Raw genomic sequence first — 72,089 nt, 5'->3', positions numbered from 1 at the left:
CCCGACCCGGACCTCACGTTCACGGTCGAGGTTGACGCATCCGAGTCCGGAGAAGGGGCCGTCCTGTCCCAGCGCTCTCCCACTGACCAGAAGCTACGCCCATGCGCCTTCTTCTCCCACCGGCTCAGCCTCGCCGAAGCCAACTATGACGTCGGCAACCGGGAACTGCTGGCTGTCGTCCTGGCTCTGCAGGAATGGAGACACTGGCTTGAGGGAGCAAAACACCCCTTCACCGTCCACACGGATCATAAGAACCTGGCGGCCATCCGGTCTGCCAAGAGACTAAACTCACGACAGGCCCGATGGTCACTCTTCCTCACCCGTTTCAACTTTTCTCTCACCTACTGCCCAGGGTTGCAGAACATCAAGCCTGATGCCCTATCCCGCATTCATGAGCCGGCAGAGAAGGAAGAGATCACCGCCAACATCCTGCCGGCCCAACGCATCCTGGGCGCTCTGCGGTGGGAGGTTGAGAGGAAAGTTCAGCAAGCCCAGAGGACGGACCCCATCCCCAGGGGCTACCCCGCGGATCGCCTGTTCGTCCCCCCTCCTCTACGCACTGAGGTGCTCATCTAGGGGCACACCTCCAAGATAGCCTGTCACCCGGGGGTCAACAGGACGATCCAACTCATCGCCCAACGGTTCTGGTGGCCGAGGCTCAGGAGGGACATCACCCTCTTCGTGATGGCCTGCCCGGCCTGCACCCGTGGGAAAGCCTCCCACCAGCCACTACCGGTACCATCCAGACCCTGGTCCGACATCGCCGTCGACTTCGTGACAGCCCCCCCCCCCCCCCCGTGGCAAGACGGTCGTCCTCACCATAGTGGACCGATTCTCCAAGTCGGCCCACTTCGTCCCGTTAACCAGGTTACCGTCCGCCATCGAGACGGCTCAACTCCTGGTTAACCACGTCGTCCGTCTCCACGGGATTCCGACGAAAATCGTGTCGGACCGGGGACCGCAGTTCGGGTCCAAGGTATGGAAGCGTTTCTGTCGGTCCATAGGGGCGTCGGCAAGCCTGTCGTCTGGATACCATTCCCAGACCAACGGACAGACGGAGAGGAAGAACCAGGACCTGGAGGCGGCCCTCCGGTGCGTGTGCCTCCACAGTCCTGCGTCGTGGGCCCTCCACTTACCCTGGGTGGAGTACGCCCACAACTCCCTGGTCTCCACAGCCACAGGTCGGTCCCCGTTCATGTCCGCCTGTGGCTATCAGCCGCCTCTGTTTCCCACCCAGGAGGGCCAGGTGGAGGTCCCGTCGATTGAACATCACCTCAGACGGGCCCACCGAGTCTGAAAGGAACCAGGGCCGCCCTGTCACGCACGGCGTCCCGGAAGCAGCTGGTCGCGGACCGTCGTCGACGACAGACACCCAGCTACCAGGTCGGCCAGGAGGTGTGGCTGTCCACGAGGGACCTTCGGCTAGCGAGGACTTCAGCCAAACTGGGCCCACGCTTCACGGGTCCCTTCCCTATCGAGGCCATCCTCAGCCCGGTCTCGGTGAGGCTCCGGCTGCCCCCCACCATGCGGATCCATCTCGTATTCCACGTTTCCCTCCTCAAGCCAGTGGAAACCACTGACGGACCGGTCTACACCGTGCGGGAGATACTGGACTCCAGGCACATGGGCAGGGGAGTGCAGTACCTGGTCGACTGGGAGGGCTATGGACCGGAGGAACATCAGTGGGTCCCACGTTCCTGGATCCTCGACCCATCTCTCACCCGGGCGTTCCATGCGGCTCACCCATCCAAACCTGGTGGGCCGCCAAGAGGCGTCCGTTGAGGGGGGGGGCACTGTCACATCTCGTCGCCGTCGTGGGTGAATTGCGATCGTCAATCCGGGAGGTGACAAGACTATGAACAAGGATAGCAGTGGTGTGAAGAGTGAGAGACGGGCGAAGACGATTGGTATTGCGTAGGTGGATATACGCAGATCGGGATAAGTTATTTATATAGGAGTGGAAAGATAGTGTGCTGTCAAGAATGACACCTAGGCTTTTGACCAAATGGGAGGGAAAACGGTCGAATTGTCAATAGTTGAGCAAAGTAATAGCTTTGCTCAATGTGGATTTTGTACCAACGAGGAGAATTTCAGTTTTTTTGCTGTTAAATTTGGGGAAGTTATGAGTAAACCAGGATTTAATTTCAGATGGGCAGAGTGAAAGGGAAGTAGGTGGAAGAGAGGCGTTGGGTTTGCTAGAGAGATAACTGTACCAGATTTGTTTCACTGTTCTCAATAATAAAGTTATGTTCTTACTTAAATGATTTTGTTCTGTTGATGTTTGGTATGGATCGTAAACAGACGCAGTTTGTTTTATTTGGCTGTATATTGAGCTGACCCGGCCTGCCTGTCAAATTGTGAAAAGTCAATGTGGGCCCCCAGGCCAAAAGGTTTGCCCACTATATTGCGCCATATAAACCTGACTCACGTCAGTTTGTTTGAAAATATATTAACCACAAGTAGTTTTTATTGTGTATGGTTCTACCTATGCATATCATTGCCAGTTTCAAAACAGATATATTTTTAATGTCTCACATGAAGAGTGACATTTTGAATTTCAAGCAAACAAGAGGCTAAAGTGGTGAAGTATAAGTCTCATGCAAAAATACAAAGTTAAAAAAAAAACAGACCAGGGCTGCACCCAGCAGGGCATGGGATGGCTTTACATTTTGACAAAGCCATGTGACGAAATAAAGGAACAAAGTAACTAACATCAAGAGTCAAACTCTGTCATAGTCACAACAGGATTGCTCTATTGAGCTCAGTTTTTTAAGATCCCCACAGAATTTTGCAATAGATCACCATTGGTTGTTCCAATAGGCTCATGGTGAGAGATCAATGGGATGGCTGATCAACAGGGTGGAAAGACATACAAGACCATGTTTTGCTGTCTTATCACTAACATAACAGGCACCCTGAAAGAGGGCTCTTTGGAATGACAGGCCTTAGACAAATAGTTCCCTTTCAAGTGAAAGAAGGAAGCAGGCTTTACAAATCATGGATGTCTGCGAGATACAGAACAGATAGGTTTCTCTGCTGGTGTCCTTTGGTCATTCCGGTGGAAATTAGGAAGGACACTGAGGCTATGTGTCACGTATTTGTCAGTGACTTGTATGTGTACTGTCTAAGGACAGATTTTTATTTGTTTAGTACTGAAGTCATACTACAAACTTCAAATAAACCTGTGAACAAATATCCATGAAACTTTTATTTACTTATGTTTTTATATATTCCGTCTTCATTTTTGTCCAAATAGTAAATCTAATAAGAATGAAGCGATTAATAGATGTTATAATGGTGCATAGGCTGTGGAAAATAACTATATACCAGAATCAGAATCAGAATCATCTTTATTGCCAAGTATGTAGAACACACAAGGAATTTGTTTCCGGTAGAACACGCTGCACTAGTATCGTCATCAAAAAAACTGCTAAGTTCCATTTTGGCTACTGTTGAATGCTTACGTTAATGCTTGTAGTTTAAACGAAATGGCCCAATGGTGATTGCGTTGACCTCCCAGTGCAGAGGTTTGATTACAGCTCCGACCTCCCTGTGTGGAGTTTGCATGATCTCCTCTGGCTTATATGGGTATGTGTACTCTGATTTCCTCCCACTTTCACATGAATGGCAGAACGATTTAACAATCAAAATTGCATGAAGATGGCTGGTATTGGCTCCAGCATTATTTATTTATTTATATAAAATTACACGAATAAGTAAATGATGACTTTTACTACAAAAGATTCAGGTATCATTGAAGAGCAGCCCAGTAAGGTCGTAAAACAGCTGTGAGTGCTTCTTTTTCCTACTTGCATTCATTTATCCCAAAGTCCCACTACTGAATAATATGCAAGTAAACTTAATTACAAACTCTAAATTGTCCATTGTCTAAGTGTAAATGTTAGCTAGTACTGTTATTGATTGCGACCAGCCCAGGATGCACCGTGCCTCTTACATACATACACTGCGAGACGAATAAAGGCGAATCCAATCCAATCCATAGCCGAGTGGGGTCTGTGCTTTAGGAAGTAGCTGTTTGGTTTGCATTAGTGGAAATGTTTCAAACAATACGCCAGAAATACAGGTACATATATACATACATGCAGCTTCAGCTGTTATTAAAGCGCTATATAAATCAATATGTATTGTATGGTATTGTATAACCAAATCAAGTGATATTGATCCTGTGTCTGTCATGATAACAGGGGAATATTTGTGACATCTGTGACAAAACAATTGCATGGAATGTTAGTGTGAAACTGCCAAAACTACAGTGATGAACTCAATCATTTGAAATGAAAACAAAAGGAATCACCACCTTCTCAGTTTGAATAGGCAACCCACAGATAAAAAGAATTGTTCAGACCTACATATTGCTATCATGCAAGGTGTCTACATTTTGCTGGAGGTTTTAAAATATCTTCTTTTTAGTGCTCTTTCATACGAGGTTTTCCAGTCGGTTCTGTAACTGGCGCCCTAAAGGATTATACGTGAACCCGGTGTCTCAAAGAATACATGCCTTTAAGTGCAATTATGTTGGGCCACTTCACTTTGGGGGATCAAATGGAATCATTTGTGAAAAAAATGTGTCAATGACCAATTAAGACCTTCCAGGTAACAAATCAACTAAAGATTGAATATATTGATGAAGGAGATATTTACCCACTGTTCTCTGGTCACTATATATATATATGTATGTTCAGTTCATGTTCCAACTGTCATCAGATAAGGCTGATGAAACACACAGCGCTGACTGGGACAATGTTACTTATTTACAGCATGCAGACAAAAGTGAAAATTAGATATGTTTTTTTTAATAAGGCAATTTCAAACACTTCATTGAACAAGATTAATATAAAATAATTAAAAAGTAACACCCAGACTCCCACATTTACTTTTAATAAGGGAACTCTTAGATCAATGAGCAACATGGTGTGTTATGGAAGTGCTGGTTCACTTCAAACAAACATACCTTAAATTAATGCACAGTTCACGAACATGTTTGCATGTTATAATGTTCCAAAACACCTGTCATCTGAAGAGTGAGATAGCTAGTGGTGCATATTGTTTTTCAGCATTTTTGACCACGACATTCATCAAGGAGGAGACTGTGCTGAGCGGTTGCGCCTTTTCGGCAGCATGAATATGCCAGTACTGTTTTTGAATGGGAGGAATGTCGGAGCCATTCGACTGCCATCGCTGGACACCAAAGGGGCCATTGTGTTTTTTTGCGCCTGTAATGGGCAGCATCTTCACAGCCCCGCTTTGTTTAGCGGAAAGGTCAGTGCTGTTGGACAGTCTGCGGCTGGATGGATGCATGGCTTGAGGAACCCGCGATAAGAAGAAAGGAGCGTCAGCGCAGAGCTCCGATGCGTATGTGGAACTGTTGCGGCTTGGAATTGAAGCAGATTTATGTGGAACAGGAGATGTGAGACAATCTCTTTTCGTCAATGGATGCTACAGCTGCGTGTTTGCTTTCAACATTTAGCTTGTAGTCGACGTGCACATTCCACCATGATGTCCCTGATCCACTGGTGGAAAGTCACTTTGATCCTCTCCTCTTTCATCTGGAAATGCTTCATGTCATCACAAAGAGGGTACAGCAAGTCCTGAAGAATGAATGTCTCTCTGTGTCTTTGTTTTGTCATATTGTCTCTATGATGTCATATTATTTGTTATTTAGTTTTTTTTTGTTCTTTTGACTTCAAGACGGCGCCGTAAGAGTGGCTGCCTTTCCAGCAGCTCATGTATTTCGTTTTTCTACTTTCATTCCTTTCATCACTTTGCTGCTGTGAAATGTAAATTTCTCCACTGTGAGACTAATAAAGGCATATCCAATCCAATCCAATATAAAGGTGTATGATGGGGCCATGACAAGTCATCCTGATCCATATAACATCTTTGTTTGTTTGTGTAGATTAGATTAGATTATATTAGATTAGATTAGATCAGATCAGATCAGATTAGATTAGATTAGATTACATTAGATTAGATTAGATTAGATTAGATTAGATTAGACTTTTTTTAGTCTCACATGGAGAAATATACATCTCAGCAGCAAAATGATGAAATGAAGAGGGAAGAAAAAGAAGTAGAAAAACAAAACAAAGCTGCTGTAAAGGCAGCCACTGCCGCGGTGCAATCTTGAAGTTAAAAAAAAAACAAACAAAGTAACAAATAATGTGACACAACACAAAAGACACAGACAGTCTTCAATCTTGAGCACTTTCTGCGCGCTCTTTGTTGCATGAAGCAGTTCTAGACGAAAGAGGAGAGGATCAAAGTGTCCTTTTGACCAGTGGATCACGGACGTCATGGTGGAATGTGCACATCTGCTACAAATTAAGTTTTGAAAGCAAACACGAAGCTGGAGCATCCATTGACGAAAAGAGATTGTCTCACATCTCCTGTCCCACGTACATCGGCTTCAATTCCAAGCTGCGACTGTTCCAAATACACATTGCGCTCTACGCTGATGCTCCTAAATCGCAAGTTCTACCTGATTAAACATACTTTAATTCAGGGGTACCCACACTTTTCTGACCAAGGCGCTACTTCTCGACCCACCTCCCACGATCGACCCGTTACCGTGCATGGTCGCATGCACCTTGATGAAAAATGGGCTACTGGAACAAAGCGGAGATGGACGAGATGCGATAACATGGCTCTGTTGGAATGCTACTACTCAAGCAACCCTAGTCAGAGGGGTTATATGCGGAGAATGGGGGGTTAATGGTTACTTTGAAACCCACAGTCACGGCTGACCACGAAACAACTAGTAGCTCAGTGTTCCAATATCCACAAACGGCAATTGCTATCACAACTTGAGATTGATGAGGTACAACACAAATTCCAAGGTGAAGGGCCCCAGGCTGCCACATCAGAGGAAGAGGTTAGACCAGAGATTGGGAGGCAAGCCCCAATGAATGAAATGCTGAGCGAAGCAGCAACTGACCTGAGAAATACGATCATGGCAGGAATGAAACCTGGGCAACCAAGAAACCGATTACAACGGCTATGTGAAGTACCACCTGAAAGTCTCATGTACATTGTGAATGCAGCACTGAGAGCGATCCCGACCGGAACGATCACGGAAACCAATGAGCTGATATACGCTTCAGCATCAGTGATCCTAGAGATGCTTGGCTACAAGAGCAACTGTGAGAGCCACGAGATTTGTTACCCACCATGGAAAAGACGGTTGGAGGCTAAGATCAAGGCGGCTCGGAAAGATGTGAGTCAGTTGACGGAGACCCAGAGAGGTGTGAATAAAAGGCCAATACCCAAGAGGTGCATGCAGATAACCATACCTGAAGCACTCGAAACTGCCAAACAAAGGCTCCAAGACTTGTCCAGTCGCCTAAAGAGGTACACGAAAGAGAATGAGGCCAGAAGGATAAACAGGCTGTTCGCAACACAACCTGCGAAAGTGTACGCTCAGTGGCAGGGTTCTAACAGCAGAGCAGACCCTCCAAGGCTGGAAACTGAAAGATACTGGAAAGGCATATGGGAGAAGGAGGTCACACATAACAGCAGTGCACAATGGCTGATGACTCTGAAAGAGGAGCACAGCAACCTCCCTGAACAGAACCCAGTTACCATCACAACGGCAGACATACAAGAGTCTCAGGTATGAAAAACTGGATGGTCCACACCTACTGGCTAAAGAAACTCACAGCACTCCACGAGCGCCTAGCAGCACAAATGAACCAGTTGCTGATGGATGGGACTCACCCAGGATGGCTAACCAAAGGGCGAACAATCCTGATCATGAAGGATTCCTCAAAGGGTGCAGTTCCTTCCAACTATCGGCCAATAACCTGTCTCTCCACAACATGGAAGCTCATGTCAGGCATAATTGCGGGTAAGATAAGTGGACACATAGATCAATACATGAGCAAACCACAGAAAGGTATTGGTAGAGATACTAGAGGTGCCAAACATCAGCTGCTGGTTGACAGAACAGTCGCACAAGACTGGAGGTCCCGACATACCAACCTGTGCACAGCCTGGATTGATTACAAGAGAGCATACGACTCGATGCCACACACATGGATCAATGAATGCTTGGAGTTGTATAAGGTCAACAGGACCCTGAGAGCCTTCGTTGCAAACTCAATGAGGATGTGGAAAACCACACTTGAAGCCAATGGCAAGCCACTAACGCAAGTGTCCATCAAATGTGGCATATACCAAGGTGATAAACTGTCCCCACTGCTGTTCTGAATAGGACTGAACCCCCTCAGCCAAATAATCGCCAAGAAAGGCTATGAATACCGCCTCAGAAATGGAGCTACAATCAGTCACCTCCTCTACATGGGCGAAAGGAACATAGACTCCCTGATCCACACAACCAGGATCTACAGCAGTGACATTCGGATGTCATTCGGGCTGGAGAAATGTAGTTGGATGGGGACTAAGAGGGGCAAGGTAGTCCACACTGAAGGGGTCTCACTCCCTGAAGGAACAATAGCAGACATTGAAAACAGCTACAAGTACCTCGGTATACCATAGGCCAATGGAAACCTCGAACTCGCAACAAGGAAAGCGGCTACGACCAAATACCTCCAGTGGGTGAGGAAAGTCCTGAGAAGCCAGCTCAATGGCAAGAAAAAGACCCGGGCAATAAACGGCTATGCCCTGCCAGTGATCAGATACCCTGCAGGAATAATAAGGTGGCCAAAGAAAGAGATCCAGACAACGGATCTTAAGACCCGAAAACTCCTCACCATGCATGGAGGGTTTCATCCCAAGTCCAGCACCCTGAGACTGTACACAAACCGAAACATCTGTGCGGAGTATGGACTGGAAACTACAAGGTCAAAATGGGAAACACCTCCCAAGGTAGTAGAGAATGACCGAGCAAAGATCCTGTGGGACTTCCAGATACAGACTGAGAAGATGGTAATGGCCAGATATCGTGGTCATAGATAAAGGGCAAAGGAAAGCCGTTGTCGTGGATGTAGCGGTCCTGAGTGATACTGAAACATCAGAAAGAAGGAACATGAGAAAATCGAGAAATACCAAGGGAGAGGGCCTGGAAGGTAAAGGTGACAGTCATGCCTGTGGTGGTCGGAGCACTCGGGACAGTGACCCCCAAACTAGACGAGTGGTTGCAACAGATCCCGGGAACAACATCAGATATCCCGGGCCAGAAAAGTGCAGGAACAGCACGGATACTGCGTAGAACCCTCAAGCTTCCTGGCCTTCGGTAGGGGACCCGAGCTAAAATGGGGGACAGACACCACCCATGGTGGGTGAGACGATTTTTTTCTGGTTCTTTTGTCTTCAAACCGCGAGAGTATCATAACTTTGCTGCTGTGAAATGTAAGTAAATTTGGATTGGATTTACCTTTATTAATCCCGCAATGGATATATTTCTTCACTGCGAAACTAATAAAGCTAAATCTAATCCAATCCAATCTTTTAAAAACTCAACATACAAAACAAACCATACCACACTACCACTGCAAAAGATACCAATAATTCGTTTTTGTATCTTAGCCTCCCCTCCCCGGTTCACAACCTTCCCCACTTTTAAATCACTGGGGATTCTGTGTGAGTGGAACTATTAACATGGCACTCTGATATCAGCGACTCTTTGAAGCCAAGCACAGGAAAGCAGGGGTTGTAAAGCACCACAAGCAGACTTCCTGTCTTTAGTTCATGGCTCGTGTGTGTGTGTGTGTGTGTGTGTGTGTGTGTGTGTGTGTGTGTGTGTGTGTGTGTGTGTGTGTGTGTGTGTGACTGATATTAGCCCCCCACCCCACCTCAAACCACTGGTTAAGGGCTGAAATGTCATGCTGCATTTGTGCCTCAAAACTGCATAGCATAGAAAGAGATGATTAGAGTGTAGAACAGGGGTCCCCAAACTTTTTCCTGTGAGGGCCACATAATTTTTCCTTTCTGTGATGGGGGGCCGGTGTCAGTTTGTAACAGAAAAAGTGTGACGATTGTAGGGAGCTTAAAAAAATGTTTTCCAGAAAGCCACACATAACCAAATAACCCTTTCCAGGTTCTTTACAGAAAAAAAGTCAGGAAACAAATAATAACACTATTAATGAAATAAATAATAACTAAATAACCCTCTGAGTTCTTCATATAAGAAAAAATCAGGAAATAAATACGTAACACTATTTATGAAATAAATAATAACTAAATACCTCTCTCTGCGTTCTTCATAGAAAAAACAGGAAATAAATATGTAACACTATTTATGAAATAAATAATAACTAAATACCTCTCTCTGCGTTCTTCAGAGAAAAAACAGGAAATAAATATGTAACACTATTTATGAAATAAATGATAACTAAATAACTCTCTGCGTTCTTCATAGAAAAAAGCCATCCAACATGAACTTTCTGTTGTGCCATGCACAAGCTTAAAAGTTCAGAGCTGAACTTAAAAGTTCAGCTCAGTTGTCAGAGCAGAATCTCTCTGACTCATATGAGCAGTCTCTTAAAGTTCTTGTGTTCCTTCCTTATAATCCTTTTGTAGGTTCCAGTAGGCTTGAAGACAATGCTGTTTGCAGCTCTCTCTCATCAACTTCCCTGTGAAAACTACAAAGGAAGCAGGTTGAGAAAGTGAACTAAGTGATACAGCACCTACACAGCACAGTACATTTCACTACCAGTATGGCTGTAAAGATGGATTTTATCCCAGTAGATTTTATTATATTTGTTTATGCTCAGAATGACTCATTCAAGTCAGAAAGGTGAGCTTACCTATGTATGTTCATCAGTGTGAACTGTGGGGTCTGCATCTGAATGGTGAGAAGTAGAATAACAGGTTCCATTCTAGTTACAGCCAGTCTCAAGCACTGATGCATATGTTCATCTGTCAATCTTGATCTCATCGGAGATTTCAGCAGTTTCATGCGAGTAAAGCTTTTCTCGCAGATATACGGTCTGCCAAAAACTGTGGACATTTTCATTGCGTGTTTTTTGATTTTTGGATATGTGTCGATTGGGAGGGCGGCATAGAAGTCAATGACTTGGGCTTGAATGCTTCTTTCAGAACATCACAGTTCTGTAACTCAGGTCCAACTTCTTCATGGTTTGGTACACTTGGTCAAAAATATCCTCTCCCGTGGTAGTCCCTTTGAGACTTTGGAGGCTGCGCCTCGCATATCTCAAAGTATACGCTAACTCCACGAATAAAAATGAGCAGTTGCGCTGTGTCTTCCATGTCCGTGCTCTCCTCCAGTGCTAATGAAAAAAAGTCAAATTCTTTCGTCTTCTGCTGCAGCTGGGCATATACGTTCATCCCGATTCCTTCACCGCGTCTGGTGATTGTACTCGCCGACAGACTTACGGCATTATATCCATCTTTCTTCTCGGGACACAACTCCTCCGCGAGAGCATCCATACATTGCTTAACAAACTCTCCGTCCGTGAAAGGCTTACCGCTGCCGTTTAGCAACCCGAAAGCTGGCCCGAACGGATGCCTTCGTCAGCTGAACTTGGCGTACAAATGTATTCTGCTGAGATAGCAGTCCACTTTTTTGCTTTGAGAGTTTGTCTGCTCGTATTTGGCCTTGCAAGCTATCGTACTTGTCTTTGTGACGGGATTCATAGTGTCGGCGAAGATTGCATTCTTTGAATACCGCCACCGCCTCATGACAGATGATACAAACATCCTTTACTTTGCTTTGAACATGAAAATAATAGTTTGTCCACTGCAGGTTAAATACCATGCATTCTGAATCAATTTTTATTTTCGCAATTATTCCGCTCTCTCTTTGACAGGAAGGTTTACAAAAGAAAACAGGTCTGGGACCAAATAGAGCGCTAAACTGAGCACACCTGACTGTACCACCGGACTCCCCTCCACTTCCTCATACGTCACTTTCTTGTGTCATGTCGCATTGTGACCGACTCCTTTAGCGTTCTATTGTGAGCAGGCGTGTTTGTATTGTTCAATCACGATTATTATAAACAACATACATTGATTACATTGATTAAAATAGGAACAGATAATGATAATGATAATGAAAACCGACCTTTGACTTGTAAAAGGATTTGTAATTTTTCTGGAGGCCAAATAGAAAAAAACATCTTATAGCCCCTGTGGTATTGTTCAGGGGGCCGGGCCAAATGTGCTGACGGGCCGGATACGGCCCGCGGGCGGTCGTTTGGTGCCCACTGGTGTAGAAGCTTTGTGAACACCAGATGCTGTATGTGTGAAAGGGAAAGCTAGGACATTTAACTCAATTGTCCCCGCACGTTTTTTTTGCACCACAGACCGGTTGAATGTAAGCATCATTTTTATGGGCCCATGTTCTCACTGTGAGATACAATAAATACCGAGGGGGGAAAAATAATAACACAAATAACCGGCTTCAAAACAAATGTTAAGTACATGAACAATACAAATCAGCTGACTCAGCAGGAGCCGAACTTGAATCATACAATACAATACTCTCAATTCATTCACATTTGTTGATGTGGTACTGTCAGTAATTGCTTCTGTCTTTATTGCTCAATTTTTTGTTCTTTGAAAAAGTTAATCCTGCACGCTTGGTCTCCATGTGCTGATGCACTTTTGAAGGCACAATGCCTTGTTTGCAGCCTTGTCACCACATTCGCTGCATGAGTCATCTGCTTTGATAAATCCATGTTTGAAGTGTAATTCTTGGTATTGTTCTGTTCCTGATACCCATGTTCTGTTGAAAAAAATAAAAAGCTTTCTTTTTGAAATGTTCACTTCCTTTCTCTCCTCAGTTGATCTTTTTGCCCTTGTCAAGAAGCTCTCCAGAGACACTTTTCGTTACTTTGTGTGTGTTATGATTCTTTTTGTGACCAAAAGGTGGCACTGTAGGGCTCTACCTGCAGCTGCACACCTGTTGGTCATTGTGTCATTCATTGCTTAAAATGACACCCGGCAAAATCACTCAGTGCTCGGTCGTTGATTTTGCTGGCAGGTTTTGTTCTTGTCATGTTTGTTCTGGCATGGTTCTCTCAATGTTAGTTTTTTGCTTAAAGGACAACCGACACCTTTGGACGTTGTGTCCATAATTTGTAAAATCGCTTCAAATGACTTCTACTGAGCGTATTTTACAAAGATTCCACCGCATATATCTATATTTTACGTTTCAAAACTCGTGCTGAATATTCAGGAAGTCGTGTTTTTGAGTTGGTGACGATTCCTGACGTCACGTCACAGAAGGAACGCCCCTGACCGAGAAAGGACACACAATGCATTTTGAGTACTTTGTTTGGTCTCAAAACTTTGTGTTGATTCGTGTTGATGGCGACATTAGAAGGAAAACACATAAACAACGCGATGGTGAATCGTTGTGTGTTGCACCGAGAGAACTACGTATTTGATATTTGCTGAAAAAAATTCCCAGGAGAGAAATCAGCCCATTTCCACGGAGCTTTGTCGCCATCTCCTGCATTTTTTGGGTGCTACATTTCTGTCCAGATGCCTCAAAATGACACAGAATAAATTCTTTAATCGATTGCAAACAGAACTACTACTAACTCTTCAGAACTATTTGAATCATATTCATAACTGGATGAGTAACAAGAAAGCTATTCTCCGAATCTGAAGCCATTGTTTTGATTCTCGAGCAAGGGAAGACGTCTTGGCGTGACACCATGAACAAGGGGGCGGGATCTTCTAAAACTGTCAGTTAGGAAGCAAAAAAGTGGTGTCGGTTGTCCTTTAAATCATGGTTATTGTTTGCTACTTTGGATTTTTTTTTTTTTTGCGTTTTCTGTTTTTTTACCAATACAAATTTTCAAGCTGACCATGCTCCCCCTGCCTGCTTTTTAGCTCCTTCCATCTACCACACAACCTGACAGTGTGCTCATTTTTGGAGATGACATCACGTCAACACGATCACTTGGATGTGAAAAGGACACAGGCAGATGTTGCTGTTGAAAATAAACCATATACAGTGAAACCTCAACTTACGAACTTAATTGGTTCCCAGACGGAGTGTGTAAGGCAAAAAGTGTATCAAAAAAATTCCCATAGGAAACCATGAAAATGGGAATAATCCGTTCCCGGGTTTCCATAAAAAATACTTTTCAACTAAATAAGCCTTAAAACTACACACAACATAACTTATTCTATGTATAATAAATGTGATATTGTATTGTAATGAAAGAAATACACTGCATTGTATCATAAAGTCACTTTATTTACATTTGTGATGGTCATTGATGGCTTGATGGAATGGCGTTGGAGGTCGAAGGTCAAAGGGAGTTGCTGTTTGGAAAGAGAGGCACATTACATGATGACTGTAATTAAAGAAATAAACTGTGCTGTAAAATAAAGTTTTATTTACCTTTTTGATGGTCGTTGATGGCTTATGGATGGAGAGTCACCTTCCATAAGGACTGTTGGTAACTTCTCTTCTTTTTTCTTTGGAGACTCCTCATCATTTTTGCTGATTAAAAACCTCTTAATTGACACCTGTAGCTTTCTGACTTGTAAGGTCTTACAAAGCTGAGGCATCACATTATCGTTCATCATGATGATTGTCAAAGCCACAGTCTTTTCTGGATGGAACTGTTCGGTAAAAGCCTGCACATCATTCCACTTTGCCAACATTGCCTTTATGAGCTCACATGATGCTGGAGCCATCTCCTCCTCGCTCTCAGATGTTCGTTGCTGGCTTCAAAATCCTCAATAAGCGGCAAACTCCCAGGTTGGCGCATGGCGATATCGGCGTGAATTAGCCGTGCTTTCTCGCATAAAATAGCTTTACTCATTTTGTCGCCGGATAGCTGCTTTTCGTTAATCCAAATTAACAGAAGTTTTTCACCTTCTTCGATTGACAGAGACCATCGCTTTGAGAGCACGGAAACACCTTTTGCAACAGACGCACCTTTGATGGCTTCTCTGTTCCGAAGAAAGGTAGCAATGGTTGACTTAGCATAGCCGTGCTCGGCCACTAAATCACACAAACGCACACCTCGTTCGTGTTCGTGTCAATTATGTCCTTCTTCTCAGCGACGGTGATTTTATTTTGTGTCTTCTTGGGCTGAACACGAGCCTGTAGTGTTTTTTTTCGGTCCTATCATAGTAAAATTATCAGCAAAAAGCTCCAAGTAGGCGATCGACGTGTGCATTCTATGAGAGGGGGTGTGGAAAGTAGCGCCGGCTGGAGCGCTGTTCGGTCGTGTGCTTCCGCCGAAGATCACTCCGCCAGATCCGAAGGAAGGTCCTGTGCTTTAGTGTTGTCATGATCTGGTTGGCGACCAACGGGTGGCACTGTCTGCCCCGCCTGCACCTCCACAGGTGCTGGTCGTCCCGATCAGTGGCGGACTGCCACGTTCGGATTGGCGACCAACGGGTAGCGACGTCAGCCCTGCCTGCAGCCTCGCAGGTGCTCGTCGTTTTAATCAGTGACACTTAAAAGGACTCCCGGATCGACCATCCGGTGTCGGTTCATTGTTTGTTGCATGCTTTGTCCGTAATCGCATGCATTGTATGCTGTGCATGTGTTTGTTTAACCTTGGCGGACTTTTACACTTGGTTTTCTTTTGATACTTTTCTTTGTTCAGATGATTTTGATTTTTTATATTTTGTTCCTGCTGACCTTTATTTTAATACAATTTGTCAAACAACCTCCTGCTCCCTCCTGCCTGCTTTTTGGGATCCGCACCCGCCATCACCACCACGCAAACCGTGACTGAATGAACCGAACAACCATCGGATCCCGCAGGTACAATGGACCCGTCTCATTTCCATCCTGTGCCTGGCAATGATACATCCACGTTAGGCCACGCCTCGTTGAGTTTGAATTGCGTCACTCGACGAGCCGTAACGTCCACGTCAACGTCCGGCCGAGACCTCCTTCCAGGTGGCCGTCCAGGGTGACACTGGGTGACGTCCAGCCACGCTGTCGTTGTGCATGACGAATTGAGTCGCATCCACGACGAGCCGTGCAACGTCCGTGTCAACGTCAGTCCGAGACCCCAGTCACCGCTGGATCCCGGAGCGGCTCAGGACTGGTCTCGTTTCGCGGTGCCGGGCAGTTCACGCCCACGTCGGCATCCGGCCGAGACCTGGTCCCATACGGCCGTTCGGGGTGCCACTCTGCGTCTGGCGTTTCGACGTCCGCATTGAGCCATGCGTCGTCGCACTCACGCCCACGACGATCCGTGCCGCATCTTCGTCCACCCCAGGCCGAGTCCCGTTCCCATCAGGCTGCCGCCCGTCGTATGCTAGAGAGGCAGCAGTTGCCGTCTCCACCATTGTTCCTTGGCGAGTGGACCTTTTGGGAGACTGTTGGGACTTCTGGAAGCAGCCCCTTGAAGGGGGGGTACTGTCATGATCTGGTTGGCGACCAACGGGTGGCGCTGTCGGCCCCGCCTGCACCTCCACAGGTGCTGGTCGTCCCGATCAGTGGCGGACCGCCACGTTCGCATTGGCGACCAACGGGTAGCGACGTCAGCCCTGCCTGAAGCCTCGCAGGTGCTGGTCGTTTTAATCAGTGACACTTAAAAGGACTCCCGGCACGACCATCCGGTTCATTGTTTGTTGCATGCTTTGTCTGCAATCGCATGCATTATATGATGTGCATGTGTTTGTTTAACCTTGGCGGACTTTTACACTTGGTTTTCTTTTGATACTTTTTTCTGTTCAGATGATTTTGATGTTTTACATTTTGTGACCTTATATATATATATATATATATGGTGACAATGCCATACTTTATTTATAATGGTTTGTCATTATCACTTCCGCTATTTATTACATTTTCTTCAAGCCTGGAGAAATTATTGAAGACACTTGTACGCTTGGCCATCAAGGTTTAAAATCTATGTCAGCTGTTAGTAATCATAATACAAATTCTCTAGATTTTATTTTACCCAGAGTCAAGACTTTGAGGATTTTGGGGGATTTTTTATTTCGAACATATGCTGGGTAAAGTACATGTTCTTGTTATTAGGGGTGGGGTGGGAGGTGGTGGGTAGGGTTGGGCTGGTGAATGCACGTGACCCAGAAGTCGACATGACCTCAAATAACCCTCAGCAGTTTCCCACACATCAAACCAATGTGTTCGGGAAAGGAGGTGAGATGGAATAAAAGCAAGAAGTAAGTTGGCCCTTAAAGCAGCTTCAGTTCTACATAGTGGACTGATTAGCTGATACTGTGGCAACAATACCACAACATGAAGGGTGGGGTTTACTTCTCTTCTGTCTTTTGACACGGCTCACACACACTGACATAATCTGCAGTGAAGCATACGCTGCATTCCTAGCACAGCCCAACAAATGGGTGTTAACCCTCTTAAATCAAATCAACACAAATATTATCATCATTACCTGCAACATGTGGAAATTCTGAAAGAGCTCCCTGAGGTAAACAAGATATTCTTCTCCATCGTTATAATCTATCCATCACTGCCACACCGGCACCTCAACTGACTCTCTATGGAAGAATACAATCAATGTTGTGTGCTTCATCCTATATGTTTGTTTCAGTCTTAGACAGAGCAGACAGAAGGTGACCCTCATTGTTGGTATGGAGTAGCTTTCATTTTCAAAATATGTACTTCGACATGATTTTAACAAGAATTTAGTTTTTATTTTCACTGCCGACTTAGAGCGGCCCCAAAATGCTCACAACTGAAATGGCCCCTGGTTTGGACATTTTTTGATCCATTTATCTTCACAAGTGTGACACGGTATGCTGGAGCTGATCTCAGTTGTCTTTGAGCAGTCGGCAGGGGAAACCCTGAAATGGTTGCCAGCCAATCGCAGGGTACACACAGTCATAGTATCATATTTTGCAAGGTGGTGATGGTGGGTGCGGATCCCAAAAAGCAGGCAGGAGGGAGCAGAAGGTTGTGTTTGACAAATTGTAATAAAATAAAGCCAGCAGGAACAAAATCTAAAACATCAAAATCATCTGAACGGAAAAAAATACAAAGTATCAAAAGAAAACCATGATTAAAAGTCCGCCAAGGTTAAACAAACACATGCACCGCACACAATGCATACAATTGCATACAACAGCATACAATGCGTTCAACAATTACCCGACACAGAATGGTCGTGCCGGGAGTCCTTTTAACTGTCACTGATTGTAACAACCAGCACCTGTGCAGGTGCAGGCGGGGCCGACAGCGCCACCCGTTGGTCGCAAACGAGATCATGACACATAGAAGAACAACCATCCGTGCTTACACTCACAACGCCGGACCATTTAAAGTCTTCCAGTAACTTGCCGCATTTGTTTGTGGAATTTGGGAGGAAATCGAAGAACATGAAAGCTCCACACAGGAGGTGAAAAATCGAACCCTGGACCTTTGCACTGTGATGAGGATGTGCTTACCAGTTTACCACAGGTCCCCCTACTCATTTAAATATAATTTTTAAAGTAAGATATTTCCTCACCTGGCGCGGGTCAATTTTAAGTTACTATAACGATGTTCATCCTGAGATGGCAGACATTGCTTATTTGTGCCTCAAGCCTAAGACAGTAATTTCTCTATCAGGGAAAAAGAGCATCTTGGGGAATCAGAATCATATATATATATATATATATATATATATATATATATATATATATATATATATATATACCAGATAATGTACTTACCGAATTTATCGAATGAAAAACTATCTGTCTCATTTGACATGCACCTTTACAAATAGTGCACCGACAATACATTTGAGTGATCTTGAGTGAGATAGCTCATTCATTTGCGGATTTTGAATGATATCCTTTTGAATTATATATATCTTTAAGTTAGATGTTTTTGCGCAGAAAATGCACAAAATAAGTGACTATTGCTTCCTTGTCATATTTTACTGAGCCACCATGTCAGTGATGTGCTCGTGCAGTTTACTGAACTGTAAGAAAAGCTATCCCAGTCGGGGGAAATGATCAACTTACAAAAAAGAGTTTTCACTGAGGCATAAGGTAGTCATGCAATGCGAGTTGTAATACACGTAGGAGTAGAGACATATGGTAACAATATGATGCAGACACTTCCAGATCGACCTCAAGAAGGAAAGAGAAAATGAATCACAGTCTTTACCATAGTATCACACCCAACTGTTTTTATCTTTTATTTATGTATTTCTTTCTTTAGTTATTTAATTTATTTTTTTGTTCATTTAGTCATTTATTTATTTTTATGTACGTATATGGGTGATGTTTGTAACATAATCCAACTTAGGCACATGACTTGGCATCATAAACCCTCCAATTTTCAGGCTATTTTGGGAGTTTTCCTAATTGAGCTGTTGCAGATAAATGCACTTCAAAACCACGGAAACAATGGAAACTGAGCAAATTTGTGATTAATCAGCTGAGACATGCAAACTAATACTATTCATCCGTTGAGATCCACAATTGGTTTTTAATCCATTTAACACCTAAATGAAAGTTCTGAACAACTGAGGGTATTAACCTTTCCATGATCCCTTTAATCTGATAATATGATAAACTGCCCACCGTCATAACGGTTTTACCTGAAGGGGATAATTGCTCATTAGCTAACTGAATAGACAATATTTAATACATGGTTTAAAAGCACATGAACAAATAAAAATAATTGATCAACTTGTTTTATTTGCAAGTCTTATGGTGTCTGTGTCAGGGTGAGGCTAAGGCTGATGTGGAATAATTAGTTTGTGATTTTGGAGGATAAAGTCAAGACACAGGAGGGGTGCTCAGCCAACAACACCTCTCAGGTGTGTTTTCAGCTGCTGATTGAAAAACAACATCAGCATAAAAATAAGAATAACAAACATAATAATAATAATAACAAAATAATAATAATAATAATAATAATAATAGACATGGGTTAAATACGATAACACAAGATTAAAATATATTATTATAATCTGTGAAAATAAATATAAAATAACAATAATGAATAAATAAATACCAATAATGAATGAGTGGGCCGGTAGGCAAGTGGTTAGCTCACCGGCTTCACAGTGTAGAGGTCGCCGGTTCTCCCCGATTCTCCCCGGGCCCGTGTGGGTTATCTGCGGGTCCTTCGGTTTCCTCCCACCTTCCAAAAACATGCATGGCAGGCAGATTGAAGACCCCAAAATTGTCCCGAGGTGTGAGTGTAAGAGTGACTGTTGTTTGTCCTTGTGTGCCCTGCGATTGGCTGGCAACCAATTCAGGGTGTCCCCCGCCTCGTGCCCAAAGACAGCTGGGATTGGCTCCAGCACCCCACGCCCTAATGAGGAGTAAGCGCTACGGAAAATGGATGGATGGATAATGAATGAAAAAATAACTAATATATTAGTTATGTATTTAAATAACTAATAAATAAAAAAATAAAAAAATAAATAGACCTTTGTGCTGAAGAGGAAGTGGTCCAACAAAGAATGAAAATAATGTTGGCCAGAGTCTCACTTGTATCTCAGAAGTCTGGCTTTATTCTCAGAATTCTGACTTTAATCTCAGACGTCTGACTTTAATATTTGATTTATTTATTTATTTTTGCTTTGGCCCTATTCCCTTTTGTGTCTGTGTAGGAGCATATTTTTTGTTGGCTGAGTTTCCAAAAGTGTCATTAGGTCTGTCCAGAAATTGGCAATTTTAATTGGTGTGTGGGAACCAAGTACAAAATATTGCTTTATTTCAGAAATAAAAACACTGTTCATGTCATAATTCCAACAGATCTTAAGACCTGAATTATTAATTAAGACCTCTCAAACAATGCTCATAACGGGAGGACACAAAACATCAATAAGAGAAGGTAAACAAAAGTAATGTTAGTGTATCGCCAGTCACTGCTGAAAATGGTGTGTGATCCAGATTCAACTGTTTAGTGTCAGCGCAGTCGAAAAGTCAACTGATGGGATGACGAAATGTGTTTGCTGCAGATGCGCTTTCTTGTTGCTTTCAAATCATCTGACAAGGATATGAAGTACATCAGTGCTGTCACATCCTCGTCAGCGGCAGGAGCGTGCCCCTCCCCTCCTGTCTCATCCTCCTCTGCTCCTGGAGCGGGCCCCGCCCCTCCCTGCTCTCCGGACTCACTCACCTGTTCCCCATTTCTTTAATTGTGCCTTCTGGCTATAAAAGCCACCCTTACCGTTTGGTCTGTGCCGGTGTATTCTCGGAAGTTCCCCGTCACCCAGCCGCACGCAGGTCTGGTTCGTTTCGTTCCTTTGTCTGATTTTCTGTTTTGCCTCATGTGTCTCAGTAAAGACTTTTATTGAATCACTGTCTCCACCGAGTATTTCGGATCCAACCTTTACTACCTCCCGTCGTCCCTCGAGTTCTGTCACTACTTACCAATTCTAATTTTTTTTCAATGTACTAAGTACAAATTATGAATTCTGCAAACACAATTTCAAATCAAATCAGTTATGTGCACATGCAGTGCGCATCATCACTGGAAATTGAAAAAGTCTGTTTGTACAGTAAATAGGTCAGGCCAAACTCAATTTAAAGTCAAGTCAGACACCACAAGGATTACTTTCAAGAGCCAACATCAACATGAAAGCAGGCAAAGGCAATGCAAACTGTGTCCAATGTTACTTGTTTGTCTTTTACTTTGAAATTGTCCCTTGTGGGGCGTTGCGTAGTAGCTAATGAACGACCCATTGTGGCAGTTGCCTTGAATTGACATTAACTGCAAAGGTGTGGCCTGACCAGTGAAGTGCGGTGAGGTTCATGGCTGGTGAGGCACTGACGTCATCACAGTCAGATTTACAAACATGTCACCATTTGATTGGCAACAGTTAACATGTTTTGTTTAAAATGCCATGTCAGCATTCTTTACATAAACTGTAGCATAGAAAAAATAAAAATAAAAAAACATTATTGTTTTACCTTTACTTATAAATGAAGTCCATGCACCGCTCCTTCTGAAGAAAGACATCGATAACTTCTTTGTAGAAGCATTCTTCCGTTTTAAAAGTCTCTCTATTTCTTTCAATTTACATATGTAATCCTCCATTCTGAAAATAAGGCCAAGCAACACGAAAAAAATGACTGGATGGTTGCACTTAACTTGCTAACTGTTTACTGTAGCTTGCTGTCACTAATTCTATTATTCTGCAGCTGAGGAGGCACAGAAGAATCTCTAATCACCAGCGCCCCCTGTCATGAGGCAGGAGAACTGTGTACCTCACCTCTGCACACAGTTTTGATAAAATAAAACAATATATAGCCTCACCTGCCTCCCCTGACTGCACGTCACCTATATATATATATATATATATATATATATATATATATATATATATATGCCTTTTTGTATCTTGAGAATTTTTGGTTTCATTCCCTATTCTTTCTTTCTGACATTTGTTAAATGACCACAGAGGGTACCCACAGTTTGTGAGTGCTCTCTTGATATGTTTTGACTCCTTTTCTCTACCTTCAACGCTTGTTGGTAATACCAACAAGCATCCCGCTTCTTGGTAAAAAACGAGAGGAGTAGCAGTACCTTACATTGCAGGAGTTTCTGAAAAACTACAAAGAGTCCTTTGGCAACACAAAATTCCTACTTATTTCAAACCGATAAACACTTTAAGGAAAAAAATAGTGCATCCAAAAGATAGGGTGCCAAATGAAAAACAAAGTAATGTAGTTCATTCAATACATTGTAAGAATGAACATTGTCAAGCAGTACATTGGGGAGACTAAACAAATTCTCAAAAAAATACTTTATTAACAAAGCAGGGATAATGGGCCTCAATCGGCAGTACATATGCACCTAAAAGATAGCAACCACTCATTTGACGACAATGAGGTTAAAATCTTAGCGAAATAACATAGATGGTTTGAAAGGGGAGTAAAAGAAGTTATTTTCATAAAACAAATAAATCCTTCATTAAACCGGTTTGGTTTGGTGAGGTTCAATTTGGATCATTCATACAATAGCCTGCTTAGGCAACATTGGATTAGTAATACTGATGAGGTGATACCGGTCGAAATGGAACAATCAGGCCAGTCGTTAGTCAGAAGGACAGGAACTATCAGTGGAGCAGCTGCAGTGGGTAGTCCTCTGCTCCCCCCTACCTGAGTGCAGGGACCTATCATAGCAGAGTCCGGCACCGCCATGTCTGGACAGTAGGGATATACAGTAAAGTCTCGTTATATCGATATCGGATATATCGATAGTCCCGGTTATATCGATACTATTTCTATTTACGCACGGAGAAAATTACATGCAAACAGGGTCGGATATATCGATAGTCCCGGTTATATCGATATTTTTTCGGACTCCCTTGAATATCGAGATAACGAGACTTTACTGTATATAGGGCATAAACTACCAGTAAGACTTTAGTTTGCTGACAAAGTTTCTTGGATAAGAAGCGAAACGACCGACACCTTCAAAAAAGTACAGACGACGGCTGAAGAAACCTTTTCATCGATGGACCACTCCTGTATGACTGAGAGCTTACACAGACGTATTAACTGTGGCAAGTTTGTGACAACATAGTCAAAACACTTCAGTTTGTATACTCAAGCATTTTTTTTTTGTCATAAAGTTCCATCAAAGTCATGTGTTCATTTTGGTTTGTTGTTGAACATTTTGGGGAACATTTTGTTGGTGGAGGGGCTGTAATCATGTCATGAACTACATGTAATTACTGTATTTTAAAGATGTATAGCAGAAAATGTGTTTTGTTAATTCTTTTCACCAATTGAACAGAAACAAACCTCAGGGACAATGGGAAAGCAAAACACTGACACAAGCACACACACACTCACACACGCACACGCGCGCACACACACACACACACTGGCACCGCCCCCCTCCTCACACACACACACACACACACACATGAACATGCACATGCACGCACACAAATATCCTCATTTTTAAATGAAAAGGTTAATTGCTTTGTGAAAGAACTGCTATGTTTAAGTACATCACATTTTGCAATGTCAACATGGTCTCTCACTTAAAACTGAGATTTTCTTTTTCCATGACGGGATTCCTTTTTGTAGTGTGTGGTAGGGTTTGAATATTTTCTCAAGGGCCTCTCAACAGTTGTCAAGATGCAGACTTGCATAAACTAGTTGAACATTATTATTTGTTTGTAGAGGGAATCAAAGTGAATCTCATTGCTTTGAAAGTATTTTGCAGACGAGTTCCTCCTGAGGTCTTCAACAAGGTAGTCCTAAGATTACAGGGGAGAGACAGACAGACAGACAGACAGACAGACAGACAGACAGACAGACAGACAGAGAAAGTGAGAGATAGACAGGGTAATTGAGTTCTTGGGGGAGCAGACAGTGGCAGGCAAGCTATCCGTTAAAATGATTCAGGAGAGGTCTTTCTGTCACACACCCTCAGGCTGCGTTTTGTGGTCCCAATGGTGGACAATGATTAATGAAGTGCCTGACCCATTCAGAAGAGATGCAACGAAGATGCGGAGCCCACGGTGCAGCTTCCTCCAGGGAGAAGCAGATTTAGCTGATTTGCGTTGCTTCTCCCTCTGCAGCAGCAGGCATCTCAGGGGTTCTGAAAGACTGGGCCAGTTGAAGAAGAGCGTCGGAGGATGGGTGGGCAGGTTCAGCACTCAGATGGTGTTCTGTGATGCGATTGTTGATTTGAATCACTCGTGATTAATTGCGTGAGAGATTCAGGCTCATCCCAAATGGACAACTGACGTCACTTTTTTGTTTCCTAACTGACATCAGAAAAACGTTTTATAGCATCTAAAATACCCAAAACACGAAGTATGATATTTTTATTCAAATGCAAAACACCAATAAAAATGACTTAGTGTCCAAAATCTGCAAAAAAATTGAGCTGCGAGTTGGGCATTTTCAGAAAGTCCCGCCCCCAGTTCATGACGTCACGCCAAGACGTCTTGCATTGCTGGAGAATCAAAACAATGGCTTCAGATTCAGAGAATATGCTTTCTTGTTACACATCCAGTTATGAATATGATTCAAATAGTTCTGAAGAGGAAAGCATACATGTTTGCAATCGATTAAATAATTTATTCCGTGCCATTTTGAGGCAACATTGGGGGGAAATGTCTCACCCAAAAAGAGGCAGAACATGGCCACCGAGCTGTTGTGAGGAATGAACCAGCCCGTTTCCACAGGCTGATAAATTCCTTCCATGGAGCTTGGATGCCTTCTTCTGGCTCTTTCTGGTGCAACACTAGGTTCTCAGACCAAACAATCATTGACGTGATGGAAGGACTGCTACAATGTGTCCTTTTTTTCGGTCAGGGACGTTCCTTCAGTGACGTCACGTACGGACTCGTCACCAACTCAAAAACAACACTATGGGAATATTCAGCACGAGTCTTAAAACGTAAAATATAGCTATATGCGGTGGAATCTTTGTAAAATACGCTCAGTAGAAGTCATTTGAAGCCATTTTACAAATTATGAACACAACTTGTCCGGAGACGTCGGTTGTCCTTTAAAGCTCCTCAGAAAGCCCGCAAATTATAGCTTTTTTCCCCAGCCTCATTCCATGCACTTGGCACCGCCCAACGCAATCTTGAGGGCACCACAAGACCAGAAACAAGATCACAGAAAAATACTGCAGGACCCACCGCACCCTGCCCACCACCTTTTCCAGCTTCTCCCCTCAGGCAGCCACTACGATCCATGCGCATCAAATCCAGTACGCACTTAAACAGCATCTTCTTTTTAGACATTAACTCCCTCAACAGTAACCCTACAACAGTACCTAGATAGTGTATCCTTGCAATTTTCCACAGCTCTGTGGAACAGCGTCCCATTATAGTCAGTGTAGTTCCAGCACCAGACATTTTAAATTTGCATAATTACACACTACTTGTAACACAAATACAGCTTCTGGTCACTTTAAAATTTTTCCATTTTTTTCTGCACCAACTGTACAAGTGTTATCACATTATATTTTCCGACTGATAATTTTATCTTTGTCTCATACTTTGCACATTGTCTCACAGCTGTCATTGGATGGTACTACCACACAATGGTTTACTTAAAATACGGAATTCCCTTCCATACATATTTGTCATGTCCTTGTTATGATGATACGAGTGCAGCCTGTTCTTCCGGAGACAAATTCCTTCCCGATTCTGGCTTTAAGAGGCGAAAATCCTGCATTTGATAGCATAGACCACAACTGACTGAAATTCCCCGAATTAATTACACCAGCATTTTGCCTGAAGTCTGATTTATGAAGGATTTGATCGCCTATCAAGACTTGCCGGATGGGAACATTCACAATCATGCTTCTGCAAATGTGCTAGCTATATCTGTAAAGATTAGTTTCCCACTATTTTGTGCAGTTCAAAAAAGTTTTTAAAAAGTTGATATCTCTTAGTGTGGATGAGACTGTGTTCAAGTCAGTACCTCATCCAAGTGTGCTCCACACTTTCACAACGTTGGGATTTATCAATGCGCCACATGATTGTGACAATCCAAAATCTAAATTATAATGTCAATTCCAAATAATCCTTAACCTCTATATACTTGAATTTCATACATCATCATTTTCGTTCGCTGACAAAGCCTCTTCGATGTGAAGCGAAACGAAGGACACCTTCAAAGAAGTACCGATGACAGCCGAAGAAATCTTTTCATCGATGAACCACTCATGTACATCTGAGAGCTTAAACAGTCAGTTAAAAGGCAGTTTAATTAAATTATTCCTGTATTTCTTTATTTTGAGCAATTGGCCTACATTATATATGTATGCTTAAACACCATTAACCTGTAATTGTATAGTTTTATTATGTCGGCAGTGCTTGGTTTTAATTCTGCATTTTTTTCCACAACGCAATGGGCTTTTTACTTCCGCATGCACATACCCTGTGCACATTATGAGGAAAAAAACACATTTTCTAATTATAACAACTGAAATATGTTAGTGTTTTTTATTTTTAATGTAATGGTTTTATTATGGCTGCAGTGGGTGATTTGCATTTTGTATTTTTTTCCTCATAATGCATGCACAAGTCAATACCTCGTGGGATTTGGGGAAAATGCTACATTTGTTACTTTTAACCGACAAGTACGTTCGGACATTTTTGCAAGTGCATACTGTATGAACATTTTCACGAGTATGGTTGGACGGACTCATGAGTATGTTTGTAGGTTCTTATGAGTTTGTTTGAATGTGTTTGAATAAGTTTGAACGTACAAGCAGGTATGTATGAATGTCGTCGGCTTTTTTACACCAAATTCGATTCCGATACTAATAAACTCCTCAGTCACCAAAACATTGGTTGCCTCGGATTGTTCAAATAGACTTCCAGTTGTTTCAAAAGATGATATTTGTATGCAAGTTTGAAATAATCGATGTTTTGCAGGTGGCTCTTGTAAAAATAAGGTATGTTCCTCTGAATGGAAACCGTTTTAAAACATCAGGGTTTTCAAACAGGTGTAAAAGGTGTGCCCATTGTAGATTATCATTTACAGCCAGTTGACCACATAACCAATGCCACAAGTCTCTGTTTAGAATTCTTCATTACAATTACTCAACTACTGGGCCGCTCAGCCCAAATTCCCAGCCCGAAGCTGGAATTGAACAATTGTGAAGTCCATATGTTAACCACTCGACCACCGGGGCGCCGCCCCTCTCTCTCTCTCTCTCTCTCTCTCTCTCTCTCTCTCTCTCTCTCTCTCTCTCTCTCTCTCTCTCTCTCTCTCTCTCTCTCTCTCTCTCTCTCTCTCTCTCTCTCTCTCTCTCTCTCTCTCTCTCTCTCTCTCTCTCTCTCTCTCTCTCTCTCTCTCTCTCTCTCTGTCTTTCTCTCTCTCTCTCGCTCTTTCTTTGACTCTCTCTCTCTCTCTCTCTCTCTCTCTCTCTCTCTCTCTCTCTCTCTCTCTCTCTCTCTCTCTCTCTCTCTCTCTCTCTCTCTCTCTCTCTTTCTCGCTCACTCTCCTTTTAGCTCTCTCTCTCTCTCTCTCTGTCTCTCTGTCTTTCTCTCTCTCTCTCGCTCTTTCTTTGACTCTCTCTCTCTCTCTCTCTCTCTCTCTCTCTCTCTCTCTCTCTCTCTCTTTCTCTCTCACACTCCCTTTAACTCTCTCTCTCTCTCTCTCTTCTCTCTCTTTCTCTCTAATGACTTAAATACACACATAACAAATAATTTAAACACAGAATTTCGACCTGGCTCCATTTCTGTTCACCCTCTACACCTCGGACTTCAACTACAACACCCCAACCTGCCACATTCAGAAGTTCTCTGACGACTCAGCTATTGTCGGCCTCATTACAGAGGGAGGCGATCGGGAGAACAGGGGACTGACAAGCGACTTGGTGGACTGGTGCCAGCAGAATCACCTCCAGATCAACACCGGGAAAACGAAAGAGCTGTTAGTAGATTTCTGCAGGAAACAATCCCCACTTGCACCGTTGAACATCCAGGGTTCGGACATTCAGAAGGTGACTACAAGTACCTTGGTGTCACTCTTAACAATAAACTGGACTGGACTACAAACACGGATGCCCTAATCAAAAAGGGACAGAGTTGCCTCTTCTTACTCAGCAAACTAAGGTCTTTTGGGGTTCAGGGGTCACTCCTTAAGACTTTCTATGACTCTGTGGTGTCCTTAGCCATCCACTATGGAATTGTCTGCTGGTCAGGCAGCATCACCACCCGGGACAGGAAAAGACTGGAGCGCCTTGTCAAGAGGGCCAGTTCTGTCCTGGGCTGCTCGGTGGACTCTCTGGAGGAGGTGGGCAACAGACGGACGCTAGCTAAACTAAAAGCTATGATGAACAACCCCTCTCACACCCTCCTGCCCACCCTGACAGCACTGGGTAGCTCGATGAGAAGATTTCTTCACCCGTCATCTGTACAAATGTGAAGGTTTCGGACGTTTTGCCTCCTATCCAAGAGGCTTCCTCAGACCCATTGTTTGTAGCATTGACTCCTCTACATACAATGTAGCCAAATATTTAAAAACTATCTTAGCTCCATTGGTTGGTAACACAGAATATCACGTAGAGAACACCACAGGGTTTGTAGAGAGGATCAAAGACCTCATATTGGAACCTGAGGAAACTTTGGCATCATACGATGTGACTTCTCTCTTTACATCTGTCCCAACCCCAGCAGCAGTCTCAGTGGTGAGGACGAGACTGCTGGCGGACGTCTCTCTGCATGAAAGAACCAAACTTAAAGCGGATCACATCTGCCAATTATTGGAAATCTGCCTTAATACTACGTATTTTCAATTTTGGGATAAATTTTATAAACAAATTCATGGTTGTGCTATGGGCTCACCAGTTTCACCCATAGTGGCTAATCTATACATGGAAGAGATGGAGAAACAGGCCCTCACATCCTTCCCGGGGACAAAACCTAGACACTGGTTTAGATATGTGGACGATACTTTTGTCATAATTAAAAAACAAGAAATTCAATCCTTCACAGATCACCTCAACTCTGTAGACATCAACATTAAATTTACTCGTGAGACATTAAAGAGAACCAACTAGCCTTCTTGGATTGTAAAGTAATTATAAAAGAGGACAGAGCGCTAAAAACAGAAGTCTTTAGGAAGGCTATGCACACTGACCAATACTTACTTTTTGACTCTAACCACCCTTTACAACACAAACTGGGAGTTATCAGAACCCTCCAGCATAAGGCTAAACTAATACCAACTAGCATTGAAGGTAGAGAAAAGGAGTCAAAACATATCAGGAGAGCACTCACTAACTGTAGGTACAAATGTCAGAAAGAAACAATAGGGAATGAAACCAAAAATTCTCAAGATACAAAAAGGAGAGGAGTAGCAGTACCTTACATTGCAGGAGTTTCTGAAAAATTACAAAGAGTCCTCTGGCAACACAGAATTCCTACTTATTTCTAACCGATAAACACGTTAAGACAAAAATTAGTGCATCTAAAAGATAGGCTACCAAATGAAAAACAAAGTAATGTAGTTTATTCAATACATTGTAAGAATGAAAATTGTAAAGAGCAGTACATTGGGGAGACTCAACGAATTCTCAAAAAAAGACTTTATCAACATCGCAGTGGGCCTCAATCGGCAGTACATTTGCACCTAAAAGCTAGCAACCACTCATTTGACGACAATGAGGTTAAAATCTTAGCGAAAGAACATAGTGGTTTGAAAGGTGCCAGTCGTTAGTCAGGAATGTAGGAACAATCAGTGGGGCCACAAGGATTGGTCCTCTGCTACCCCCAACCTGAGAGTAGGAACCTATCATAGCGGTGTCCGGCACCGCCATGTCTGGACATTAGGGATATATAAATAGGGCCGATACGACCAGTCAGACTTTAGTTCGCTGACGAAGCCTCTTGGATAGGATGCGAAACGTCCGAAACCTTCAAATTTGTACAGATGATGGCTGAAGAAACCTTCTCATCGATGGACCACTCCTGTACGACTGAGAGCTTACACAGACGCATTGGGTAGCTCGTTCAGCCAGAGACTATTACACCCGCGCTGCAAGAAGGAGAGGTACCGCCGCTCCTTCATACCGACTGCTGTCAGGCTTTGCAATTCTCAATGATCACATGTGAAGAAAAAAAATGGACACTTGTAAATATGGGTTGATGCAATCCAGCTACATATATCAATATGCCTTCCTTGATACTTGCACTATGTACAGTTTTTTATTAAACGGTTTTGCACATTTACAGTATTCAGTTGACATTTTTATTTTTCTATGCTTAGAATAGCTTATTTTCTATCCTTTCAGCTCCCCACCCCATTTCAAATTGCAAATTGTTGACTGCAAATTTCCCCATTGAGAGACGAATAAAGGTTTTCTGAATCTGATTCTGATTCTGAATTGCGTTAAAATTTTACAACACTGCTGTAGTTGTCTTTTGCTTGATAACCGTGGGAAAGAAAATAAATATAGCATCAGTGACTGAGTCAGCAGTTTTATGACTCCGTCTTGCCACCATGGGAGCGTATTTCAGCACTGCCTGCTGATCGAATCTTGTAACTGCACCAGCAAAAAAAAAAAAAAAAACCCGATTACAGCTGCACAACTGCAGCTGCATTTCTCACACAGATGACTCTTCTGTTTCCTCACCCCGCCCCCCATCCAGCTGGTGGTCCATGTAGGACTCCTGAACATTTAACAAAGTCTGTCATCCCAAGCATCAACTTTAATGTCAAGTACTATATACATCAGAAGGAAACCCCAAAATTGCATTTGGACACTGTCAGAATAAGTATCGTTTATTATTGGGAGAATCATTCAAAAAAGGGGAAAAAGCACGAAGCCACGGTCGTGCTCTACTATGATGGAGACGCAGAGACCCCTCCTCTTTTCCTCTGAGTTTGAATGTATGGGTCCCCCAAAACCCCCGCCTCTCTTTCCTCTCCCCCTCATCTTGTTCGTCACCACCCCAACCCCCATCCCCAGCCACAACCCCCCAAAAAACCCCCCTCCTATTAAAACAACACGACAACCTGGTGCAACCCGGTAAAGGGGCTTTGGGACAGCTGAAACAGCACCAATGACTTGTGGCCACTTCTCTTCTTTGTGAGACTTGGATGCTGGAGCAGGCTATCCTCACATCAATGCCTCAAATGACTGACTTGTGCAAGTGTGAGCACTTTTGGAAAAAAATGGTTTTCAACCTTACATGAACACGTTGATGGGGAGTAATATTAATATTTTTTAGCATTACTTTTTACATTGATGTCGAATTTGACTGACATCGTTATGTTTACAAGAGGCACGTGGTGCCATGATAGTGAGGCACGAGAACAAAATTGTCATTTTTTTGAGCGTTGGCTTCTGAGGAAACGCCAATATTACTTTTTTTGTCTTTCGTCAACGTTTTTGGGGCAATCATCGCATTGAGAGGTTTCATGAGAGTCCTATGAAAACATCGACAATCAAACTATCGAAGCTTTCCCTCACACTGGAGCTGTACCGCACGCAGCGGTGTTGACCGCATCTTTCTACGGAGGACCATTGAGCAAACGTCGGCTGCTTCAAGGTAGGTGGCATAACCGCAACTCTCAGTCAACTCTGCCGCGCGTCGGCACTTACTTCGTATTAAATAAGAATATTTCAGTCCATAGAGGTTGATATGCTTCAGGTTTGGCGTTATGCCCTTTTTTTGCCCAATGAGCGAGTATAATGCGTAACGCGCATTTCTGATGTCTTTAAATTAATTAATTTCTTAAATTAATGTGTTGTTTTTTTCTTTTTCTCCAGCGTAAGATGAATGCTTGGCATTGAAATGACTCAATGCAATGTGGTGACTGCATAAAACGTGCACGTGTCGATGACTCTTTTCATTCACGTAAAACCACCCGCGGCTGAAGCAATAATTCAAACCAGAGGCCAGATGCATAATTTGGTCGTGTACGTCAGTATCCTACGTCATTCATTTTGAATAAGCACCAATGGGAATGCTTCGTTTGGGTCCACCTTTCGTCATTCCGGGGCGCGTAGTTCGACCCGAAACAGGATCATTTTCTGCAAATCCTCCCGAGTTTTCTTGATTCCGTGAAAGTAATTTTTACTCTCGATGATAAATGTAACCCTTCTGGTACAACTACAATTTAACACTCTAATCAATCACTGTTGGCACTGCAGTCTTCAACAGTGATTGATTATGGTGCTACACATCAAAGAATGTCATACATATATTACTTTGATGTATTAAGTATTGATTGACAACATTGACAACACATATCTATGTTTCCAAACCTTTGATTGCTACAGTGGATAAAATACAACACCACTATAAATTATGTATTGTACTGTAGTTGGAGCATATAAAAGCAACGATAAAAATGTCATGATGCAGTTCTTCTGAGTGCAACACTCCCACTTTGTACCCCATTGATAACAATAATTATGAAAGACCTTAAACCCATTCATAATATCTTCATATAGTACATTATAAATGACATGTATTATTATTATTATTATTATTATTATTATTATTATTATTATTATTATTATTATTATTATTATTATTATTATTATTATTATTATTATACTGGTCTTTTCTTCACTTTTGTGATCTAATATATTGTGTCAATAATGTCAGCCCTCCTAGGTGTCTGCAAATTAGCGGTACAGTGAGGACTTTCTCATGTATATTTGCAGTAATGTACGACAGATGTGTTTTTGCAAGTTGCACAAGGAAGGCGGTGCCCCAAAGCGTTAGAAGATGTCTTGTTTCACAGTCAAACATTCAGCTCATCTGCTTTACAGGATGTGCATCCAAATGGAGCAGAGAGCAGTTTGCCGTTCAAGAAAAGAAGGCATTTCATGACTGGTCCCCATTAGGGCTACCAACACTCACGTGCCATGAGCCCGTGCAGGGTCCTTCATTACATAGGCCCCAGGGTTTTTAAACTACAAGTAATGAAGTTAGAAAGGAGCGCCTTGAATCCCTCCCAAACATACATCACCACCTACCTCATCTTCTTTGTGTCAAAACAGTATTTACTTATTTTTTTTTCATCAGAGTTTTTGTATAGAGTTAAAGCAGCACAAAACTGTCATTTCAGCAAGACAGGACTAGTGGAAATGTGAGGTGAGCTCGCTTCTGTCAGAGCTGTCCACTACCTCATTCTGAGTCACATTGGGACAACTACTGATTGACGACACCGATGTCATGACACCACTGTCCCTGTCCTGTAAACTGACCAGAGATGGGGGACTTTAGTCAATTGACTTGACTCGAGGCAGACTTGAAGTGCTGTATTTAGAACTGGCGAACTTGCAAAAACTGGAGAACGACTTGACTTGGGATTTGGTACTGAATGAACTCGGCATGAACTACATGGCTTTACAAGTCACCTTGTTTATAGTTTGAAATTTACATTTTAACACAGTTTGCCTTTTTAGGAATGAAAGCAAGACAGAAAGAAACATGAGAGTTTATGTTTAAGGCCAACCTCACAACCATTCGTTGGCGTGCAACCTCAAAAGAAAGGGAAGAAACTCAGAGGATTATTAATTTGAATTAATGGCTTATTTAAATCAACATAGTGCTCAACTGGCCGGCACCATACTGGTCTCGCAATGGAGTTTGCATGTTCTCCTTGTGGGTATTCCGGTTTCTTCCCACATTTCAAAAACATGCATGGCAGGCTGATTGAGCACTTTCAAGTGTCCTTTGATTTGAGTGTGATGTTTATTTGTCAATGCATGATCTGTGATTGGGAGGGTATACCCCGTCTCTTACCCAAAAACAGCTGGAATCGGCTCCAGCACCCCCCACAACCCTTGTGTAAGTGAATCGGAAAATGTATGGATGGTTATTTTGTTGCAAAATTAGGATGGCAAAACGCACGGTTCGCACCACACATGAGCTCACAACCACTACACTGAACGTCATCCGTTATTACAAAACTCAGAAAGGTAAGCTGAAGTCACAGTATAGTTAACAATGTTAACATTGGGGAGCAGTCAATATTGTTATTGTGTACATTTTATTTTAACGAAATAATGTAATCTAACATTGTGCATATTGTCTGAACCGTTCGTTTTGACTGTGGCGTTTCTGTTCGCATAGTCATCCGCCTTCTTCTCTGTGCCGATTATTTAATCACAAACTCAAGCCAAAGTAGCCGAGATGCAACGAGTTACAAACGTCAACGCCTGAATTAAAATAAAGAAAAAGGGAAGCAGTATGTTGCTAGCATTGCATTGTGGAGAGGACGAGCTGTTACAAAGTACACTATTTCCGTTCATCTGTCAAATGTATGAGAGCTGTAAGATCGACAGTTGAGTTCACCAATCACTGGTCAAATACTTCATGTCGGTTCTTAATATTATTGAGAAGCTAATAAAGCAATAGATGACACACCATTCACACTGTAATCTTGAACATTTTCAGTTTAAAACAGCAATGTAAACTACGACAATCCTGTGACTATAAAGTGACCTTGAGAATTTTGAAAGGCTCTTTTAATGACATGTATTATTATTATTATTATTATTATTATTATTATTATTAATAATAATAATAATAATAATGCATGTGAAGTTAACTCAACTTCACAAAGGGACAAGCAACGAAGTATAATGAATGAATAATTTCATCTGACTGTCAACAAGAGCTCTATACACTGGTGGTTTAAGGATTGTTGTTTCCTGTATTTAAAATAAATACTTATTCCAATCATTTCTGCTATTTATATCTTGTCTTGACTGATTGTGACTAAGTATCTGTTATCTCTTTACCTGCCTGATAATGCAAGACAATATAAATAGAACTTCCACCCAAGTAGTCAGGAAAGGGTAGCTTTACAAGGAGATACATGATAACACTGCAGATAGGACAACTGCCAGTGGGGTATAAGCGAGACCCAAGTTTATCCATGGAAGAACAAATCATTTAAAACGTAGCTGAAATAGAATGAGGCTGTGATGATATCGTGTTTAGCACCCTGCATAGTGGCTGCAGCAATTCTGGTGCGATTACTGGTGAAGTCATTTGCAATGAGCATTCATAACTTCTCGAGCGACTGGTTAGCCGTCGTGCCCATAGTGCAGAGGTACCGAGGTCAATTCCAGCTTCGGCCTGTGTGAGTTTGCATGTTTGTCTTCCTCTTGGTCTCCTGCCTGACAGTTAAAGACTCAGCATCCTTCGCCCAATATATTTACTCTCTCTCCCCTGGACATGTCCAAACCATCTTATTTGAGTTGTTCCTGTAATATACTCAACCTGGTCACTCCTAAAGAAAACGTCAACATATATATATATATATATATATATATATATATATATATATTCATTCCATTTTCTTTACTGCTTATTCCTCGGGGGGTGCTGGAGCCAATCCCAGCTGTCTTTGGGCACGAGGCGGGGAACACCCTGAATTGGTTGTCAGCCAATCGCAGGGCACACAAGGACAAACGGGGAGAACATGCAAACTCCACACAGGGAGGCCGGACCGGGACTCGAACACTGTGAAGCCGCTGTGCTAAACACTTGACTACCGGGTCGCCTATATATCTATATATCTATATACCTATATATCTATATATCTACACATCTACATATCTATATCCATATATATATATATCCATCCATCCATCCATCCATCCATCCATCCATCCATCCATCCATCCATCCATCCATCCATCCATCCATCTATCCATCCATCCATCTTCTACCGCTTATTGAGGGTCGGGTCGCGGGGGGGGGGGGGGGCAGTAGCTTCAGTAGGGAAGCCCAGAGTTCCCTCTCTCCAGCCACTTCTTCCATCTCGTCCTGGCTCCTCTCTACGTGGAGGAGAAGCGGCTCGACTCTGAACCCCTCCCGGATGTCCGAGCTTCTCACCTTATCTCTAAGGGAGAACCATGACACCCAACTGAGAAAGCTCATTTCGGCCGCTTGTATCCGGCAATTCTTTCCTTCGGTCACGACCCATAGCTCATGACCATTGATGAGGGTTGGGACGTAGATCGACCGGTAAATTGAGAGCTTTGCTTTTTGGCTCAGCTCCTTCTTCACCACGACAGATCGGTAAAAAGTCCTCATCACAGCAGACGGCGCACCGATCCGCCTGTTGATCTCTCGCTCCATCGTACCCTCATTCGTGAACAAGACTCCCAGATACTTAAACTCCTCCACTTGAGGCAAGATTTCCTGGTACCCGGAGGGGGCAATCCACCCTTTTCCGACTGAGAACCATTGTCAACCGCTTCACATTTGGCTGCGAAAGGCGAGCTCCTCTTGAAGGCCCCAACACTACCCCATCATCTGCAAAAAGCAGAGATGCCATACTGAGGCCACCAAAATGGAACACTTCAACGCTTTGGCTGCGCCTAGAAATCTGTCCATAAAGGTTATGAACAGAATCTGTGACAAAGAGCCCAGCTTCGCGGAGCCCAACCCGCACTGGAAACGATTCCGACTTATTGCCGGCAATGCGAACCAGACTCTGACATCTGTCATATAGGGACCGAACGGCCCGTATCAGGCGTTCCTGTTGTAATAATAATAATAATAATAATAATAATAATAAGAAGAAGAAGAAGAAGAAGAAGAAGAAGAAGAAGAAGAAGAAGAAGAAGAATACAGTAAAGTCTCGTTATATCGATATTCTCGGGAGTCGGAAAAAATATCGATATAACGGACTATCGATATATCCGATCCTGCGGCATGTAAATTTTTTCCTTGCGTTCATAGAAATAGTATTGTAATAAGCAGTACTATCGATATAACCGATATCAATATAACGAGACTTTACTGTAATAATAATAATAATCATGATAATACATTAGATTTTAAGCGCCTTTCAAAGCTCTCAAGGACCCCATACTCCCAAAGCACCCTCCACAGAACTCGGTCAAACGCCTTCTCCAAGTGCAGTATACATTGAACCCAGGTTAAGAACCACTCAATTAGTGCTAGCTGCAACTAGCATATGTGTACATTTCTGCCTGAAAGGCACAGGTTAATAACTTAAAACTCTTTTGTTGTGCCACTGACATACTCTTGAACCTGGTGCAAGTTGCAATTCAAAAATGCCATTGTCATATTATCAGTCAGCCAGAACACATCCTGCGAGAGTTGACCAGTTTACTTGCTCACTGCTGTGCTTTACCTGAAAATAAGTTGCCTCAACTCCAGCAATTTCTCTTTTTGCACTTGTCCTTTTTTTAACATCTATATCCCTCCTCCCATATCGGGCACCAGAGCAATCAGAGCAACCGAGGCTAACACAAAATCGTCTGTCTAACAACCAGGATCTCAAACCACTCCAGAGTGCAAACAAACATCAAAATATCAAACACTGTAGTCAAAGCCGCGAGAGTGGCTGCCTTTCCAGCAGCTCCTGTGTTTTGCTTTTCTACTTTCATTTCTTTCATAAATTTGCTGCTGTGAAATGTAAATTTCTCCACTGCGACTAATAAAGGCAAATCCAATCCAAATCCAACAAAACAAGACACACATAAGATTCAGTCTGAGTTGTCGGGAGGATATCATTACAAACTCATAATGGAGAAAATTGGCGCCCCCACCCTTTTCTGACCTTATTTGCGGGACAAATCCAGTCTCAACAGACCTCAGGCCAAAATTAAATCTTAGAAGACAGTCTTTTCAGAGATAGAATTGTCTGCCTTTTTCCACACCAGAAAGGGCCAAAATATGGATAAAAATGAGTCTTCAAATAATCAAGTGTACTAAATACAGTACTAAATACAATGAGAACCGAGAGTGCCTTCTCTATGCTGCGTGATGGCGGTTCATTGAGCACAGCGTGTGACCTTGAAATGTTGTTTGATGCGACTGTTGCAACCTTGTTGCAACCCTTTATTACTCGTAACCCAAATGAATAACTATCAATGTGAAGACAGTCTACAACCTGTAAAGTAGCACTGTACTGCATATATTAGTTTGTTATGACATCATGATGATATTCTGTGAAGAATTTAATTGATAGAATAACAATTCAATAAACTTTTTCCAGATAACAAGCCACACTTCATTCGTGAACCTACCCGTCAAAATGAGCTCAAAGGAGCGCCTTCTCCATCTAGCATTCAAAGTCGCGCATAATTTGATCAAACAAAGAAAGAAACTTATTCCAATCCATTTGAACTCAGACTTCACAGAGGACTGTAAAAACACAGAGACCGAACTGTCTGTAACCTGATTAATTTGTACTTGTAACAATTGCCTTGTGTGTCTGCCAGTTGCGTTCCAGTCAGCCTGATTCAATCATGTAAGGGAGTGGTTCACTGATGCTCACAAAAGCACATTGTAACCTCATAGTTGTAAGCAAGCATGAGTTCATGGAAGGAAAGCCAGTGGCTTGCATGTGGCATTTTTGATAAACCAACCCCTTTCTTTTAAAGGTAAAAAACTAAAATATCCTATTTCAATACCCGATTGCATCATAATAGAAGACTAACTTTGACCCCTATTTGTTTTCTCTGAGAACAAAATTGTGGGGAAGAAAAAAAAAACATCTGCTTTGACGTTATGGCTCACTCTGCAGGTCTTCAATGCCAAATTTTGGCTTTTGTGTCGATAATGTTTTTGTTTGCTTGGTTGTATGATTAACCTGTGAATTCAATGACTCATATAGCCCGCAGTTACAGTGTTTAGCCCTGATTTATCCCATTGGCAGCTATCGAATTCATATCAGATTTTTATTCAAATTTAAGCAAGGTTTGTTTTGGAGGCAATCCAGTTCCATGCCTTTTTTTCACTTGCATCTCCGATTCTGGCTAGGACACATTGGAAGGGGCAAACGGGGATGCATATCAATCATGTAGTGCAAATCCAGTCTGAAGTGAAGATCTGAATAAAGGTGATGATAAGGATTTTCCTTCACTCCATTTCTATTGGATCATCGGATGAAGAGACATTATAGACATACTGTATCCCGAACTTCTAACGAGTGTTTCATGTTACAAAAACAGTAATGCGAATGTTTTGGTCATGTGTGCTCTCTAATATCATTCCCCCAAATGGACATATACCATAAACATATACAGTACATATACAGTATGGCCAGGTGTGTCCGCTCGGTACAGATTTGCTCCTACATTTAGTGAAAACCACAGTCATATGACCATAAACCATATGGCCTTAATAATAGTCTTAATCCAAGTGATTTTGCCCCATCCATGAACAACAGGGGCCTGATTTCATTTTCTTGGCGACAAGGTTCCAGATCACCAAGGTCACATCATCAGGGAACGGCGGGTGAGGTGCTGAATCTGATTGAAAATCCTCAGGACCAGCTGACTCGCGATGTAGAGGCTCAATACTACGCATCCAAGAATCTCATTGGGTTGTTGGCTGACTTTCAAGAGGAGTGCAATATAATGCCTTAGAGAACAATAAATTGACTTGTGAACAGCATGATATGTCATTATCAAGCTGCAATTAATGTTCAAGGGAATGTGAAGAGTTATTGAGATGTTTACATTTTTTTTTATTGTGATCGATGTACCATTGTTGTTTGCGATGAAGAAAGGGCCATCCTTGTACATAAGTCCGAGTGGGCTATTTTTGTTAACATTTTTACAGCTTTGTAAAAAAGGACAATGGAGAAAGAACGAAAAAACTAGGACGAGCGAGAAGGCTGAGGGTGATAGCAGGTGAAGCTTGTGAAGGGCTATGCGACCCATCAAGGAGAAGCGGCAGGATGGGTTCCCAGTGAAAAAGCAAAGCAACAGCCAGTGAGACGATCACTCTGTGAATGGAAGTGGATGTGCGATTTGGAACAGGTGGTGACATCTGTGGTGCGATGGATTGTGTCTGTGTCTGCTGGGTCCATGTCTGCGTCAGTAGCACTGTTACGGGAGTAGCGGAATATGGAAACACAATAAAAGTGACAAATAAAATGAATCCGGCTTAGCAACTGATACATCAAAATAACAACCAGTCACAACAATTTGATGAGCAAAATTGCTCGTCCAAAGTCATATTGAACTTTGAATCCCTTATCCATCCTTAAAACACGACCCTTGACACATGACGGCATGACTCATACTTGATCTTCATCTAACTGTTGCTGCTCTCTCCCATCTTTATCATTAATTTGTTGCTTTATTGTTGTTTATATGATATTTGCTCCATGTACAGCACTTGGTAGAGAGCAATATATGGTTGTTTTAAAGTGCTCTGTAAATATAGATGAGTTGAGTTGAAATTATCACGCTACTACTGAATCTGAGAGTTGACTTTCCGACGGATACTCCACTCTCATACTCCTGAGCATACCTTAACAGAGATGATGAGGAACGTGATCTCCCGTCAGACTTCAGTACCCCTTAAAAACAGGAGATTACCACACCGATCTGAGTGTCGAGAGGCACTGATGCCAACACATGCACAATGTTGCAGCGGCATGTCACCCAGGCCAGCCCCACAACATCGAAAGCCTTTTGAAATTAAATGGGGATCTCAACGACCCCAACTGCGCTGCCAACGAGGAGCTTTTTGACTTTTTCTATCGAGTTGAAGGCTTGAAATTGTCTCCACTTTCACAGGAATTCAAAGCTACACCATTTCCGCAGTGACCAATATGTAAATATTGAGACCGCTTCCTCTCCAAACACATCCAGTGGTCATTATATTGCCTTGCATATTATTTAATCAGCCTGCAGTCTTCACTAATCCACTTTCAACATACCGTACAATGCGTCCTCCTTAGCCGACACCGTGATTTCTCCGCTCTCTTCAAGATTAAACCAACTTTCTGTTCTACACCTGGCTTCCTAATGATTTAACCATCCTCTTCCATCAACACCCGTAGAAGCAATGAATCAGGGACGAACAATCAAAATAAACCCATCAACATGCTCCTGACATTTTCAAGTGCCACTTTTTAAAACCAAACACTAAACTGTGATGATATCACCAGCATGTATTGATGCACATTCAAGCTCTCTATGATGGACAGCCACCTTTTCTCCAATTCTCTTCATGCACTGATGCACACTTTCACTCAGATTGTACCCTTTACATCAAAGAAAATTTGGTCAAATTTAGACAAACGACTGTAACGACTGAGTTTTTGTCTGCTGACTTTTTGTCTGTTTGCGGACCAACTGGTTTGATCATAAACTAAAAGGGCTTCTGGCATGCGAGAAAGAAAAAAAGACTTCTTACACATTACAAGTTTGAAGAGTGTCATCCTTCCTATGACTGAATTCACACATATCCCTAAACGTTTGACACCTACCACTTTGCCACTACGTTTAGAGGCGATGCAGCAAATTGTGAATGTCTGTGCTAAATAAATGCAATTTACCACCTTTTTTTCTTCAGGGAAATCATCAACAGACATTTTATGTATGTGAAGTGCAAGAACGTCAATGAGAAATAACATTTGTTTCCGTGGCATCCACACATTTGCGGTGGTTTGGATCAGGATTTCCTGCAGTTCAAAACAAACAAGGGCGGCTGAAACTGGAACACCAATGTGTCATTGAATCTTTGTCAGGAATATAGGAAGTAGTACTGGTGTTATCAGAAGAGGAAACTTCTTTCTCGACTCATTTTAGTGACTATGACTAACATTTATCACCATTGTTTCCATTATACTGTATGTGGTTCACTAAAAGCTGAGGCCAAAACAAAGACTCAAGGGGTTTATTCTGCCCCAAATTTCTTATAAACATAGATAACATACAACTGAAGCAAACACACAAACCCTGAAGGGGCTCTATAGTGATATGTACAGTATAAAGCGTAAAAAAGCTCGGTTCTAATGAGCTTTTATGCGCGTTTTTGTCTTCAGCTTGCATGAATAGGGTGTGTATATAAAATCATCTTGTAAAAGAAAATCTGACACTAATCGCCTGTCCACGTGCCAAAGACGGCCTGCTACACTGCTTGTGGCCTTCCCATCCAAGAATGAAATGAACAAGGCATTATATTAGGGCCAAGAGCTTTTTGGACTCTGCTCCTGGTTATCTGCCTTCTCATTCCCTATTTAGTGTCAAACAGCTCAGTAAAGATTAGGACAGAGGTGTCAAACTCATTTGTGTGTGTGTGTGTGTGTGTGTGTGTGTGTGTGTGTGTGTGTGTGTGTGTGTGTGTGTGTGTGTGTGTGTGTGTGTGTGTGTGTGTCGGTCCTTCTGTGTGTGTCTGTGTGTGTCTGTGTGTGGTGTTGTTTTTGTTGCATGGACAAAGTCAGCAAGCCGTTTTCACCACTTCTGTTTGGTAATACATTGTGTGCTTTGTCTAAAACAATCAGCCCAATAACATACCGTATCCTCCAGTGTTTACGGCACAGCCAGAAGCTTTAATTGATTTTCTTTAAAAGATGACATTGCGCCTTATACGCAGGTGCGCTTGATATGTGAAGTAATATTGAGCCACAACAGGTCTCGCAACTACAGTAAGCAGCCAACGACTCCTTTTCTCCTTGTAGAAGAAGTAGTGTATAACCCCAGCCTCTACTGTAGCGCCTTTTAATGTGGTGTGCTTTATATTTGGAAAATGTTTATACATTTATATATTATTTGGAAAACTTCATTCATTGAAGGTGCGCCTTATACTCAGGTGCACCTTATATTCGGGTGCGCCTTTTATATGGAAAAAAGTTTGAAAATACACCATTGATTGGGGGTGCGCCTTATACTCCGGTGTGCCTAATACACTGGAAAATCGGTACATTTGTAAATACAAAAATAAGTTAAAATGCTGACATCGAGGGTTATGGGCCCATCCACAAACATAAGAAATTGCTGATTAACACATTTTGAAATTGCTAGAAGGAACTGATAAATCAAATATGATTACATTTCTTTTAAAATGGTGATTTGTGCACAAAAAAAATGTATTAGAGGAGTTTAACGCTTCTAAAGATGAGAAGAATTTTCAAGTTTGGTATTTCAGCAAATGAAGACAATTTCAGCCTAACCCTAACCCTATCCTTAACCCTAAACCCTAACCCTAACCTTTAGTCCTCTATTTCGATGGATTTACAAATCACATCTGATTTTTTGTTTTTGTTGGTAGAGTTGATTTTGTTTTTCTTTGTTTTTTGTTGTTGTTTTTTATATAGACATGAAAATATTGGGATGTTGACCATGGTAACTTTATGTACTGGAAGAATAAAGAAAATACGGTTCACTTGTTATAAATTCCAGTCTTTTACAGGGAGTCGAAAAAATATGTCACAGATGTTAAATAAAAGTGTCTGGCTCCATTGAGGTGGCGTGTCTGTGTTGAGGTAGGTATGTCTGTGAGTCATCTGCACCAGAAGTAGACCACTGCCACAGGACATCAACACAACCCTGCCCCCTAAATCAATAAATAAATGAAATAAACATTTACATTAAAAACATAAAATACCTGTACTGTCACGTCCGCTCAAGGAGAGGAGACAGGACTCGAGGGATGACGTGAAGCAGTAAGGGTTGGACCTGAAATACACGGTGGAGACAGTAACTTCAAATAGTGTCTTTACTGAGACACATAAAGTAATACAGAAAATAAAGCAATGGAGGAGAACAGAGTAACAGACCTGCACGCGGCTGGGTGACAGGGAACTTCGGAGAATACACCGGCGCAGACCGAACGGTAAGGCTGGCTTTTATAGCCAGAAGGCACAATTAAGGAAATGAGGAATAGGTGAGTGAGTCCGGAGAGCAGGGAGGGGAGGGGCCCGCTCCAGGAGCAGAGGAGGATGAGACAGGAGGGGAGGGGCATGCTCCTGGCGCAGAGGAGGATGTGACAGTGCCCCCCCCCCCCAATGGACGCCTCCTGGCGGCCCACCCGGTTTGGAGGGGTGAGCCAAATGGAATGCCCGGGTGAGAGATGGGTCGAGGACCCAGGAACGGGGGACCCACTGGCGTTCTTCGGGCCCATAGCCCTCCCAATCGACCAGGTACTGCAATCCCCTGCCCATGCGCCTAGAGTCCACTATCTCCCGCACGGTGTAGACAGGACTGCCGTCCACCATCCGGGGGAAGCGGGTGTCGGAGCCAGAGGGCTGGTCTCCACAGGCTTGAGGAGGGAGACGTGAAAGACCGGGTGGATCCTCATCGTGGGTGGCAGCCGTAGCCTCACTGAGACCGGACTGAGGATGGCCTCAATGAGGAAGGGACCAGCGAACCGTGGACCCAGTTTGGCCAATGTCCCGGCCAACTGGAGGTCCCTCGTGGACAGCCACACCTCCTGCCCGACCTGGTAATTTGTTGCCTGGCGGCGCCGACGATCCACAACCAGTTGGTTCCGGGATGCCCTGCGCGAAAGGGCAGCTCTGGTCTCCTTCCACACTCGATGGGCCCGTCTCAGGTGGTGTTCGATGGACGGTACCCTCCTGGGTGGGGAACAGAGGTGGCTGATAACCACAGGCGGACATGAAAGGGGACCGACCTGTAGCTGTGGAGACCAGGGTGTTGTGAGCGTACTCCACCCATGGCAAGTGGAGGGCCCTCGACGCGGGACTGTGGAGGCACACACACCAGAGAGACGCCTCCAGGTCCTGGTTCTTGCGTTCTGTCTGGCCGTTGGTCTGGGGATGGTAGCCAGACGACAGGCTCGCCGACGGCCCTAGGGACCGACAGAAACGTTTCCATACCTTGGAACCGAACTGCCGTCCCCGGTCCGACACGATGACCGCCGGAATCCCGTGGAGACGGACGACGTGGTTAACCAGGAGTTGAGCCGTCTCGATGGCGGACGGTAACCTGGTTAACGGAATGAAGTGGGCCGACTTGGAAAAGCGATCCACCACAGTGAGGACGACCGTCTTGCCACGGGAAGGGGGGAGGCCCGTGACGAAGTCCAGGGAGATATGGGTCCAGGGTCGGGAGCGGACTGGTAGTGGCTGGAGAAGTCCTGCCGGGGGTTGATGGGAGACCTTCCCGAGGGCACAGGCGCGGCATGCCTTCACGTAGTCCACGACGTCCCTCCTGTACTCTGGCCACCAGAACTGCTGTGCGATGATGTGAATCGTCCTGCTGACCCCAGGGTGACAAGCGACCCTTGAGGCATGGCCCCAGTGCAGAACCTCGGTGCGTAGTGCGGGGGGGACGGATAGGCCACCGGGCAACCCTTGGGATTAGGGTTACCTCCTGGACCCTCTTTTCCACCTCCCACCTCAGGGCGACCAGAATGTGTTGTGCAGCAGGATGTTGGCGATGACCTCCTCCTTCTCTGCCGGATCGTGAATGCGAACCTGGGCAGTAGGTGAGAGTGAAGTTGAAGCGGGTCAGGAACAGTGTCCAACGGGCCTGCTGCGAATTGAGTTTCTTGGCGGACCGAATGGCGGCCAGGTTCTTATGATCGGTGAAGACGATGAAGGGGTGTTTGGCCCCTTCGAGCCAGTGTCTCCACTCCTGCAGCGCCAGGATGGCCGCCAGCAGTTCCCGGTTCCCCACATTATAGTTGGCTTCCGCAAGGCTGAGCCGGCGGGAGAAGAAGGCACATGGGGGGAGCTTCTGGTCGACCGGGGAGCGCTGGGAGAATACTGCCCCCACCCTGGACTCCAATGCGTCGACCTCTATTGAGAACGCGTGGTCTGGGTCAGGGAGGCGTAAGACAGGAGGGTTAGTGAAGGCGCGTCGGAGGCGGTTAAATGCCCCCTCCGCGTCGGGTGTCCACCTAAAGGGGACCTTGGTGGAAGTGAGATTGGTTAGGGGGAGTGCCTTCTTACTATAACCACGGATGAAGTGGCGGTAGAAGTTGGCAAACCCCAAAAATCGCTGGAGTTGTTTGCGCGTCTTGGGGTTTGGCCATTATACCACCGCTTTGGTCTTGGCGGGATCGGCCTGGAGTTGCCCCTGCTCCACGACAAACCCCAGAAACGACAGAGAGCGGATGTGGAACTCGCACTTCTCTGCCTTCACGTAGAGCCGGTTTTGCAGGAGCCGCGCCAGGACCCGTCGGACATGCTGCCGGTGTTCTTCTGTGGATTTAGAGAAAATGAGGATGTCGTCTCAATACACAAACACATAAACATTGAGAAAGTCCCTGAGCACATTGTTGATGAGGTTTTGGAATACGGCGGGAGCGTTGTTGAGTCCGAACGGCATCACCAGGTATTCAAAATGCCCCAAGGGCGTTTTGAATGCGGTCTTCCACTCATCCGCCTCTCTGATGCGAACCAGGTTGTATGAGCTACGCAAATCTAATTTGGTGAAGATGGTAGCCGATTGGAGAGGCGCGAAGGCCGAATCTATGAGGAGGAGAGGGTATTTGTTGCGAATGGTGATGTCGTTCAGACCCCTATAGTCGTCACACGGGCGCAGGGATTTATCTTTCTTTTCGATAAAGAAGAACCCTGCACCGAGCGGGGAACGCAAGGGTCGAATAAGTCCCGCCGCCAGGGAAGAGTCAATGTATGCGCTCAGGGCTTCTTATTCCGGGTGTGAGATGTGACAGAGTCTGGAATCCGGTGGGGTGGCAGGGATTGCGTGTTGTCCTTAATTAACGCCTCCCGCAGATCATGGTAACAACGCGGCATGCCCTCGAGACAGTCTCTTTGGGCGTGCCGCCGCGGGACAGGTCTCGCCCTGCCGTAGCCGACCGTAGGCAGTTGGCATAGCAGTAGGGGCTCCAAACCTGTATGGTGGAACCCTCCCATGAGATGGAAGGGTCATGGGTGCTGAGCCTAGGGAGGCCCAGCACGAGTGGCACGTTGCGGGAGGCCATAAGAAGGAATTGGTGGTGTTCAACATGGTTACCCAATATCCTGAGTTTAAGCGGTGCAGTGATACGGGTAACCTTAGCTAGCAGTCGGCCGTCGAGGTCAAGATTCTCCTTGGGAGTCTTGATATTTTCTACGTCGCAGCGCAATGTTTCTGCCAGTTGGGGATCAATGAAGCACCCGTCTGCCCCTGAATCTACTAGCACCCGTATCGTCTGGGAGTTGAACGGGCCGTGCTCGCCGCCTCCAGTGGTCGCCGCGGTCGCCGTTTAGACGGGGACTTACAGGAGCTGGAGGTCTTCGGCTGGGGGCCTTGAGTGTGACGAACCCCGGGGTTGGCTCGATCGCTCCCACTTCCTACCTGCATGGGTTCGGGAGACCCCTTGAGGCGCGACCGCTCGTTGCCGCCGGGTATGGTCGTCCGCAACTTGCCTCCGGGTTCGTTAGGCCGCTGGTTGCCTTGCTCCCGCTGCCTATCCCGAAGGCGATGGTCCAGGCTGATGACGATGTCGCTGAGGGTGGTGCCAGCGTCGTGTAGGAGTCCCTCTGCCTCGACCTCTGTGACCGGGTTGTGGAAAACTTGGCGCAGCTCGGCCACAAAGTCCGGATAAGAGAAGCGAAGTTCAGGTCGGGACTCCCGGACGGCCAGCACCCAGGTCTCTGCCTGACCCGTGAGCAGGCTGGTGATGACCTTTAGCCTCATCGCTAACGTAGGCGGAGGGTTGTTGTTCGAACACGAGCGAGCACTGCATAAGAAATTGAGCACAGCGCTCGGGTTCGCCTGCGTAGCGTAAAGGGTGTGGTAAAGGTAGCCCGTGCCTACTCACGTTGGGGAGGAAGGGGCCGTAAGGGTGGCGAGGCGTGTCTCAACCTCCTGCAAGCGCTGAGCCAGCGGGGACACGGAATGGCGGATCTCCGTGACCGCTTGCGCCAGCTGGCTCGAATGCTCCGCCTGATGGGCTAAGGCGGATCCGAATTTGTCTCCACCGGCGAGATCCATAGGTGGCCGGTGTATTATGTCACGTCCGCTCGAGGAGAGGAGACAGGACTCGAGGGACGACGTGAAGCAGTAAGGGTTGGATCCGAAATACACGGTGGAGACAGTAACTTCAAACAGAGTCTTTACTGAGACACATAAAGTAATACAGAAAATAAGGCAATGGAGGAGAACAGAGTAATAGACCTGGGCGCGGGTGGGTGACAGGGAACTTCGGATAATACACCGATATACTTTTATAGCCAGAAGGCACAATTAAGGAAATGAGGAACAGGTGAGTGAGTCTGGAGAGCAGGGAGGGGAGGGGCCCGCTCCAGGAGCAGAGGAGGATGACACAGGAGGGGAGGGGCAGGCTCCTGGCGCAGAGGAGGATGTGACATGTACATAATTTTACAAACAAATTGGTGGCCCAGTAGTCAGTTTAATAGTCTGTCAGCTTCACAGTGCAGAAGATCAATTCCAGCACCGGCCTTCCTGTGTGGAGTATGCATGTTCTTGTCATGCCAGTGTGGGTTTTCTCCAGGTCCTGCGGTCTCATCCCACGTTCCAAAAACATGCATGGCAGGCCGATTGAACAGTCCAAATTGTCCCTAGGTGTGAGCGTGAGAGTAAATGTTTGTTTGTCTTTGTGTTTCCTACAATTGGCTGGCAACTGGTTCATGGTCTCCCCCGACTACTACAGCACCCCCCACAACCATAATAAGGATAACGTTTTCCGGAAAATGAATGAATGAAAGTATGTATTCAAAAATAATAATAATGCTTTCAACCAGAAGCAACAGACCGAGCAAAACTATTTTAAAAAGTCATGTGAATATCATGGACAATGGATGGATCTTTGATGTTGAAGAAAAGCAATAATAATAATCATAATTATGATTGGCATCACAGTGTTTGATTGGTTAGTGCATGTCATGATTTGCGTGGTGGTGATGGACCCCAAAAAAGCAGACAAGAGGGAGGAGCAGGGTATATTTGACAAATTGCATTAAAATATAGTCAGCAGGAACAAAACAACAAAGTAATCAGAACAGAAATGCCCAAAGTATCAAACAAAACCATGTGTAAAAAATATGACAAGATTAAAAAAAAACCTAAAAGGGTGAAACAAACAATGAACCGACACTGAAGGTCGTACCAGAAGTCATTTTAACTGCCATTGATTAAAACGACCAACACCTGTGCAGCTGCAGGCGGGGCCGGCAGTGCCACCCGTGGTTGCCAACCGGAACGTGACACTGCAGAAGTGTAGAGTTCGATTCTGGCACCAGCCTTCCTGTGTGCCATTCGCATTCTCCCCGTGTGTGTGTGAGTTTCTCCAACTTTCCTCTTACATTCCAAAAACATGCATGGCCAGTTAATGGAACACTCAAAATTATATAATAATAATAATAATATTAATAATATTAATAATAATAACAATAATAATAATAATAATAATAATGTGTAAGTCTTAGCACCTGTTGTTGGATCCAGAGCTTGCAACAACACAATGTCTGTGTGTGTGTGTGTGTGTTTATGTGTGTGTGTGTGTGTGTGTGTGTGTGTGTGTGTGTGTGTGTGTGTGTGTGTGTGTGTGTGTGTGTGTGTGTGTGTGTGTGTGTGTGTGTGTGTGTGTGTGTGTGTGTGTGTGTTTAAAATGTGTTTCAAGAACTTATATCCAACAAGTGAGGATTTGTCAGCACTGAAGGCTGTGTCAACAAAAAATGTCAAATGTGATTTTTCTTCTTGATCATATGGTCGCACAGATTTCTGAAATGATTTCAGATGTTTTAATATGATTTTGTTTACCCTGCTTTCATGACGTACTTTAGCTTGATATTATCCAGTACATTTTATGATACCTTCTTTGCAAGTGACAGAACAGCGAGTGAGTGCATAAGCAGCACTAGAAAACTCATAAGCACTTGCCTTTTTCTTCCCACGGAGATATAAACAGATGACATCACAGGGTGGTCCGCTCTGCGCTGAGCCACGTTGAGTGGGTCTCCACTGATCTGCCAAACAGATGGAAGTAGCAACATAATAACTGCTGGGAAGAACACTGCAAGTAGAGCACGTTCATACAAATCTGGCGGTTATTGACGAGACAAATTAACAGACTGGTCTGTATTGGTACCTGCATAAAAAAACAATTCATTTGATTGGCAAACAGCACTCAAACAGACATTTATGTATTTGTCTTTTCATTGAGAATAACAGAAAAAAAAACAATCATAAAGGACTTGCAACCTAAATGTTCCAAGTTTGTTGTTAATGGGACAAGAATCCGCCCTGTCATGTGCACACAAGAAAATAGTGGACCCCCCCCCCAAAAAAAAAAAAAATAATAATAGTATTTTACTTCTTATTTATGTTGGGTAGTTTTCTTACCTGGAATTCCGAGCACTCAACAACGAACCATCCAGATGGTCATTGTTTTGTTTTTGCTCCTCTCAACTGGTTGTAACTGGGAATGTATCTATCTGCTTTGTGAGTTTTACATACTTGTAAATCATGTTTTTTTATTACTTTCATTGTACATTGTAGGATTGGAAAAAAAAGAAAATCTAATCTCTCCACCATTTTAACATCACTGAAGAGCATTTTCATCTCAGGGTACAAAGGTTCTTGGTTTAAAACTCAGCTCAGACCTTCCTGTGATTTTCTGCCTTAAGGAGTTAGTCTGCCTTCCTTCCATATTTCAAAAACATGTTTCTGGGGTTCAATGAAATTGTCAACAGTATACAATGTGAATCTGAATACTCTTTGTTGATTGCTTATTTTCACAGTCCTAGACTAAAAACTGAAAGTCAGAAGAACGTTTTAGAGTTTTACCGAAGTCACAAAATGCTACCATTATCATGATTATTTGAAGTGAGGAGGTAATCTCAGCTGTTTTAGGTCAGGCTTTGATAGTCTTAACCTTGCGACAACAAACATATATTACAGATACATATTATAACGTCTTTGGGTATTTGCAGGGACAAGACACATCCGACAATAAATGCATGAGCTCGAACAAAAAAGGAGACCTTGCAAAGACAAGAAGAGTAGCGATAAAGAACCGATGCATATGTGGAACTGTCGCGGCTTGGAATTGTAGCGGATTTACGTGGGACAGGAGATATGAGGCAATCTTTTTTTCCTCAATGGAGGCTACAGCTTGGTGTTTGCTTTCAACATTTAGCATGTTGCAGACATGCACATTTTTTCACCATGCCGTCCCTGATTCACGGGTGAAAAGGATGCTTTGATCATCTCCTCTTTCATCTAGAACTGTTTCATCCAAGAAGAGAGGGTGCAGAAAGTGCTAAAGATTGAATGACTCTGTGTCTTTTGTGTTGTGTTATATCATTTGTTATTTCGTTTTTTTTTGTTGTGTTTAATAATAATACATTTCATTTATAAGCGCCTTTAAAAACTCTCAAGGTCACTTTACAGCAAATTCTGTATTTTGCTTTTCTACATCTTCCTTTCCTTTCCTCTTACTTTGATCACTTTGTTTCTGTGAAATGTAAATTTCTCCACTGCGAGAATAATAAAGGCTAAACCAAACCAATGCAATCCAAAGGAGACACAGCAAAATGGGGGGAAAATTCACTTCTAGGAAAAAAATGACCAAAGAAGAGTTGCAAGTTTGTAAATAGTGACCCTGCAAAATGAAGTTTTCCAAATCTCAAAATCTTTGAATGCACAAGTATCCTAAATTATTGTACAGTCGATGAAATGTTTATGTTAAATTGATGTGGCACATGATGATGGGTAGCACAGGCCATCCTAATGACACCCAGTGATCACTCTCACCCAAAGTTATCTACTTGCCGAACGCCAAGGTTAAGGAGGTGTGTGTATATTTCATACAGAAAATAAGATGTTCAGTTTTTTCAGATATTTGTCTGTCACCTACATCCATGTTACTATTGCAGCTGAGGTTAAAGAGCAGCAGGAATAAAGTGGACGTAAATCGTGTATCAAACCTTTTGTGTCTGCATATTTTTGCAGAAAACATATTTAATGTACTGAAATCATTAATTCATTTCTATTTTCCCTCTTGCCCTCTCCCCATCCCAACCCAGATGAGTGGTCAGCGAGTCCTCACCTATCTGCGGATATTTGGGACCACAATGTTTGGTGTTTCACTCTTGGTGGGCATCTCCACAGCATACATCATGGGCTACCAATTCTTTACCACAGCCCACAATCATCTGTCCTTTGGACTGTATGGAGCCATCTTGGTTGTGCATCTCCTTATCCAGACCATCTTTGCACTCTTAGAACATCGAAATATGAAGCGGTCCTTAGAGACGCCAATTAAGCTGAATAAATCTTTAGCACTATGCATTGCAGCATATCAAGAGGATCCAAACTACCTGACGAAATGCCTGGTATCAGTAAAGAGGCTGACATACCCTGGAATCAAAGTCGTCTTGGTGGTCGATGGCAACTCAGATGATGACTTGTATATGATGGACATTTTCAAAGAAATCATGGGATGGGACAATGTCGCCACATATGTGTGGAGGAGTAATTTTCACAGCTGGGGGCCAGAGGAGACAGATGAGAGCTATGCTGAGAGCGTTCAGCAAGTCTCGAGACTGGTCCTTAACAACAAGTGTGTATGTATCATGCAGAAATGGGGAGGCAAGAGAGAAGTCATGTACACCGCTTTTAAAGCGCTTGGAAGGAGTGTCGACTATGTACAGGTGAGAATGTAAAGCTATCCGGTACACTGAAATGGAAAAAAAATACACATTAATTTAATAGATTAGTATATCTTTTATATACTATTGATACAATGTGCCTTGTTTTTGTCATTGTCCATTTGAAATGAGAATTACAGAAAAGACAAGGATGATTGACACTGGAAGTCAATCACAGAGTGTAGGTGAGGGAGCGAATTTGTAGAACCGTCACTTGAGCATTTGGGTGAAAAAAGAAGATGGATTTTGCTGGCATTGCCTTTTATCGAGCATCTTCATCTTTATTAAGTTCATAGAGTTGCTTGTTCTGTAGCTACGAAGGGACACAAGCCAGTGTATTATTGTGCCGGACCCAAGCCCGGATAAATACAGAGGGTTATTGGCCGAAGCAAACGTGTTTCAAACCTCTGAAGATGGAGGACACTGATTCGCTGAAAGGAAAAGCCAAAAGGAAAAGAAGATGTTCTGCAATACAAGGATATAATATCTACTTCATGAGATGCTGCAAAGATTCAGACTTTGTAGTTATGATGTTTTTTGCAACGTATCTTAAAGGGGAAGTAAAAGAAGTGTTTACTGCTATGTTCTGTGAACTCCCATTAGTATAAAAATGGTACATTGGAACCTTTCACTTCTTTTCCAAGGGGCTTCATCAGCGAACTAAAATTTGCTGGTAGCTCTGGCCCTTTATATATACCCCTACTATCCAGAGGGGGCGGTGGCAGACCTCTGCTAAGATAGGCCCCATCTCTAAGGTTGGAGGGAGCAGAGGTCAATTTCCTGAGGTTACACTGATTGCTTCTATTGTCCTGACTCATTATGGTCAATATGGACAATAGAAGCAGTGTAGCCTCAGGAAATGGTCCTTTGCTCCCCCCAACCTTAGGCAGGGACCTATCATAGCAGAGGTCTGGCACCGCCACCTCTGGACAGTAGGGATATATATATATATATATATATATATAGGGAGGCCCGGTAGTCGAGTGGTTAGCACACCGGCTTCACAGTGCAGAGGTCGCTGTGTTCGCGTCCCGGTCCGGCCTCCCTCTGTGGAGTTTCTCCGGGTCCTCCGGTTTCCTCCCACACTCCAAAAACATGCATGGCAGGCAGATTGACCACTCCAAATTGTCCCTAGGTGTGAGTGTGAGAGTGACTGTTGTATGTCTTTGTGTGCCCTGCGATTGGCTGGCAACCAATTCAGGGTGTCCCCCACCCCGTGCCCGAAGACAGCTGAGATAGGCTCCAGCAACTCCCGCGACCCTAATGAGGAATAAGCGGTACGGAAAATTATATATATATATATATAGGGCCAGAGCTACCAGCAAAAATTTTGTTCGCTGACGAAGCCTCTTAGAGAAGTAGCGAAACGTCCTACACATTCAAAGCAGAACAAATGATGGCTGAAGAAACCTTTTCATCGATGGACGACTCCTGTACGATTGAGAGCTTACACAGACGTATTGTAACCTATAGTTATGAATTATTGAAATGATTCTGTGAGCTCATTTGAAACTTCAAATGTCCATAATTTGAGGTAATATTTCCCATTGAAACCAATGTATATACATTTTATCCATTCCAACTGCAAAATAAAGTTATCATCACATTTTTAAGCCAATTTATGGTTTTGAATTGGATTGGATTTGCCGTTAGTTGAATTAAGTTCATCCTGTCTACTTGATATCTAATTGAAAACGTATTCTTTTCTTTTAAATTGGATTTGCCTTTATTAGTCTCTCAGTGGAGAAATTTACATTTCACAGCAGCAAAGTGATGAAACAAATGAATAAACTGCAATATAAAAATTAGTGAAAACATAACGGTGAAAAAAGTTTAAAAAAAACAAAAGTGAAAAAATATAAGTGAAAAAATTAAACAAGTATAATATTTTAATTCAAACGGATAACCATTCCTTGCTCATTAACTGAACCAGATGATAGGGATGGGTGGCCCTCCAGTAAAAAGTCTTCTTCCACACTAACATGAAGAAAATCTGATTCAGGTGTTTCCTATTATATATGTTTCTTTCCCAATTCGTTTGTTGATTTTGGCATACCAATTCAGAGCAACCTGTTCTTTTTTTTCAGCACATTGTCATTTAAAAGATTAATATTCCAGAATTACTTGATCATTTTTATTGATTTTTTTCCCCACTGGCTCACGTTAGCTAGAAAAGCCTTCTCGTGCCTCATTAACTCTTTCCTTCCTAGCAGGTATTTGGTATTTCTTCCCCCACAGCCTACAGAGCCTGCAGCCTAGATTCGTAGTATGCTCCCTGAGTGGCTTCAGCAGGAAATTCATAACTAACATGTGTGTTCAAATAAACGGTTATAACTTCTTTATTTGTTGTTCAATATTTATGAAACTTTCAGTACACTTTCATAACATATAATAGAATAAGATAACAAAGTTTTTTTGTGAAATTCATTGAAGTTTTAGACAATTATTGCAACGTTAATTATTTATTTTTTTCCAAATTACAACAAAATGCATTCACAACAAGTCACATATGCATGACATAAACCTACAATGCATTTAAAATAATTCAGGATGTTTTTATTTGTCGTATTGTTTAAAACATGGAATGCATAGGTGGCTCACCTTGCATTGCTCACAACCTGTTCTTGGCTCGCGACGAAATTTTCTTCTTTGCACACTCTTACCGTGTTCTCTTTTTATCCAATTCTACTGGCCAATGAAGGAGGGCAGCAGTGTCATTCTCCTTAATGCATTCTCCTTTTCGTTTCCTTCTGGAATTGCCAAACAACTGATGCGTAAAGTTTGTCCTGAAGTCTAACTGAGTCCTTTTTCGGAGGCAACCTGTTCTGGTTTTCACTTAATGGTTTGGAGAGAGTTTCATCAGTATAAATCCATTGCAAATACAAATATCCACTAGAAACCAGAACAGGTATTTCCACCATTTGAGTGATTTCCTGGATATAGCGTATGAAGCACGTAGTTGATCAGCCCGAAGGAGAAATGAGTTAAAAAAACAAACAAACAAACAAACAAACCAAAAACTTGTTCCAAAACTTGAAAGGAATAGCACAGTCCAAAGAATGTCGCTTGAGCAGTTTCATTTTTCAAAAGGAGCCATTCTGACTGTTTCACACTTTATTTACTTGTTTGGCATAACTTCAACAAGGGACACGCATTGGACAGGATTTAACACGGCCACAATTACGATTGGGTGAATGCATTATACATAGTTGTAACTTCTCCCGTTGCAATATGTGGGCAAGGCTATGTGAATTACACTGAAATTAACCTTTTGCTCTCTTATTCAATGAGACACTACATCCAAATACAAAATACCCACACTCAATTTTTTTTACAAAATTCACAATTTTCTGAGATTTTTCCTGTAATAGATTGTGATTGAATGTATGTTCAAGGGCATGGACAGTTACCTTGCGTATACGTATTCAATGCCTTAAGCCTAAAATGATTGTTTTCAGATTACAGTAATGCGTTATGCAAATTGCCAATGATATTTATGCAGCATGAGAAGAACATAGATCCATCCACTTGTCCATGCCCAAACTGTTCACATCAAAATTCATGTGAATAAACGTAATGTTTTGGCAAAAACGTTCCTTACATATGGGTGTTTGTAACTCAAAGGTCCACTGCAGTCTGACCAATACTGTGCTTGATATCAAGGATTTGAAGCCATCTAAATGGCCGTCCATTTTGCCACTTTATCTCATCTCATCTCATTTTCCGTACCGCTTATTCCTCATTAGGGTCGCGGGGGTTGCTGGAGCCTATCTCAACTGTCTTCGGGCACGAGGCGGGGGACACCCTGAATTGGTTGCCAGCCAATCGCAAGGCACACAAAGACGTACAACAGTCACACTCACACCTAGGGACAATTTGGAGTGGTCAATTTGCCTGCCATGCATGTTTTTGGAGTGTGGGAGGAAACCGGAGGACCCAGAGAAAACCCACGCGGGTCCGGGGAGAACATGCAAACTCCACACAGGGAGGCCGGACCGGGACGCGACCTCTGCACTGTGAAGCCGGTGTGCTAACCACTCGACTACCGGGCCGCCCTTTGCCACTTTATGTCGATTAAAAATGACATCACATTGTTGAACGCCTCTGTCACCAATGATGTTTTCTGGGTCTGGATTACCTGGAAATCAAGATGACAACCAGTTTATTTATTGATAACAATCAAACAAACAAACAAACAAACAAACAAACAAACAAACAAACAAGCAAACAAAATCAAAAAAATAAATAAATTAACATAACTTAAAAAAAACAAAATTCTGACCCACTTTGCAACTTTTGTAGTTATAAATCGTAGTTTGGTGGATTTTTTTGATGAGAGAACTTCACACAAGCTTGGCTGAACAGAAACAAAAGAGAGCCAAAGTCTTTGATGCACATTCAGCAAGTTGTTGAGTGGTAAAATCCAGCAAACACACTGTCATCGTTGTCATAGAGCACCATCTTTGTTTAACAAATAGTCTTTTCACAACCGGATTTAATAAATTGCAGATTGAATAAATGACAAACATTCAAGAAATCCCCCAGTACTCATGTGGATGCGGTTTTCTGCCAGTCATCTTTTATCACTCCACCAGAGAAACAAAACACAACTGGACAATAAAACCATTCACAAGGAACTACAATAAACCACAATTCACCATTCGATGCTAACACAAAGATTAACCCAGCATCATTCATAACGTCACTCATATCACCCTGAAATGCACACGCTGCACAATTCACCGTTTTATATCTTTTTTTAGAAAATTGAAAGATTTGTTTTAATTTAAATTGTGTTACAAAAATGCTGGAGTTTACTGGAACAACTTCATGTCATATCACTTCATTGAATGTTTCTGTTAAAAAATACACAGGAAATCACAGGAAAAAATATCATTCGTTTACTTCATTGGGCGGCCCGGTATACAACTGACGTCGACTTCACAATACAAAGATTGTGGGTTCAATTTCAAGTTGTGCCTCCCTGTGTGGTGTTTCCATGTTTTCCCTGGGTTTGCATGGGTTTTCTCCAGGTTCTCCGGTTTTCTCCCACATGGCAAAAGCATGCATGGCAGGCTGACTGAACACTGCAACTTGACCCTCGGTGTGAGTGTGAGTGTGAATGGTTGTTTGCTTCTGTGTGCCGTGCTGGTAATCGATTCAGCTGCGATTGGCTCCCCAACCCTCCGAGACCCTAGTAAGGAATAAGAGATTCTGAGGATGAACTTGTCACTGTAATCATAAGGAGAGGTGCCAGAGTCTATGTTTACTCCCTGGTGCAAAGTTAACATTCTGTCTTCGCACGACTTGTCTGTGTTTCAATACACTGTATGTTGCTCATGTCCTTGTTCTATTCACAAACTTTTGGGCCACAGGTAGACAAACAGTAACAGGGGTCTAAAAACATGAACAAAAAAGTCCAAAAGCAGTTCATTATACTATTTATGAGGTCAAACCTTTTGCGTCACTGTGCCATTATGGATTTTGTAAATTGTAAACTTTTTTTTCTTGATGTTTTTGTTTTTGATTTTAACCCAGGTGTGTGACTCTGACACCATGCTGGATCCAGCATCATCGGTGGAGATGGTAAAGGTTCTTGAAGAGGACCCCATGGTGGGTGGTGTTGGTGGAGATGTGCAGGTAAGGTAACCGATCGGTAATTTTAAACCTACCATTGTACCATTTATTTTGTTGATGATATTCTCATGTCTCCTGTTTTCTGTGTTTGCTCATACATCCGTGCCTAGATTCTAAACAAGTATGAGTCGTGGATCTCCTTCCTAAGCAGCGTACGATACTGGATGGCCTTCAACATTGAGCGGGCTTGCCAGTCTTACTTTGGCTGCGTGCAGTGTATCAGTGGACCATTAGGAATGTACCGAAACTCACTCCTGCACGAATTCCTTGAGGACTGGTACAATCAGACCTTCATGGGATCCCATTGCAGTTTTGGAGATGACCGCCATCTTACAAACAGAGTCCTAAGCCTTGGGTATGCAACCAAGTACACGGCACGGTCAAAGTGCCTAACAGAAACACCAATTACATACCTGCGGTGGCTCAATCAGCAGACAAGGTGGAGTAAGTCGTATTTCCGAGAATGGCTCTACAACTCCATGTGGTTCCACAAACATCATCTTTGGATGACCTACGAGGCTGTGATTACTGGGTTCTTCCCATTTTTTCTCATCGCCACTGCGATCCAACTCTTCTACCAAGGAAGACTTTGGAATATTTTATTGTTTCTCCTTATTGTCCAGGCAGTGGCACTGATCAAGTCAACATTTGCCAGCTGCCTCAGAGGCAACATTGTGATGTTGTTTATGTCCTTTTATTCAGTGCTGTACATGTCAAGTCTGTTGCCAGCCAAAATGTTTGCAATCGCAACAATCAACAAATCTGGATGGGGGACCTCTGGGAGGAAAACAATTGTGGTGAACTTCATTGGTCTCATTCCAATATCAGTTTGGTTCACCATCCTCTTCATTGGGTTCATCTACACTACGATCCTGCAGGCTAAAAAACCCTTTCCTCAATCAGAAATTCTCGTTCTGATCATTGGGGCAGTCGTCTATGCCAGTTATTGGGTGATACTGTTGACTTTGTATGCGGTACTCATAAACAAGTGTGGTAAAAGGAAGAAGGAAACACACTATGACATGGTGCTGGACGTTTGACTTTGTCGACAACACTCAGCTTGTACCACTGAAATGCCTTACTGATGCTCCTCTTATGGACGTCCTGATAAGATGAGCATCTCTGGACTTTTGCATTGAGTTAATTTGCAATGGGCATAACCAAAATATTCAAACTTGAATAACAACAATTACAAGAATTTCAGGAAAACCATAGCATTCATAATTGTGGGACCATACAGTCCATCAGCTTGCCTATATTAATTTTTAATGATTTTGCTCATCTGATGAACAATGTGTATAGCCTGGCTTTCAGTACACATGATGACAGAGTATGGCAAGAGGAAGCATTTTCAGTTGGCAGGAAGCGTGCATGGCTTGGTACGGATAGCTACCTCTTTGACTTGTCATCTCCACTGGGCTTCACTTAGGTGCATTCAGGTTTTCTTAACCATTAAAAATTCTGGAGCCTAAGTGTGCAAATAGAAAAGGACCAAGTAGCTCTGTTGCTTTCTAGATTGTCTACTGGTTTCCACAATTACCATCAAACTTGGCAATCTGAACAGCACATGTTTCTTTCGGTTCTGTGCCAAACACAATTGTACTTAGTTTGGTTGGTGGAACCATTTTTGTCATCCACTTCAACGTAGTTGTTCCATATTGCTGTACCTTGATGATATAGATTGAAAAAAAAGAAAAAAACAACAACTATACAATGGGATGCTGCTTTCTTTCTTTTATTGTTTCCAAGTCATATGGGGCAGTTTTGTAAAACTTTCCCATGTTTTCCTGAGCAGTTTGAGGTAAATGCTTCAATGAAACGATATTATTGCAGAAAAAAAGTGTTTATTTCGTATAAAGATGTATTATCATGCTACTGTATTACTTTTTTAAACAAACAAATCTTGGGGAAAAAAAACTTCAATGCCAATTGCCTTTTGTTTGTTGTAAAAAGAGTTGCTGTGAAATTAAACCCAAAGAAATATTCTCTCCAAATCACCGGCAGTCCCACGTGGAAGTAGGGATGGAAATTGATAAACATTTAGTGCCTCCATTATCGATACTGCTAATAGGTCCAATTCTCTTGTCAATCCTCATTAGGTTAGGAGCCAAATGTCATGATTTCCCAAAGGACTTTGCTGCCGACCACTGATCACAGCTATTGCGAATAGGTGTCTTGTTTTGAGGACTTGAGCACATATGGAAATTTCTATATATTTTTTTATTCTTTCATTGTTCTCCGCCTACTGCCCGAAAATAGATGGGATGGATAGACTCTAGCACCCGCCACAACCCGAGTGAGGCTAAAGCGTGAGGATAAAGGCAATTGAATGAATTAATGAATAAAATGTATATACCTCCATGTTCCATGACGCAAGCAGCAACAAATATTTGCCAGTGAGAGCTGAGCTTTGACGGCATAATCACCTGGCACCTCCTATGCTGATGGACTCAATGAAAGCAGCACATTTGTTTGTATTTACTTTTTGATCAGCCAGAAAATGCAGAGTGAAAACTATTTTAGTGGCATAAAAAATCCCTTGCTATAATCTGAAATTCCAGAATGATACCATAAATGATCAATTAATCAACTTTAGCCTGTCCCAAAGTAAGTACTTAAAATCTGAGAAGTCTTCTGTATAAAACTAATGTACACACAAAAAAACATCCCTTCATCCATTATTCCTCATTAGGGTCGCGGGACACTATCCTAGCCGTCTTCGGGCACGAGGCGGGGGACACCCTGAATTGGTTTCCAGCCAATTGCAGGGAACACAAAGGCAAACAACTGTTCGCTTTCACACTAACACAGAGGGGCAATTTGGAGTGTTCAATCAGCCTGCCATACAACCCGTGCAAGCCCAGGGAGAACATGCAAACACCACACAAGGAGGCCAAACCGGGTCTGAGGCTCACGACCTCTGCACAGTGAAGCCGGCATACTAACCACTCATCTACCAGGCTGCCCACAAAAAACCCTACAGAGATAAAATAGATCATGTGATCCAATGGTGATTGATTATTACTCATTATCCATCGATCTTCTGCCGCTTATCCGGGGTCGGGTCGCGGGGGCTGCAGCTTCAGTAGGGATGCCCAGACTTCACTTTCCCCAGCCACTTCTTCTAGCTTGTCCTGGTGGATCCCGAGGCGTTCCCAGACGCTGAGAGACATAGTCTCTCCAGTGTGTCCTGGGTCGTCCCCGGGGTCTCCTGCCAGTGGGGCATGCTCGGAACACCTCACCAGGGAGGCGTCCAGGGTGCATCCTAATCAGATGCCCGAGCCACCTCATCTGGCACTTCTCTATGTGGAGGAGAAGCGGCTCGACTCTGAGCCCCTCCGGGATGACTGAGATTCTCACCTTATCTCTAAGGGAGAGCCGAACACCCTACGACGAAAGCTCATTTTGGCCGCTTGTATCCGGGATCTCGTTCTTTCGGACACAACCCATAGCTCGTGACCATAGATGAGGGTTGGGATGTAGGTCGACCGGTATATTGAGAGCTTGGCTTTTTGGCTCAGCTCCTTCTTCACCACGACAGATCGGTACAAAGTCCACATAACAGCAGACGCCGCACCGATCCGCCTGTCGACCTCTCGCTCTCTCACACCCTCATTCGTGAACAAGAGTCCCAGATACTTAAACGCCTCCACTTGAGGCAAGATCTCCTCCCTGACCTGGAGAGGGCACTCCACCCTTTTCCGAATGAGAACCATCTTATCAGATTTGGAGGTGCTGATTCTCATCCCAACCGCTTCACATTCGGCTGCAAAACGCTCCAAAGAGAGTTGGAGAGCTCCGCTTGAAGGCCCCAACAGTACCACATCATCTGCAAAAAGCAGAAATGCTATACTGAGGCTACCAAAATGGAACCCTTCAACACTACGGTTGGGCCTAGAAATTCTGTCTATAAAAGTTATGTACAGAATCGGTGACAAAAGGCCGACTGGGCGGAGCCCAACCCTAACTGGTAACGATTCCGACTTAATGTCAGCAATGCGAACCAGACTCTGACATTGGTCATATAGGGACTGAACGGCCCATATCAGGCGCTCCTGTACCCTATACTCCCGAAGCACCCTCCACAGAACTCCATGAGGGACACTGTCAAACGCTTTCACTGTACACAGTTTTAGTGGTGCACTGCTTTCCCCTTTTGAGACGCCGGATGGTGGACCAGAATTTACTCGAAGCGGTCCGGAAGTCGACTTCCATGGCCTCACCGAACTCTTCCCATTACCGAGTTTTTGCCTCGGTGACTACCGAGGTCGCTAATCAGCTAATTGATGCCTGTCAGCTGTTTCAGCGGTCCCACAGGCCATAAAGGCTCGATCTGACTCCTTCTTCAGCTTGACGGCATCCCTTTCTACTGGTGTCCACCAGCGAGTACGGGGGTTGCCGCCACGACCGGCACCAACCTCCTTACGGCCACAACTCAGATTGGCCGCCTCAGCAAGGGAGGTACGGAACATGATCCATTCGGACTCAATGTCCCGCACCTCCCCCGGGACATGTGAAAAGTTCTGTCGGAGGTGGGAGTTGAAACTCCTTCTGACAGGGGATTCCGCTAGACGTTCCCAACAAACCCTCACAACACGTTTGGGTCTGCCAGGTCGGACTGGCATCTTGCCTCACCAACGGAGCCTACTCACCACCAGGTGGTGATCAGTTGACAGCTCCGCCCCCCTCTTCACTCAAGTGTCCAAAACATGCGGCCGCAAATCCAATGATACAACTACAAAGTCAATCATCGAACTGCTGCCAAGGGTGTGCTGGGTGCACATATGGACACCCTTATGCTTGAATAAAGTGTTTGTTACAAAAAATCCGTGTCGAGCACAGAAGTTCAATAACAAAACACCACTCGGGTTCTGATCAGGGGGACCGTTTGTCCCAATCACACCCCTCGAGGTCTCACTGCCATTGCCCACATGAGCATTGAAATCACCCAGCAGAACAAGGGAGTCCCCAGGGGGAGTGCTCTCCAGCACACCCTCGAAGGTCTCCAAAAAGGATGTGTACACTGAACTGCTGTTTGGTGCATATGCACAAACAAAAGTCTGAACTCGTCCCCCCACCCGAAGGCAGAGGGAAGCAACCCTTTCGTCTACTGGGGTGAATCCCAACGTACAGGCGGCGAGCCGCCGGGCAATAAGTATGCCGACACCCTCTGTACGCCTCTCACCGTGGGCAACTCCAGAGTGGAAGAGAGTCCAACCCCTCTCGAGAGGTCTGGTACCAGAATGCAGGCTGTGTGTGGAGGCAAGCCCAACTATGTCTAGTCGGAACATTTCAACCTCGTACAGCTCAGGCTCCTTCCCTGTAAGAGAGGTGACATTCCACGTCCCAAGAGCTAGCTTCTGCAGCCGAGGATCGGACAGCCAGGGTCCCCACCTTTGGTTGCCGCCCAGCTCAGAATGCACCCGACCTCTCTGGCCCCTCCCATGGGTGGTGAGCCCTTGAGAAGGAGTGCTCACGTTTCCTCTCCGGGCTGAGCCCGACCGGGGCCCATGGATTTAGGCCCGGTCACTAGGCGCTTGTCAACGAGCCCGATCTCCAGGCCTGGCTCCAGAGAGGGGCCTGTGACCCGCGTCCGGGCAAGGGAAAACCTATTCCATCTATGTTTTTCTTCCTATGGGGTCTTTTGAGTCATACTTTGTCTGGTCCCTCACCAAGGACCTGTTTGCCACGGGTGACCCTGCCAGGGGCATAAAGCCCCAGACAACTTAGCTCCTAGGATCATTGGGACACATAAACCCCTCCACCACGGTAAGGTGACGACTCACAGTAAGGTATTAATCATTAATTTATTATTAGTAGATTGACATTGCTCTAACTTTTCGTCCTGTTCTCAGTATATACAGTAAAGTCTCGTTATATCAATATTGGTTATATCGATATTACTGCTTATTATGATACTATTTATATGAACTCAAGGAGTAAATTACATGCCCGCAGGATCGGATATATCGATAGTCCGGTTATATCGATATTTTTTCCGACTCCCGATAATATCGATATAACGAGACTTTACTGTATGTTAATTTTATTTTGTGCATGCAAATACACTTTTTCTATTTTCTTCCCTCCAAAATGTTTTGTGGTAAATTGGGAATTCCTCCATCGTGAAACATTAATGGTTGTCTTATATTAGACTATATATATGTCATGAGTTATAGGTCAAAACTATTTTGTCAAAATTCCCCCTTATCGCTCAATATGTATTTATTCCACTTCTCTTAATTTGATGCTCAATTTTGCTTTTCATACGGTTCACTGCTCAAGTCTTGAATAATGACTTGAGATGGCAGAAAGGCATCGATAAGCAGCGCCACTCAGGCAAGCAAACGATTCAGTGTCATTTAATTACTGGGAAGTTGTTCTCATGAAGAACCGGCTCAATTGTGAGAATACAATCAATTTGATTCCTTTCCAACGTAGGAGTATTTTTGATCCCCCCCATATGACGTGAATTCAGTATTTTTCTATAAGTTTACAAAGTGAATAATCTCAAACTGATCATTGAATGGAAAATATATAAATTCCACCATATCGGGTTCAAATGTGACCAGAAGAAAGACTGTGTATCTTTGCTGCTGTGACAATTGTATTGTTTTCTCGGAGTATGGAATTGTGTTTCAGTTGATTATATGTTGAACGCGGATCAACACACCATCTTGTTGATCTACACATTTTCCAAGTTGAATGAAAATCCCCAGGAAAACATCATGAAACTCTGTAATGATGTTCAGAACGATGGCTTCATGCCTGTATTCATATTCTTTCATCATGTGACCTTTCACTGCACGTGTCCGCTTGAGGACCTCATGATGGATAAAGTGTTAAATGTATCTATTGTAATGGAAGGTGGGTGAGTGTGTGTCGAATGCGGGGTGAGCTGGAATTGGTGTTCAATGGGCAGCGGCACAGGATCAAGAAATTGGGACAACTGTAACCAAAGTATCTCATGGGAATTAAAGTGAATGAGGGGACTTGGATGAAGGGAAACCGAATTTTGGAACAAAATATTTTGCTGTAGTGAAGCCAGAAGTTGGAGTTAAACTCGTATGCACTTTTACAGTATGTCTCGCCCATTGTCCTTTGTAATGCATGGCATAATCGCGATGAAATACCTCGGTGGTTTTCCATGTAGATGCCATTCAAAGATTAATGTTTTCTAAAGGGCTCGTGTAATTTATAATCTGTTTGTCAAATATGGAAGTGGCCTTTTCAAATATGCAGTTTGAAGATGGATGACTCTGTCTTGTTGGTCTTTTGCTGTAGCTGTTTACACACACACGCACACACACACACACACACACACACACACACACACACACACACACACACGCACACACACACGCACAAACACACACACACTCGCGCACACACACACACGCACACACACGCACACACACACACACACAATCAATGGTTTCAACAGTTTGGACACTCTTTCAAACCGTCCGAGTCCTTTTCACTCGGAGTGTATACAGGTATATGCAATTTTAAAATGTTATTTTATTTTGTTTTTTTCATTCTTGTATTTGTAAAATAATACATATTTTGTGCTTTCAACTGTTCTGGCATTGACTTTTTTTATCTGACCAAACAATGTGAAAATATGAGATGGGGATTTTATTTGCAATCACAGCAATACAAATGCAATTTATAGAGGTAAGTTATTAAATTAAAGAGCGATAATGAACCTGTGATTTTATAAAATTTCTGCATATTTATATACAACATTATGTTTCATGTACGGTTGCACTTGTTATAAAGGTTACAAAGGTGTATAGTAAAAAAATGTGAAAATAATTTTATGTCGTCCACTTTATGTTGAATTATTACACTTGTTTCAAAACATTTACCATTAAGAAGTTGACAGTGAAAGGTTGAATGCTTAAAAAAACTATACTCAACACCAAATGATAATCAGTGATGGCTTTGCGTCTCAAATGTATTTTTGACATAGATTGGAAAAAATATTTTCATTTTTGTGTTGTTTTTTAAATATATTGTTATTTTTTTTACATTCAATATGACCGACAAAAGCTCACACAAAGCAAATATAACCACAAGTTATCATTTATACTGATGATGTTTTACCCCCAAAAAATCCACCTATTGCTGAACCTAACTGTTCATATACTGTGTGAATATTATTTAATATGTCACAATATGATTTTATTTCAATGATTATTCTCACTTTTATTAAGATGTTGATTATTATTGTTGCTGTTATGTTTTCTTTAAACATGGTGTGCTCGAGAAAAGGTGAGGGCAGATTGAATCAGCCTAAATACGTTCTTTGCAGTTGTTTACTTAGGTCTGATTTAAATATTTGTATTAATGTGTTGACCAGCGTAAATAGATGTTGTATTTGTTAATTTGTTGAAATTGTACAGAATGATGAAGATATGCTTCTTTTCATCAGTGATATATTTGGCAAATGATTTGACAGTAAACTTAGTGCAGACAGTATGATGTCACGAGAATGTTTCTATTTAAAAGCATCTGCGCTGATATTTCAGTGGACAAATAATGTTTTAAGTTGAATGTTTCCTGTCTGAGTACATGTCGCGTACAATTATAAGGTTTGCTATTTTTATCATCATGCCGAGCTAGTCATGGGTGGGTGTTTCTTGAAAGCACTTTTGTGTTTGAACAAATAAAACATTGTGATTCAACGTTGTGTTGGTGATGTTTCGATCATTTAATCATCGTACCTGATTTAATATTTTGCTGGAAATATTTCACCAGACTAATTAAAGTGTCTCTCAGAACTATATATATATATATATATATATATATATATATATATATATATATATATATATATATATATATATATATATATATATATATATATATATACGGTGACGGTGCGGTGAGGTTAATGGCTGGTGAGGCACTGACGTCATCACAGTCAGATATACAAACATATGAACTCTACAGAGTACCTTATTATAACGTGTTTTGGATAAAATGTCATGTCAGCATTCTTTATATATACAAACTGTAGCACAGGAAAAAAGCATTTAAAAAATGTTATTATCGTGTTACCTTTACTTATAAATGAAGTCTATGTGCCGCTCCTTCTGAATAAAGGCATCAATAACTTATCTGCAGAAGCCTTCCTTATCTTTCTTCAGTTTTAAAAGTCTCTCTGTCTCAATGGAGATCACTGCCAGTGAAGAAAGTCGTGTGCTGAGAATGACCGCTCCACCAATGCTGAAGTAGCTGGAACAGTGAGCACGAGCTGGAGCAACATTTTCACCACAGGAATAGTTTCAATGAGATGCTTCTGGGCCAAAAAGCTGAGAAGCTGTCCAGGAGATTTACATTCATCCCTCACCGTTTGTGAGCTATACAGTCCGGTGTTGGGCTTCCTTTAATTATTATCCCCTGCTTCGATTGAAAGTCCAGTTTAGAAAATTCTTTCAATTTAAATATTTAATCCTCCATTCTGAAAATAAGGCCAAACAACACGAAAAAATGACTGGATGGTTTCACTTACTTTGCTAACTGTTTACTCTAGCTTGCTGTCACTAATTCTATAACTGTATTCTGCAGCCGAGGAGCTGCAAGAAGAATCTCTAATCACCCCCTGTCATGAGGCAGGAGAACTGTGTGCCTCACATAGGCACACAGTTTTGACAAAAATAAAATAAACACTGTAGTGCAGTGTTTGTAATGTATAGTGACTGTACATTATATACACATATATGCACAGTTAGCAATGTTATCGCATATTCCATGGTTCCATGGCTCAGCCGGCTGCTGCCTCACCGCTCGTCTGTACTTAGTATTTGAACGGTAAATTTGAAAATTCAGCAATTTTGAAAAAAAATCCAAAAATGGTGAAGTTAAATGGAAAAGAAAGGACAACCAACGTCACTTTTTTGTTTCCTAACTGACATCAGAAAAACATTTTATAGCATCTAAAATACCCAAAACACACAGTACGATATTTTTATTCAAATGAAAAACACCAATAAAAGTGTCCAAAATCTGCAAAAAATTGAGCTGCAAATAGGGCATTTTCAGAAAGTCCTACCCCCCACGTTCGTGACGTCACGTAAGGAACCTTCACAAACTGCCTTACTTCAGAATCAAAATGGCTTCAGAGAGTTCAGATTCGGAGAAGATAATCTCTTGTTACTCGTCCAGTTATGAATATGATTCACATAATTCAGAAGAGGAAAGCACAAGTGGTTTACGATCGCTGAAAGAAGTCATTCCATATCAATTCGAGCCGTTTGCAAGTGATGAAACCGGAGGAGAAGCTCTGGACCGTGATGGTCGTATCCCTGAAAATGCACAAGATGGCGCCCAAGCGGCGTTTCGTCCCGAGCTGACAACACGTACAGAATGGTTTGTATGTCCATAATGGATCTACATGTCGGCGTAGGGAACTTTTGACAGCGATATTGATATCTGCTTCTTGGCTTCAGGTGCATTTGTCAAAACTGCCAAGCAATGGAAACACCTGAAGAATGTCAATGTTGCCACGAAATACCAAAAGTGAAAGCAGAAATGGACGATGGGGCAGCATTACCTGCATCACGGAACACCCGGGTTTCGAGGCACTCTGCCTGAATCAATATGTTCTACGGGCCATGTATCGAGATTATGTCGGGAGCTATGGAGCGCCACAAGGTCCACGAGAAATCCATCAGTAAGTAGTCCATGCTAATTCTGGTATGACTTATTGACTACACAATGCGGTAACAAAATATATATTTATATTTTCAGAAAATACCGCTATGTGGCATATCGGAATTTCGTACGGCTTTGCTGGGTGTACCTGGGGCGTTCGGTTAGGGTTCCACTGCCATCATGCGCTGTTAGAAAAATTCGGGAAACCTTCACATCATCAGAATATTGTGGATTCAAATATCCAGAACTCTAGCCTATCTAGTCATGCTAATGAATTGATTCAAATCCTGATACGACCATTTTGTGCATTGTATTGATGTCAAAGAAATTAAAACAAACATATGTACATGTGTTTTGTTCCTTTATTTACATTGTTTATGTAGTGACGACAAATGACAGTAATATCTATCTATCTATCTATCTATCTATCTATCTATCTATCTATCTATCTATCTATCTATCTATCTATCTATCTATCTATCTATCTATCTATCTATCTATCTCTTTTGTTAGGTTAAAATAACACAAGCTAATATAAGCATGAACAGTTTCCTTTGAACAATTATAAAGGTAATTAAATATTTATTGCACAACGTAAACAATCAATTGGCTTACGTCTGTGTAAACTCTCAGTCGTACAGGAGTGGTCCATCGATGACAAGGTTTCTTCAGCCGTCATCTGTACAAAAGTGAGAAGCACTGTGCATCTGCCCTTGTCTGCTGGCAAAATAGTAATATTTTTGTACAGATGACGGCTGAAAAAACCTTCTCATCAATCAATTGGCTTGTTCTTTGCGAGAGGCATGACCAAAAAAGCCGGCAAGTTACTAACAGATGGTTTATTCCTAACAATTTTATCCAATACAGAAATCTGAGTCTGAGCTCTTTGGCACAGAAAATATTGTGTGTCCTCAAAATCAGTAAGTGAGACAAAAGAGAGACAAAGAATGAGACTCAAATTTGGCTCAAACAAAGAAATCAACAGTTGATTGGATCCCTCTCCTTCACTGGTCTGTGATGTTGTCTCCTCTTGGCGGGGTGGAGCAGCGATATCTCAAATTGTATCCCCGTCAAGCAGCGTTACGTTGTAGCATTTCACCTCCTCCATGCAGCCCTGGTCATGTTGTACTCCTTCACTTCCCCTGGGTGATGAGAACCAGCTGACTCCTTGACACCCTGGTACCTGCAAAAACACAACTCACAACGAGCATTCCATGTCCGCTCGCTCATCCATCTATTGAAAACAAAGCACTATTTTTATTTAATTCACATTGTATAGGATAATCATTAACATATTTTATCCACAATGTTTAATATGGCTAACTAAATGTATTTATTTCCTTCACGCACACACACACACACACACACACACACACACACACACACACACACACACACACACACACACACACACACACACACACACACACACACACACACACACACACACAGAAACAGTTTATAACAGTAAACAAGTTCATTGCGTATCCGGAGCCGTGTCTGATGGCCAACAATGGCATCTTCTTTGTTTGGCCGGTCCATGCTTGCACACAGTGGTTGAGGTGGTGTTGGGAGAGCAGTGTTACCTGGGGTCTGCCGAAAACTGATATCAACTTCAAATAAAGAAAACTCACAATACCCTTCCTGCATCTGCCTGAGTGAACTTTTATCAACTTTCCACCTGCTTGCTGTCTCGACGCACGACAGTGTATTTCCCTGAATCAAAGTGATTCATAAGGACATGCTGCATGTACTTTGCTTGTGAAATTATAACCAATATAAAAAATATGAAACATAAGTGTGGGAATCTCACCTGCAGTTCATTCCTGCGTAGGAGAAAATATACAACTTGGGCGCAAAACGTGTGACGAGACTATGAAAGGACTCTATTGTGGATGTCTGGTGTTGGCCAGAGAGCTTGGCAATGTCCTTGCAGAGTCTGGTGTTGGTGACCAGGTTTTCCAACTTGATGGCTGCCAGAGAATCTGTTTTTTATATAAACAGGAAAAATATGGTGGAAATCAAGACACATCTTTACAGAATCAAAATTATATTTGTAGTTTTCATCTTGCATTACAAACAGTTAACCGAAGTGAATCCTAATTAAATAACTTATGTCAAACCTTCTATATCACTACACATAGTAAACTTATCACAATTACTTACCAGATGCATAATTATCATTATTATTTATTATGCAAATGTTATGTGTTGTTACCTCTAGATTTTCCTAGAACATGAGCCTGAATCCTTTTGTTGCATACCTGTTTTGGCTTTGCTTGGCTGGCAAAATCTTTTGACTGAAACAAAAATAAATGTATGCATTAATATCATGCAAGCTGAGATACAACATCCTAGAATGGACTTATTAATCAATATCAATATGACCCAGCATATCAAGTGAATATTATTTGCATGATTTGAACACTATTTTTTAGCTTGTAATAGCTACTGATTGTGTAAAAACCTAGCTAATATTATTGTACCCACCTGAGCCACCTCTGGTTCAGTAGTTGGCTGATCCAGTACTAGATCTTGTTCAGGAATCGCTGCCATTGATGTAGTAGTTTCGTATTCTGCCATAGCTTCAGCAACAATCCGCAGGTATCAAATGTTTCAAGGAATCAATTGCATGAGGAAACAATTGAGACACACTGAGTGGCACATGGCTAGGGGTGTACTACCAGCATAACATCTTGTCTCCTTATAATAATAATAATAGTAGTAATAATAATAAATTTCATTTATAAGCGCCTTTCAAAACTCTCAAGGACACTTTACTGTCACAAGACGCGATGTCCATGACATCATATCAATGTTAGGATACGGGCTACTGGTAACAATATTATTGTATCCAACGGAGCGAACTAACATATTTTATGGTTCTGCATTACGAACTGATTACGGATTTACCATGATTGCCAACTAACGGGTACAGAGCGACGGTTTGATTTCCCACAATTCGATTCGAATCACGATATTCGAATCACGATTGGATTCACGACATACAGTATATGAAACTAGCATAGCATATAAATTAGCATATATGACGATTAACATTACTAGACTGTAGGCCTAGAACTACAAATTCAAACTATCTGTATGTATCTAGGTTAAGCACATTTTAGAATTATAGATTAAATTAATACACTTACCCTGGA

General features: G+C 42.9%; 1 protein-coding gene and 1 long non-coding RNA gene across 2 annotated transcripts; one reads left to right on the top strand and one right to left on the bottom strand.

Moving 5' to 3' along the window:
• Window positions 1-14,128: 14,128 nt before the first annotated feature.
• Window positions 14,129-20,067, bottom strand: LOC148896239 (uncharacterized). The gene is made up of 3 exons (XR_016115249.1): window positions 19,904-20,067; window positions 14,297-14,373; window positions 14,129-14,217 (listed from the first exon to the last, which is right to left on the bottom strand). It is a non-coding gene; the product is annotated as an uncharacterized LOC148896239 (long non-coding RNA).
• Window positions 20,068-31,358: 11,291 nt separating this feature from the next.
• Window positions 31,359-65,607, top strand: has2 (hyaluronan synthase 2). Its single transcript, XM_088999366.1, has 4 exons — window positions 31,359-31,847; window positions 52,006-52,632; window positions 58,168-58,269; window positions 58,377-65,607. Exons 2-4 carry the CDS (start codon window positions 52,006-52,008, stop codon window positions 59,304-59,306), a joined length of 1,659 nt encoding a protein of 552 aa, XP_088855492.1. The 5' UTR covers window positions 31,359-31,847; the 3' UTR covers window positions 59,307-65,607.
• Window positions 65,608-72,089: the final 6,482 nt, after the last annotated feature.

Source organism: Hippocampus bargibanti, linkage group LG06 (assembly GCF_051943395.1).
Source record: "Hippocampus bargibanti isolate YZ-2025 linkage group LG06, ASM5194339v1, whole genome shotgun sequence".
In the NCBI taxonomy this organism is placed as follows: domain Eukaryota; kingdom Metazoa; phylum Chordata; class Actinopteri; order Syngnathiformes; family Syngnathidae; genus Hippocampus; species Hippocampus bargibanti.
The sequence above is the reverse complement of the archived record's forward strand: the minus strand, read 5'-3'. Positions and strand labels throughout refer to the sequence as shown.

Excerpts from the sequence above, each read along its gene's own strand:
- has2 (XM_088999366.1), top strand. The coding sequence starts at position 52,006 with ATGAGTGGTCAGCGAGTCCTCACCTATCTGCGGATATTTGGGACCACA. Across the intron at positions 52,633-58,167 it reads GGAGTGTCGACTATGTACAG|GTGTGTGACTCTGACACCAT; the intron begins GTGAGAATGTAA and ends ATTTTAACCCAG. Across the intron at positions 58,270-58,376 it reads GTGTTGGTGGAGATGTGCAG|ATTCTAAACAAGTATGAGTC; the intron begins GTAAGGTAACCG and ends ATCCGTGCCTAG.